Source organism: Ipomoea nil, unplaced genomic scaffold (assembly GCF_001879475.1).
Source record: "Ipomoea nil cultivar Tokyo-kokei standard unplaced genomic scaffold, Asagao_1.1 scaffold2975, whole genome shotgun sequence".
Lineage (NCBI taxonomy): Eukaryota > Viridiplantae > Streptophyta > Magnoliopsida > Solanales > Convolvulaceae > Ipomoea > Ipomoea nil.
In genome coordinates, this window is record NW_017619403.1 from 1,734,283 (window position 1) to 1,805,000 (window position 70,718).

Genomic DNA, 70,718 nt, shown 5'->3' on the forward strand with positions numbered 1-70,718 from the left:
GTAGACGATTTTTCGCGCTACATGTGGTACTACCCTATGAAGTCAAAAACTGATATTTATTGTATTTTTAATGAGTTTCGTGCCTCTGCTGAAAAGTTATTATCTTGTCAAATTAAAAGTATCCAGTCCGACCTTGGTGGTGAATACCGGAAATTACACTCGGTGTTCACTGCTGCAGGCATTACACACCGTCAGTCCTGCCCTCACACTCACGAACAAAACGGGGTTGTGGAACGTAGAAACCGCCATGTGGTGGAAACCGAACTATCCTTGTTAGCCCAAAGTGGTGTACCTCAAAAATATTAGCCTTACGCCTTTGAGGCTGCGGTGTACTTAATCAACCGTATGCCCTCGTCTGTCACACAAAACAATAGTCCCTATTCGTGTCTGTTTCACAGGTCCCCGAGTTACTCTCTATTAAAAGTGTTCGGTTGTGAGTGTTTTCCATGCTTAAGGCCATATAATGCTCGCAAAATGGATTACAGGTCAGTTCCATGTGTTTTCTTGGGATACCCAAGTTCTTTCAATGGCTACAGGTGTTTGGACGTCGCCACAGGCCGGGAGTACATTGCCAGACACGTAAGGTTTAATGAAACCGTGTTCCGTTTGCCCAAGGCCCAGAACAGTCGGCCGACACTACCTCCGACGAGAAGGTTACGCAATCTGCTCCTTGGGCGTGCGCTCCAGTTGGTGGACTGCTGGTGTTGCCTCACATAGCTCCATCAGCACCGGCGAGAGTCACTCCTGCCATACAGATTGGCAGCCTACCCGAGACTACATCCAGTGGTGCGCCTGTGTCTTCTGATCAGCCAACGGCGTCGACGACGTCTACGACCAGGGGTCGTCGAAGGCGACGTGATACTACCCGGACGCATGTCATGCGGCTACGCACTACAACACACGTCCAACGCCGACCACCAAGAGGGTTGGTTGCCTCAGTAGATGATGACGAGCCGACCTGCCATTCTCAAGCCGTGAAGATCCCACATTGGCGGACAGCGATGGACATTGAATTTAATGCACTTATAGATAATCAAACATGGACGTTAGTTCCACAATGTAATGACATGAATGTAATAGGTTGTAAATGGGTCTTCAGGATCAAGCGAAAGTCGGATGGGACCATCGAACGGTACAAAGCCCGTTTGGTCGTCAAGGGATTCAATCAGGTCCCGGGCAAGGACTATTCTGAGACGTATAGTCCCGTGGTCAAACCGACCACCATTCGCCTGCTACTAGCACATGCAGTCTCAAATAACTGGAATATGCGGCAACTCGATGTCCACAACGCCTTTCTGAACGGGCGCATCACTGAGGACATCTACATGCGGCAGCCGCCTGGCTACGCCAACCCCAGTTACCCCAATCACGTGTGCAAACTCCAACGCTCGTTGTATGGCCTCAAGCAGGCCCCACGGGCGTGGTTTAGGCGTCTACATGAGTTCTTGGTGACCACTGGCTTTCGTCCTTCAAGGACAGACATATCGTTGTTTATTTATGACTCTGGACAGGTCCGGGCCTATATACTGGTGTACGTGGACGACATTATCCTCCTATCAAATGACACCGGCATGGTTCACGACATGGTGTCGAAGCTGGCAACCACATTCAAGATAAGGGACCTTGGGAAACCACGGTTCTTCTTAGGCATTGAGGCCGTGTATGGCCCTACCTCGGTTGTGTTATCCCAGCAACGGTATATGTCTGAACTCTTACGCAGGGCAGGCATGGAATCTTGCAAACCTCTTGCTACTCCGATGACGTTAGCTACATCAAACACCGCTGCCGATTCTCTACATCTGGATGATCCTACGCCATACCGTCAGCTTGTTGGCTCTCTTATGTATCTCCTTTTGACTCGCCCGGATCTCGCATTTTCTGTGAACAGGTTGTGTCAGTTTATGCACACTCCAACAGAAGAACACTGGGCGGCACTCAAACGTGTTCTGCGGTATATCAAAGGCACGCTATCTTTAGGTCTGCGTCTTACGGCTTCAGAATCATCCCCGACATTGCATGCGTTTTCCGACTCCGACTGGGCTGGGTGCTCGATCGACAGAAAGTCTACAGCTGGTTATGCAGTCTTTCTTGGCCCAAATTTAATCTCTTGGACCTCGAAGAAGCAACGAACGGTAGCCCTGTCCTCGACTGAAGCTGAATATAAGGGTCTTGCTGACGTAGCTGCTGAAGTGGTCTGGGTTCAGTCTCTTCTTCGGGACCTTGGTCTTTCTCGCCCCGTTGTTCCGGTTCTATGGTGTGACAACCTCGGGGCTACATATCTATGCTCCAATCCAGTATTTCACGCCAGGACGAAGCATGTTGAAGTCGACTATCACTTTGTTCGTGACAAAGTCACTTCCGGGGATCTTCGGGTCAATTTTGTTTCTACTCATGACCAGTTAGCGGACATCTTCACCAAGGCGTTGTCAACTGCTCGTTTTGGAGATCTCAGACTCAAGCTTGGCGTTGTCCCGTGTCCACCGTCAGCTTGCGGGGGTGTGTCAAGCAGTTAGAATAGTCCAAGTTGTTAGAGTTAATCCAGTATTTTGTTTCCTGTTATTTAGGTTAGTTTCCTAATCTTTGGGTTCTCTCTGTATATATATTGGGTGCTTGCTATCATTAATAATACACAGAAACTATTCTCCCAAAACAGTGTTGCTTCATCCCCACCCCTAAAGTTAATTACCAAAATGGTCCCTTGACAATAGCAAAATTATCAATTTGGTCCCAAGTTAACGGTTGACTAATGGTCAAACAAACAGAGGACCAAATTGGTTATGATTTTTAAAGTTGAGGGACTTAATTGGTCAAAAAAATAGTTAAGGACCAAATTGATAATTTCATTATAGTCAAGGGACCATTTCGATAATTAACTCTATTAAAATATTATAAAGTAAAAAAAATAAATAAAGTACAAAAGTTGTCGCAGCAGCTCTGGCAGCTTTTGCACAGCATTTGCAAATTTGCAAAAAAAATCAAATTTGTAACAAAAAAAAAAAAAAAAAAAAAAAAAAAAAAAAAGAGTAAAAATGATGTGGCAAATGCCACATCATTTTGCAAATTGAAACATTGGAAGGGATAATTTCATCCTTAAAGGAACTATAAGGAAACTACATCTTTACAAAAAGACCAATTGACAAGCATCTTCACCAAGTTACTAACCACAATAAGGGTAAATGATCTAAGGGGCAAGCTCGGGAAGGCATATTAGGACGCTATATTCTAGGCACACTAAAATTCATTCTCCATCTTCTTATATTATTAGGAATATTACCATTTACCATTCATGTCCCGACCGGAACTATTTGTATCCTTATAAATACATTTCTTCATTATGAACTGATCAATAATAAAATCATTTATAGAACTATTGTTCTCATCATTATAACTTAATTATAATGAAGAGTTAATCGTATTTGGTACTATCATGATTTTCATATATGATTATACCGAATATTATTGATATTGATGTTTAATCGTACATAATATAATCATGTTGGTATGCATGGTTGCAAAATATACGTACAATGTCAATTGATATGGTAGGCTTTTCCTTTTTCTTTTTTTCTTTTTTTTTTGGTATAAGTTTTTATACCAAGTTGTGTATTATTTGAAATAAGTTTATAATAACTTCTAGTTATGTGTGGGAACTCATTAAAGATGGTGTTGTAGTCCTAAATTTTGTAAGGTAACTATTTAATTTGACAGATTTTTTCACAAATTTTTTTCAATGGATGTGACTTACAAGGCAATTTATATCCTACACCACGGCGCGCGTTGCACTGTGCGTCCAGATGCAAAACGACGTCGTTTTAATTTTTTTTTTCTTTTTGAAATTTCCCGCCCCAGTGAATGACAGTAATTTTTTCTTTTAAAAAAACCCGTTGTTCAAAAATGTACATAATGTTATACTAGAATACACATAATTGTATACATGAATGTACATAATTATATAATTTAACAAAATATACATACTCTTTTTAAAAGATAATACACATAATCTAACATAATACATAATAAACATAAACTTTTAACATAATACACATCAACTCTTAACATAATACACATCAACTCTTAACATAATACACACAAATTTTCTGATTCGGATGTACATAATTGTATAAAAAGAATATACATAATTGTATAAAAAATGTACATAACTGTATGAACAAATACACATAATTGTGTGAACGAATACACATAATTGTGTGAACAAATACACATAATCACAGCAACTTCCTACCGCGCCTCCCAAAACGATCCAAAACGACGTCGTTTTGAGAGGCGCGCGGCGCACAGCCGTGGTGTAGGGTATAACGATTGGACTTACAAGGCATCAATAGGAATGGGCTTAACTGCTTAAGCCCATTAATTAATCACAAATGAAAGAAAGCTCAATTCTAGTTTAATATTACATTAGATCTAGAGTTCAATGTAGATGAATATTTCGTTTGTTGATGGCAAACAAACACTCAATAATTTTCATTCTAGGGTATGTGTCTGGTCCTGCATGAAAGTAAAGTGGATTGATTTCTTAATAGATTTTTAGATAAAGTGATAAATGCAAAAGTATGACTTAAAAGAAATACTCAAATACCTATAGAAACAAGAATTGGCGCCACGTCACTTCAATCAAGTTTGGGCTTAGCTTGTGACGTGTGTATGAAACATCGATACAGACAAATGGTTGTAATAGTGTCAATCAACCTAAGGGTTGTTCGGAAAATTTTAAAATTTATATTCAGTGTACCTTCATTATTTCAAAGTGATTGAATGGCTCAAATTTGAAACGTATAATACTAAGTGAAAATTCAATTGCAAGACACTTTCACTTATGCATGAGTTTTGAAAATTTATCTTATGACAATGTTAATACGTTTGCTGTATAAATGGAGGAGGATTATTAAAAGTTGTTTTAGACATGGCTACCATAACTTTTCTATTATTTCCTTCTATTATATATGGCCTTGTTAGAAGGATTTTTTATTACCTATTGACCAGTAATGTTAGTTATCTTGCTATTTGTTTAGAAGAGTTAATCTTTTATGTTGATAAAGTCTTCCGAAATTGATTGAGTGTTATATTTAATGTAAAGTTGGTAAACTTAGGAATGGAGTATCAGATGATATTCTAGTAATATCTTCTTCTGGTGAAGGTTTACTGCTAAGATTTTTTCTCATGAAGGTTCGATGGGTGTATTTCGTAATTAAGTGTTAGTTAATAGCTGATTGAATTAGCTAATAACTACTGGATTAGTTGATTTAACAAGCTGATAGTATTAAATGATTGTAGAAATATGTTTGGTAAATTATATGTTTATTCTTAGTTGATTACATGTAAAATGACCAATAAGAACATTAGTAATAATAATAATAATAATAATAATAATAATAATAATAATAATAATAATAATAATAATAATAACAATAACAATAACAATAACAATAACAATAACAATAACCGTATATGTGTATCCTCACCCCCATCATCTAGGACCTCAATTCCACTATCTTCTTCTTGCAAAGTAATATTTGCATACCGGCCCGTTAACCCTTTCACGGCAATGGTTGACGTGAAGAATCATGGTCAAAATATTTACAGGGCATTTGGTTGGGAGGAAGAAAATATGGGAGAAGGTATTTTAATTCTGCAAATAAAGAATAAAGTTGAAATAAAGTAGGAATTCAAATTACATATTTTTTTGTATGGAGAAATAGAATTACTGGAAATTGAAAGTGGAGAAGTTATATAAAAACTAAAGGGCAAATTTGTCAATACACACTTTTCTCCTTATCTATGCAGAGGGATCCTTCCTACCAAACAATGGAATTTCGGTTGTTGTGGAATTGCAAAGGAATAAAATTGCAATTCCTGTGTACCAAACACCCCAACAAGCGAAGCACAAAACGGGTTCTAATTAAAAGAGGACAACACACTAGAAAAAACGAAGAACACAGATGACAAAGAAAAAGGAAAACGTGAGGAACGCTCGATACTCATGGGAGGGAGAGAGCTTTACAGGAGGAAAGAGAGGTCACATTTTTAGTAGTTTAGTGTTTGTATACGTTAAGGTTTAAGTTTATAAACATATAGAACAAATATTATGAACATAGTATAAGATGCATGTTATTAAACATAATGCACAAATTGACGTTGTTAACGACTAAATATAAAATTGAACCATTTTGGATCATGGTCCTCATGCAAGGTAGACCATAGTCCTCAATATAATTTGTGGTAATTATATGGCACCTTTAATATTATTAATTGTTATGTATTTTTTTCATAATTGTTATGTATAATTATGGAGTACAAATGATAAACTATTTGCTAGGAAAGATTGAAAGAATAGTTTCAATTAATAATAAAAAGGCTAATAAAGCAAGGCGACTAGGTATTCCCTTAATAAACTGCTGCACTACTACTAACTACTTTATGCTTTTTGACAAGTAAAATTAGAGACACAAGAAAGTGACAAGAATCTAATTCAAAAAAAGCAGCTTACTTTATTGGCCTTAGTATTTAATTTTAGGAAGTTATTGCATCATAAAGTTGTGTGCATGAACACAGACGTCTGGCATCTTTGTCTTTTTTATATTTTTAATAAATGAAAATTATAATTTTAACCATACAATCATTTCTCATTTGGTTGTTTTAGTCTCAATAACAACCATTTTAAATTACAATAATGGTTAAATAAGACCCGCATTGACAGCTCAACTAATTATAGAGATGAAAGTTTTAAAAAATGACCAGGGATCGAGTCTCACCAGCTACAGTGTGAACAACCTCTCAAAGTGTGATTCATGTTCACTTGATTTACATCCTCCTAAAAGCTCTGTCAGGTTGGGGTTCAACCTTTCGGAAGAACAATGGTCAAATAAGTCATTGAACTATAAAAATAAAACAAACAAAAAACCCCTAAACTTTATACTATAAAAAGTCAATTGAACATTTGAACCCCTAAACTTTTTAAAATTACAATTATACTCATCAACATGTTATTTTCTTACATTATATTCAAGCCCAAAAACCAAATATTAATCTGTAATAGCAGGTTAACCCGTTTTTTGAAAAATTACGACAATGCTCTGGCCACAAAACCGGCGACTGGCGATCCCCTTTGAAGGATATATATATGAGTGGACAAATCCAAACCATTGATCTGCAAGATCTGATGGATGGAAAATCAAGTAAAAAATTAGCGGGGTTAATTTCATAAATATTACTCCGTGTACAAATTTTTAAAATGTGTGGGGTCATTTTCATAAATATTACAAAGTTTTGTTTATTTTTAAATGTTAGATCTACTAGATCAATGGTTTGGATTTGTTCACAGGTTCTCACCTGGGGTATGGTTCTCTCCTGATGATGGACATATGGGTTCCCGTGCAGTTGGCCTTCTCAGGTGCAGTTATGTGGTTGCTTAGGTGCGTAGTTTGTGTGCTTAAGGTGCCCCAGTGTTGAAATTTAAAGTGTGTTAACCTAAAGCTTTAGGTGCATAGTTTTTCCTTCTTAAGGTGCGTTGTTTTCCTTCCTAAGGTGCGTGCTTTGTATACTTAAGGTGCGTCAGTTGTTGCAACTTAAGGTGCGTCATTTTAAAACCTTAGGTGTGTGATTTGTGTTCTTAAAGTGTTTTGTTTGTGTGCTTAAGGTGTGTGGTTTGTGTACTTAAGGTGCTTCAGTCTAAAGCTTTAGGTGCGTGTAGTTTGTGTTCTTAAGGTGCGTAGTTTTCCTTCTTAACGTGCGTCAGTTGTTGAAACTTAAGGTGCGCTATTTTAAAACTTTAGATGCGTGGTTTGTGTTCTTAAGGTGCGTATTTTTTAGTCAACCGCACGGGAAGCTTCCTTAGGCACCTTGCTGGGCACTGATGGTGCGGATTACGCACTGGGAGCGCGAATTGTTTTCTTTTTTCTTCCTCCGCGAGACCCACAAATAATCCTCATTCCTGCAAATTATTTTTTCTCTCTCTCTCCTCTCATCTCTCTTCCAAATCACCTTTCTCCTCCACATGTACCTTCGGGGACATCCAATAAAATTGGAATTTTTTTCCTCCACATCATAAAAAAATAATAATAATAATAATTCTACTACATGTACTCCCAATTCGTGCACTGAAAGCGCAAATTGTTTTCTTTTTTTCTTCCTCCGCTTGACCCACAAAAAATTATCATTTTACAAATTATTTTTCCTCTATCTCCTCTCTCCTTTCTCTTCCAAATCACATTTCTCCTCCAAATCACATTTCTCCTCCACATGTACCTCCGGGGACATCCAATAAAATTGGATTCTTTTTCCTACACATCATTAAAAAAATAATAAAAAAAAAATTCTACTACATGTACTCCAAATTTTACTCCCTTGTCCATCACTTTTACTCCATGACGTGACAAATAAAAATATGATATTTTTATCATGTGGGTCTCAAAAAAAATGTCTAGATCAAAGACTTGTGAGATAGAGTAAAAATTAAAAGTAAAAAATTGAAGTACAAGCAATATTTTCCATTAAAAAAAAAAAAAAAAAAAAAAAAAAAAAACAACAACAACAACCAGAAACCCCTGACAAAACTATTAAAAATTGTCTTTTGGCCTTACAAAAAACCATTTATAAAAAAAATAATAAAAAATAAAAAAATAATAAAAAAAATAACCCACACTCTTGGGATGCTCTTCAATTAGGCTGCATATATGTCAATGTCGTGGATTAAAATTCCTTTATGAATATAAAACTAGTATAGTCTCCGTGCAATGCACGGGATAGATATTGTTTAAGATATTTTTTAATTGTGTGAATAATTGAATACATTATTAATTTAAAATTTTGAAATTACAAAATAGTAACAATAATGAAATTAGTTTAACATACAATATACAAAAATAAGTGTCACAAAATTATAAATTATTGAAACTATCGTGGTATACCACGTTGGTTATTGATGTAACATTTGTTCTTAAGTCGTTGGCAATCAATATTTTAAGACCATTTGAGTTGTTCCTATGGTCTAAAACAGTATCATAAAAAAATAAAAATAAAAACCCCACACTCTTGGGATGCTCTTCAATTAGGCTGCACATATGTCAATGTCTTGGATTAAAATTCCTTTATGAATATAAAATTAGACTAAAAAACCATCCTCTTGTCCAAAACTCCAAATATTATATTCGTATATACAAAGATACCGTGTTTTAGGCTCCTTGAACTCTTATGTGTTGTTCACCTTTTCTGTGAGAATAATACTTTAACTCTTCAACAATCCGCATTGCTACTTAATCTTGTTCAAGAATTTCAGAAATCCTTGCATCATTTGAGTAATCCAAAAGTATCACAACTAAAAGAGGATAAAAAAGATTCGAATTTGGCAAGAAAATTTAAGGAAAAAAAAAACATGCAATACAGACTAATTATTGCATATTAAAAATAAAACATTAAAGAAGCTAACTAGAGTTAAAATACTAAATACTATAGAATTTTTTTTTTTAATAGGTGAATGAGAAATTGAGTCTCAACGTAGATTTATTTGATTAAAAAAATAAAGATATCATTTCTCGATTGTAACTTTACGAGTACCGTTCTAGACTATTAATTTTGATACTACTGAATTAATTTTAATTTTAATTTTAATTTTTATAATTAATTTCCATATTAAATGTCAAGTTGTTAAATGCTATTTAATCTATTCTCCTAAATAAGACTTGGTTGAGCAAGTGGATTCTAACAAGTCCTATAACGTCTTTTCAAATAAATAAAAAAACAAGTCCTATAACGTAACCTACTTATTTTTCTTCCCAAGAAAACCTATGCTCGTCTTCCTCTTCAAATTTATGTGTTCACACCCATGTTTTAGTCCGCTAGGCTCATTTCCTTGTTATTACTTTATTTTTTGAATTTCAATATCATCATAATATTTTTTTTTGCCAACCTCTTTCTCCATATTATTCTCTATGAAAACAACATTTTTTTAGGAAGAAAAAGAAAGTTCTTTTTTTAAAAAAAAAATGTAGAGGTTAAATGTAAATTCTATTTTAAATGGTCTAATTACATTATTTTTTTCAAGTTCTTGAGCATGTAGATATAGAACTTTTTTTTGAATTCAATGGCTCAATTACATTTTTCAATTTAGTCCGTGGACTGTCACCCTTATCACTTTTAATTTTAACAATTATCAATTATGAAATTAGAATGTAATGTAATATGTGCGACTTTGGTCCCTGGCCTCTACCATCATTTATTGTCCAAATACTATTTAATTTCTTTTTAACCGTCAACCAAAAAAAGAAGTGGTTGATGATAAATAGTGCAAATTATCGTCTACACAGTTATATGGATTACGATTCAAAACAACACCGTAAATATTATGAGTAAAAATAATGTACATTATGTGTTAAACTGCAATCGTTGTTGGACTGTGGTCCACACAGTTGTATGGACCATGGTCCATGCAATAACTATTGGATAAATAGTAGTAGAGGAACCAAAATCAATAATTCTGGTTACATTTAAGAATAATTTTACAAATGTCAATTGTCATAAACTAAAACAACTTAATGAGAATAATTGAGTTGGTAATTAAGTTTTCAATTTTACATTTTAATAATTTCTAATTTATTATTGAATGTTTATAAATATTGTGTAATCCAAATGATGGGAAAAAAAAATTATTTCTCAAAATAAAATTACGGAGATACGACAAATAATTTCGATAAATATTACCTAAAAAAAGACAGCATATTCTATACAATGAATCTAGCTGTAGACATTTTACAAAGAAAATATATATTAAGAATACAAAGTTCGCTCTACTTATATTCTGTTGCATAGACCAACTGTCCATACAAAGCTCCATACCACACCACCGAAAGCTCACAGCTAAAACAATTATTAAAAAGAAAAAAAAAAAACAAAGAAAATAAAAGAAAATAAAATAAAGATAAAAAGAAAGAAAGAAAACCAATTATGAATGGGAAAAAAAAGGAAAAAAACAAAAACTTCAGTTAGTATAATATTATATAAAATAATAAATTTGTTGGATAACTATCAGTTTAATTTTTTTAATGATATGAAATACATTTTTTTTAATTTAATATTAGAGCTAAAGAGGTGATTGTGTGGCTATGTTGCATGAAAATAATCTATAGTTATTGTTTTTCCTTTTAGAAACATTTCTTCCTACAAATTTACGGAAATTTTAAAAAATGTTTTAAAGTTATTTTCATAATTTTAAAAATGTTAAGAGTACTTTTTTTTTTTTTAAGAAGAAGCTTATAAGCGATTAATATTATACATATTTAAACAAAAAATATTCGCGTGATAAAAAAAAAATATCGAAACAACTACTTCGGGATTCGCACTTATAAAGGATCACAATAAAGTAGACAAATTTAGGTTACTCACTCATACAAAGAGTTAAACTTAGAACATTATAATTATCAAACCAACAATTTAATCAACTTGACTGAATTATCCTTCTACTATTCCCTTACAGCCTAATTGTGTGATATAGAAACATGGCCCTTTTTGGTAATATAGTTAGCTTATCAGCTAATTTTGGTATGTTTAACTATTATTAGCTATTTGACTTCGTTAAACAATCAATATGAGTGTTTGGTTAATCAAATTTTATAACAACTTATTGTTCTAAAACACTAAAATTCAAAAAGCTACTTAAATTAGAGTTGCTTTTTCGATCAGCTTTTTGAAAAAATAAATTATACCTTTAAATGTCATTTTGTATGCAATCAGCTATCAACTAATATCTAATTTATCAAACATCCTTTTACAACCAATTAATACTATTAGTTACTCAAATCAACTAACCGCTATTTACTAAACATCCCTTATAATATATTTTGATTGATTTTGTTCAAAATTGGGCGCTCAAAAGCATTGGGGAATTGAGTGTAGAAGTGTATACTATTCTAGAAATTTGACTACTGTCATGCCCTTGGCTGCACAACCAAACAACCTTAAAGTCTACTGCCGACAATTCCACCTCATACTTTCGGTTCTTTTTAAACTTTAGGGGGCGTTTGGTTCAGGTTATATAACATAACCAAGGGAATGTGACATTCCAAAACTCACATTTCGGTATTTGGTTCATATTATCTTAGGGAATCTAACATTCCCAAGAAATGTCACATTCCCTCCAAATAGGATTTTGAAGGGAATGTGATTCCCTTCAAAATCTTAGGTAATGTAAGATAACCTTGGTTATGTTAGTTTATATATATATATATATATATATATATAAAATTATTTTTGTAATTATATATTTTTTTTATTTTTATTATGTTATGTTAGCATATAAAATAATTTTGTTTCTCAAGTTGAAGATTTTAGTTAATATTTTAAAATCATGTAATTATATATGATACCATTATCTTATTTATTTATTTTAATTTTTAAATTTATTAAAATGTATGAAAATATGTTAAGGATATTATAGTGTGTATAAAAGATAACCCAAAACCAAACATGATTATATTACATACCCCAATTTTACCAAACACAGGAATCCAACATTCCCAGTAATCTAACATTCCCAGCAATCTAACATTCCCTAAGGTAATCTGATATTCCGTGAACCAAACGACCCCTTAGTCTTTAATCATTCAATTTCATCACCAGTATATGAAATTGTCTTTTACATAAACAAAATCCACCAATTTGAATGGTCTTGTCCACATGCTTTACAACTGATCACATCTCAAATCATTCTTTTAATTGGAATATTATTTTTTTAAAGACTTTTCCATGTCATGACAAATTGTTATTTGTTAGAATTTGGAATAACACGAGAAGATTAAGAAAAATAATTAACTGAAAATAAGTTAAATAGACCATTGTAAAATAGTAATTAGATCATTATTCAACTATTAAAAGTTTTCATTAAACATATTAATTTGTAAAATTGGTGTAACCGAGTCGATTAACTCATTATCAAAAAGTGACTCATAAAAATATGTTGAGGTAACATTTTTATTGAAATAAATAATTTTTTTTAAAAAAAAAATAGTGTGTCAGACGGAGAAGCTGGCCATGGCTTCCTTGTCCATAATGGACGAAAAAGCCATGGTTAGCTTTTTCATCCACTTAGACAAAGAAGTCTAATGTGATCAGAGAAGCCAATATTTAAAATAAAAAAAAAAAAAAAAAAATTATACACATTTGAGTCAACTATAATTTCATGTCACTTTTGACAGGCTTTTAATTACCTAGAGTTGAAAAACTGCATCAATTTGATAGACGATCAATTTAAAGAATTAAAGTGTTTAGTAAGTACTGCAACTACAACTACTCAGGGTACTGTGGTCCTAACTTCTAATGAATGCATTTCAATTAGTATAGTTGTATTTTATATATTAGGTATTGAATGGTCCATACAGTTATGTAAGTAAAACTATTTCTTCATGTATTGGCTGGCTGCCAGTAAAATAATTTTTTGATTTAGCTTTGTGTCATTGTATGTTGGCTTTTTATACTGCCAGTACAATATATATTGGCTTTATTTGGGTAACTTATTGAAAGCGGTAAAAAGTATGTTTATTGACACGCTTATTGGCAAGAATAACTTATTAAAAATAGTAAAAGGAAATTACTTTTTGGTAATATACTTTTTGTAATTCAGTTAGAATGTTTTTAATACAATTTAACATGTCTTTATTTTGTAGAATGCATTCATTGTACAAATAAGAATTCACCATGGTGTCAATTTTGTCCAAGAACATGTGATGGACTATGTAAATGGTTAATGGTGAGGTAGAAACTGTGACAATAAACCCTGATTTTTTGTCATACCTTCTGTTGTGGCCACGTGAATTGTTGAAAATATTTTAGAATTAGTTATATTAATTAATTAATTAATTAGGATGATTATCTTTAAATTATTTTAGATTTAGTTTGTTAGAATTATATCATTATTTCAGTTTATCTTAGTTTGTTGGTTAGGATTAGTTTATTATAGTATTAATAATTATCTCATTTATGATTTATGTGGTTGTAATATGTTTGTTAATGGCTATTTAAGGTCATTGCATGCCAAATAAAATACATTGTTGAAAATTTTTTAATTTGAAAACTGAGTGTTTTCTAAAACTCGGAATGAGTTCGGCCGTTAGTTGGTCATAGCAAACCTGACTTATCAAGTGTAAAACCCCACTTGTGGCGTCATCCCAAATCCTACGTATCACCGTATAACCCGGTGTGGCCGAGGACTTATCAAAAACCACAAAAAACAAACCCTTATACCTAGCTTAAATTAAACCTTTTAATCAGATTTCACCTAGCCTAATAAACTGTTCTGAAATATTATTTTAGTCAGAGTGTACCTAGCTTAAATTAAACCTTTTAATCAGATTTCACCTAGCCTAATAAACTGTTCTGAAATATTATTTTAGTGAGAGTGTGAAGAGAAGATCGGGCCAATCAGGTTCGAATCATTTGGTATCAGAGCAAACGGTTGTCTCTTCACGAAGACTCATGAAGCTTCAATGGTGCCTGGAACGTGGATTCGAAGACGAATCCTCTAAAGAGAGAGGAAATGTTGTGGCCGCGTGAATTGTTGAAAATATTTTAGAATTAGTTATATTAATTAATTAATTATGATGATTATCTTTAAATTATTTTAGATTTAGTTTGTTAGAATTATATCATTATTTAAGTTTATCTTAGTTTGTTGGTTAGGATTAGTTTATTATATTTTTAATAATTATCTCATTTATGATTTATGTGGTTGTAATATGTTTGTTAATGGCTATTTAAGGTCATTGCATGCCAAATAAAATACATAGTTGAGAATTTTTGAATTAGAAAAGTGAGTGTTTTCTAAAACTCGGAATGAGTTCGGCCATGAGTTGGTCATGGCAAACCAGACTTATAAGTGTAAAACCCCACTTGTGGCGTCATCCCAAATCCTACGTATCACCGTATAACCCGGTGTGGCTGAGGACTTATCAAAAACCACAAAAACAAACCCTTATACCTAGCCTAAATTGAACCTTTTAATCAGATTTCACCTCGCCTAATAAACTGTTCTGAAATATTATTTTAATCCGAGTGTGAAGAGAAGATCAAGCCAACCAGGTTCGCATCACCTTCACTTATTGAAATTTATTAATATACTATTAAACTACAACAAATTCATAATAGATTCATATGATTTTGCCGTTTGTTGCAAACTTGCAAAGTCATCATAGATCTATATGGTTTTGCCCTTTGTTGCAAACTTATAGACACAACTATTCCTATAACAATTATAAAACCAATTATTATGTTTTTTTTTTGTGTTTTTTTTTTCTTTCTTTCTATTTCAGCTTGAAAACCTTTCTCAAGATTACTTCACAACAATTGTCAAACTTTCTCCATAATTTCTGACTCATCTTTTTCAACCATATTCCAACATTCTTATTCGAATATGATTCAACATCATCCTCTTTCCATAATAATTTTTTCCAAATAAAAAGGTTCACATTCATATTCTACAACATTAAACAAAAAAGTCATAACACGTTAAACACAAACTGTTGCTGAAAACCAAATAAAAAAATTAAAACATTAACTCAGATCATAACTAACTTATAAGAGGTTTTTACTCATCTTAAATACTTATTAAGTTATTAATAACATTTTAAAATCTTAAATACAATACATGTACCTTCCATATTTGACACCCAAAATATTATTGTTCATTCTCTCGTGATACACATTGATGATTTCAATACACAACGACAATACAATGATGGTTCTGGTTCATACTCTAAATTTAATCTTTGACTTCGAGGGAGATGAGAATGGTGAACCACTCCAACGTGATGATGCCATCTCCAACAAGAACGTGACCGTGGCAATAACAAAAACACGAACCAGGGAGAATAAGCAGAAGGCAAAGCAATGTACTGGGTGAGATGAAACACTGATTGGCGATGGAGTAGAAAAAACTTGTTATGGAGTAAGAAGAAGAGGAGGAAGCAATGGTTGAAAAACATAGATAAAGATTAGGAATTAGGGTTGGAATTGTGAGTTCTAAATCCTATTTTAATTTCTTTTTTCTTATGCTAATGTGGCAAGCTAAATACCCAAAACAAAGCTTATACAGCGAGTTACGAGGACATTTACCAGAATTTACTGGAGAAAAAATCGGCCAACGGGATTGGATGCCTTAAAATCGTAAGTTGATGCATTTAAATGCATTTTTTTTAAAATTGATGGACTTAATTGACTTTTCGTAAAAAAAATCATGTACCTATTTAACCTTTTTCTCTAAAATTAATTGTGAACCATGAGCTAAATATGTAGCATTTGGGTCAGATAAGCCCAACCACTAATTTGCCGTAAATTTCAATAATCACAAACATTAACATATTTTGCCGTGTTTGGAAGTGTTGTTAAGGATAAGAAGACTTGTAAATCCAAAGTCAACAAAGTAATGTTAGAGATTTGATTACACATTTGACATTTCCGTATGGTCCGTATATTCCACACGCCATCATCTAATAAGTAATAACCCAGCAAACAGTCATTATTTACGCTAAAAAGCCCAACATTACTTTACGCTAGAAGAAGGGATAACCTACAGACGCGCACACCGAAATTCCGTGCGCCAACCTTTAGAAAACGCGTTGACTCACTATGAGTTAGGGCTTGACGGCCATCATCGTCCTGAACTCCTCAAAGCTGACGTTGCCGTCGCCGTCGGTGTCGAAGGACTTGATCATCCCGGCGCAGTCGTCGACGGAGCATTGCTCTCCGAGGCGCGTGAGGATCAAGTGGAGCTCGGCGGCGGAGATCAAGCCGTTCCTGTCCTGATCGTAGAGCTCGAAGGCCTCGCGGAGCTCCTTGTCGGCGCTGTCTCCGTCGCGGCCCTTGCAGAATCCGGCGAACTCCTGGAGATTGATGAAGCCGTCCTTGTTCGTGTCGATGTCCTCCATAATCTCGCACACCTCCTTGGGGGAGACGCCGGATCCGAGCTTCTCCAGGACGCCGGATAGCTCCTCCGGAGAGATCTTGCCGTCGTGGTTGGAATCGAACCGATCGAAGACCTTCTGGACCTCGTTCATGTCCTGCGAGCACTCCAGAGGCGCGGGTTTAGGGTGTCCATTTGACGCCATTGTTGCGAATTTCGTGAAATTTTTAGGGATGAAATGATTCAATGAAGAAGAGAAGCGATGGTGCTGGTGGTTGCTAAAGTAGATATTTAGGTGTATTTATAATAGCCCGTAGGCATTGGGTAAAGCAATTGGACAATTTAGAATTATAGAAGTTGGGATTTGGACGTTGGCGGTTGTTTGGGTAGACGGACGGGCGTGTCAAATTTGACAAATTTCTTTGCAAAGACTACTAGAAGGAAATGAAATGCATAACTAATTTGAAATACTCATAATTTGTTATAGGAAAAATTGTCTGCTTCGTCGGTAAGTTATAGGATAATTGTAGAATTTATCTCTAAGTATGAATGACACGTGTACATGGATTAGTTGATCCTAAGGTTGTCCTTATCCCTGCAAACATCTCCCACTCTCAAAAATGGATCTCACTTCCACATCATCCCATTTGCAAATCATCTACTATTCACACTACATCCCTGCAAATCCAATCAACCTTCAAAAGTGGGCCCAACATATTAAAATAACATTATTAATAATATTAAAATATTAAAAAGAAAAAAAAACAATAAAACAAAATTAAATAATACAAAAGCCGTCGCAGCGGTTGCCGCGCCAGCTTTTGTCAGCGGTTTGCAAATTTGTTACAGAAGCAAATTTGCAAACCGCCTTAATTATAAAAAAAAAAATGAAAAATGCTGATGTGGCTTAGGGTCGGGGAAGCCCGACAGACAGCGCGTTTGTGCATGCGTTGAAAGGGAATCGGGATAAAATTTCTGAACCGGGACGTGGCGATTGACAGCAACGTTAGGGATTTCGGAGGCGTTAGTGGGGCCCTCGGGAAGAGTTATCTTTTCTGTTTAACAGTCTATCCACCCTGGAAACGGCTCAGCCAGAGGTAGGGTCCAGCGATTGGAAGAGTACCGCACATCGCGTGGTGTTCGGTGCGGGTCATACTCACTTTTCGTCCCTGAATTATCATTAACGTTGCACTTTTCATCTTTTCGTGCTCACTTTTCGTCCATGAGTTATACTAAAATTGTAAATTTCGTCCCTAATGTTTTATTAGTAAATGAACTAAAAATTATATAAAACCTATATTTACGTTAAAAATGTCAATAGTTTGAGCAGTTTAGTTAATTAAATTCTAAATTTGAGGTTAAATACTTTATGTTATAGGTGCAAATCTCATTGGTAACAATTTTTCTTATTTTATCTCTTGCATTTTCTTCACATGATAAATTAAATATTTTTTAGTTTACTTTTTATGAATAATTTAATTAACAAATTAAATGCTCTTTTAGTCTACTTTTTATGAATCATTTACTTAATGTAGTATACAAGTTTATATTATACTTTATTGTATTCGAATTAATTTAGAAAAATCGATATAAGTAAAAGAAATTAAAATTAAAAAGTATTTATGAATATAGTGTTATTAAAATTATTTTATCTAATTGATTATGTTTCATATTTTGTCATAAATATTTTCACATTTTCACTCCACTTAGGTATAATTTTTAGCTCCGACGCTAACTATCATGTAATCTATCAAAAACATTCTATTGTAATTTATAATGTATTTTGTATTTTAACCTTATTATGGTTGTTTTATATTTTGTCATTGACATTTCTAACGTCATTTAATCTTCACCCCCGCTCAGATGATTTTCTGGATCTGTCCCTGTGGCAGACTATTTGATAAATTCTGCAAATTAATAATCTTCTAAACTTCCATTTCAGTCTGACTAGAACGTAGATCTAGATACTGAATATATTTTTCATTCTATGAAATGTCTGGGCATTTTGTTAAATATGAACTATTATCTCTCCCTAATGTCGGGAAATGATCTTCATTAAAAATGCAGTCAACGTACGACCCAACTACCTCGTAATAAATCGATCCCCTGTCATGGACTCTAAGATTTAATGATAGAGGGAGATTCATAACAACCATAAATATAATACCCAGCTTTCGTTGCTAGCCCATGGATGTACGATATGTTGGTGGTATTGGGGTGCAGACTGCACACCCAAAAACATGCATATGAGAAATGTTTGATTCTTTGCCACGGTACTAGTTGTAAGGGGGGGATACTCATGATACATAGTGAGTCAGAGTTAGATTAAAACTGCAAGATGCAATACCGCATGTTCCCAACCAAAAATTGGTAAGCTGGACTTTTGTAATCGGAGTTAGATTCCCACCTTTTGCAATTAAACTTGTGTAAATGTTCCAAAATGAAGTTGTTTTCACCAAAACAATATTATTTTCACTAAAGAAATGTTGTTTTTTCTCCAAAACTATGTCATTGTTTCTCATACGTTGTAACCTTTTCTTTTTATATTTAATTTTTTTTCAAAACTTTGTTGTTTTTTACAAAAGCAATATTATTTTTCTCCAAAATCATGTTAATTTTCTCTTAGATAATATAATAATGGACGCGTTGTTATATATATTACACAAATGTTACTCGGTATAACATTTTTTTTTAATTAAAGTATAGATTTCATTCGTCTATTTTTATTTTTATAGGGATGACCTAGATTTATTCTCATTTCTAATAAGGATGAAGTGAGAATTGTTGCTCATGTACAAATTATAGACTCATCTCAGTCATCCATCATAATGGTCTAGTGGTTGTAGTTTAAATGGAATAATTGTCATTTTAACTTTGTTGGTGCATATTGGGCATTTAATGTTTGCAGGCCTTTGGTGAAATACAAATTAATTATATTTCGGTAATTCACAAAAGAAAACAATGCAAGAAAATAATGCATCATTTGATTGATTTGAAGAAGTGGTTTGATATTTTCACATCAATTAAATTTTCACAAAATGTTTTAAGGAATATGTTTAATGGAATAATTTTACAGGAAAAATAAATTAACATATTTCGTGTTATCCCGGGAACATAATAACTAAATTACTTGGAAAATTAATTAACATGTTTGGTTCATTTTCACAAACATGCATTGTATCGTTATGTAATGAATCATATTGCAAATTAGATTACCAAAAACTTTAATTACGTACCTAGATGCAAATTTCTTTGATAAACAATGTGTAATGTTGTGAAAAATAATATTTTATATTTATAGACGTCAAAAATGATAAATACATAATTGAATAAATTTAGTCGATTCTTAGCCACCTGGGAAAAAAAATCCTACATCTCCTAAGTGAGATTTAATTTCATTAATGTCATGGGACGTAATTCTCATCGACCCGAAATTTTCATAGATATCTTAAGCTCTGATACCAACTGTAACACTCCACCCACGACTTGAAAAAATTGCACTAAATATGAAAATAAATTTTCTTCCCAGCATAAAGGGCTCCTATAAACCTACGATAGTCCTTGCCAGCCCGAGGAAGCTTCTAACTTCCGCAATTGTCGTTGGGGTTGTTAAAAATTGCACTAAGTATGAAAATAATTTTTTCACCTTTTAAATTTCTAAAAAAAATTAAAATTTTCTGGCTACCAAACTCCCATCAAAGTTGCAAAAAGCCGCATACGATAGAATCCATTATCGAAGAACCACTATCAGATGAATAATATTCAAAATCTAAAGACGAAAGTCCAAACATGAAAAAAATAATTAACAAAAGTTACGTTGATAGCAATGTATAGAAACACATATATGTTGCCTCCAATAATCCTTCATTCTAAACTCTCCAAGTAGTAATGGATGCATGTGTTGTCTTTTTAAGATTTGTTCTTGATAATGAAGAAAATAATTAAATTAATGAAAGACGTAATGATCTAAATGCTAAAAGTGTGTTATAAAATAATGAAAAGTGTACCATATAAATAATAAAAGTATACTATGACAAAAAATGTACCAATGATAAAGTTAAAAGTACATGATTACGAATTTAAAAATACACATCTCCAACAATAAAAGTGTCTCATTGTGCACTATTAACTATTCTATAGTGTTTATTAACATTCTTACATTATACTTTAAATATTTTGTAACGTTTTTTGCATTGTGCACTTTTATCCATTTTATAATATACTTTTAAATTTTTTATAGTGCACTTTTATTCATATATAATGCAAAAATGTTATGTTTTTACCTGAGTTTATTATACAATTTTGCCTTTAAAATAACAGCGCTATTTTGTTTTTTTTTTTTTTTTGTCAAATGCTAAGACCTCAACATATTTACAATTTTTTGTCTCTGTATTTTCAATTGACTTAAACACCATTGATTTTTTACACAAAGATGTATTCTTATAGGAGTCTCTCGGGGAGGGGGGAGGGGGGAGGGGGGGGGATCCTGTAAAAAATATGAAATAATATCAACCGTCTATCTAAGTTGATCAAAGACGAAAAAATAAGAAGAAAAAAATGATATGATATTTTTGTAATTATTGCAATCCACTCAATAAAATTTCATGGTGCATTCATGGATATGTTACGGTGCATTCATTATATGTTACGGTGCATTCAATTTGAGTATACTATCACTCTAAATAAAATTTTGTCCAATACGTCGTAATATATAAACATAGATATCACTTTTTTTTTCTATGAATAAAATTATATATATATATATATATTGATGGTTTGTATAATTGGATATGAGAGTTGTTAGGAAAACTAAGAAAGTAACCTCCCGCGGGAGCTCCGTGTAGAAGATAGCCGTGGGACTGTAGGAGACGTGTGGGGTCGGAATGCGTAACTATTACCGTGTGGGCCCGGAATCCAGATGATTATCAAATTCCAGAAATAAACATATACCCACCAATCATTATGATACAAATAGTTATGTGGACCACCATTAAAAAAATACATAAAGTATATATTATTTTTATTCATAATATATTATTCTAACATATAAAATATATTATTTTAACTCATTAAATACATTATCTAGTCCAAAAAATTTCATTATTCTAACACATAAAGTACATTACACATTATTTTAACTCATAAAATATATTATTCTAACACTTAAAAGTACATTATTCTAACTCATAAAATACATTATCTTACTCGAGAAATTTCATTATTCTAACACAAAAATTATATTACTTTAACACATAAAGTATATTATTCTAACTCATAAAATATATTATATTACTCCATAATGTTCATTATCCTAACATGCTCGCAGAGCAAAGATTTTTTTTTTTTAAACATTAAAACGACGTCATCTTTTACCGTGGTCCACACAGCTGTGTAAATCACGGTCCACACAATAATTTGCCATAAACCAATTGGTATACCATGGACCACGGTTCATATTGAATTGTGAACTCTGATGCAAAAATTATGTACCTTCAGTTAACAAATTTTGTATCTATAGTTAACCGTTTCTATACATGTAAACAAATAACTTGATAATTGCTTATACGTGATATGATAGTTATAGGTACATAAACTATCAATTGCATGTACCGAATGTGTCAACTATAGATACAGAATCTGACTTGATAATTGCTGACACATAATATGATAGCTACATGTACAGAAACTATCCACTGCAAGTACAAAATGTGTTAATAATAAATACAGAATTATAAATAAAATTTTGATTAAAAAAAAAAAAAAAAAAAAAAAAACGGGTATACTAGCAAGGCCCAAAATGTTGTAAGATAAATCGTGTCAATGGTGGGCTCTATCCAAAGTTGATATATAATGTGTTTTTGAGTAATGTTTTGTAACCAGCATACATGCATAAAAATACTTTTATACACGTGAGATTGTCTTATATATCATTATCCGTAAAATGGATCAGGTTAATATAGAAATATAATATTTATATTAAAAAATACAATACTAATCATGAATAAAACGTTTGTTATTTAATAAGATAATATGTAATACTTTTGAGGGAAAAAAAATGTACGGAGTAATACTTTTACATAAGTATTACATTTTTCATTAAAAATATTACAGTTTTAATTTTCTTTTCCTTATAAGTTATAAGTAATGTTGGTGTAATACTTAATGAGCAGGAAAGGAAGTGTTACTGAAAAGTGTGGCTCAGGCTCTTCCCACTTATGTCATGAGTATTTATTATCTTCCCTCTACTTCTTGTGAGAGTCTAGAAAGAATTATGAATAAGTTCTGGTGGTCAAAAAGTAGCAACGGTAAGGGGATCATTGGTTATCTTGGACTCGGATGAATGTGCTGAAACAGTTTGGTGGCCTTCGTTTCAAACATAAAATGTCTTGGTTGGCGTAAAAGACATTTTACAAACAGTTAAGTGCGTAAAATGTCTCAATGGTTCACATCTCGCAGAGGCCATGACGGTCAAGGAGGCTCTTCCGTGGGCCATAGAGTGTGGTTGGCGTAAAGTGGTTATCTTCACGAATTATCAGATGGTATTCTCTTTATTGAAATCTGACTCTCCTAATTTTTCTTATGTTAGCTGCGTACTCAAGGAGTGTCTTTCCTTCAAACGGTATTTTGATATTGTGTCGTTTTGGTTTATTGTTCGATCAGCGAATAAGCTTGCTCACGCTTTGGCTAGAGCTGCTAATTAGGGGTTTGGTTTTCTACTTATTCACCATGTATTCAACATTTGATTCTTGATGCTTAATGTATGCTTTCCTTTCCTTTCAAAAAAAAAAATAATAATAATAATAAGCGAGGAATTTATTATGAATTGAATTTTTGTTGTCGCCAAAGTTGTGAATAGGGCAATGTATAGTAATGTAGCCGTTGAACTGCCTTTCTAAACTGGCCCAATTTCAGATTCTTTCTCTCAAACAAAAAGAAAGCCCAGTTTTATGCTTTTTCAGGTAAAAGCAGGAGAGTTTATTTCAAAAAAAAAAAAAAAAAAAAAAAAAAGGAGAGTTCAACTGCCCCACTATTTATCCCCCCCCCCCCCCCCCCCCCTTTTTTTTTTAATTATTCTTCATTTTTTGGTGGTAAAAGTGATGAGATTCAAATTTTAATTTGTTATCCAAAGAAAATAAGTTTTACCATGATAAATTGCTTTATTGTTACTTATTTATTGCTTTATTGTTACTTATTTTATTTCTTAATTTTTATCCTAATTCCCATATTTATCATATATTTGATATGGCATAAATCAAATAAAAGTAGGTAGTCCCATGTCAGTAGGAATCCAAGGAACTTGCAGCTGGCATTGCCAACAAACCTCTGATTCATTAACAAAACACTAGTACCCTGTTTCATGTCGTTTTCTTTCTCCTCGAACATCAAAGGAACATGTCAGTGAAGAATCCAAGATCTATCTTATTTTTATCACATAGATTCTGATTCAATAATCTCAATATTCGGACTAAATCTGAATTAGCTTCAGAGTGATGAGAAATTATTGATTTCTATTTACACTCATCTTCATTACTAAGTATTTCTCCAAATTGCTCATTATGGTTAGGGTTTAGATTTCAAATATGGTTGCCCAAAACACCCCGAAATAAAAGGTCTAAAACACGGGACAACTCCAACCAAGTTGATCAGTCTATTGATTTGATAATCACAAGGTTACAAGTTCGACTTCCGACCTATTGGCCTCCTTGGTTTGAGTCGGTCAGCTATGAACAACCTAAGCAGGTTTACCTCCTTGTGGTTACCCAGTGCATATTTTTAGATAATGGCTGCGGGTTTCCCTCGTTACTAAGAAAATGGCTAAAACACAGATGAAAAACAAAACAACAGAACTATTGAACATAATAAATAGTCAACAAGGAACAAATACTAAGTGACATCCAGCATTGATAAAGTTAATAATAGAGCATACATTTCTGGGAATAGACATTGGATCTAGTCTAGTCTAGGTTTAGCAATAAAATAGATGAGAAAAGACCAAATAAGAGAGAGTATATATATTATGCTAGCACTGAAGCACCACTATTGATGATAATAACAGTAGTAGTGATGGAATACTAATGGTGAGGACAGAAAGTGACCAAATAGCTGCCCCTTGTGCAAGTTGCAATGCTAGTGGGATCATCATAAGCATAAGAGTACGCCTTTGGGCAAGCGGTCTTGAAGATCCTCGAGTAGGCCGTGGGCTTGCACGAGTTCGGGCTGCCAAAGCTCCCGGTGCAGCAATACCTCGGGGAGTTGAAGGCCGAGCAGGCGCTCTTGCAGGCCACCACGCTCCGGTTGTCATGAGACCTCACCTGCAGCCCCACCGGGCAAATGGTGTTCAGATCACTCACACACCCTGCATAGCTGCACTTCCCTGCAACACCATCATATATGATATAATATCCCATCAATTCACATTCCTCTCTCTTGGAAATGTTTGAGTATATAATATACAAAATATAAACACGTAGTCTAACTATTAACCTAAGTTTTTAGTTGAAACAAAAAACACATTCAAGATTTCGAGTTAAGGTGAGAGTTGAACACATTGAAAGGTGAACTCATTGAAAGGAAAGGTTTGTGCACCCCTGCACTTGGCCCTTTAGGCCTCCTCCAACAATCCTCTAGGCCTCCGCCCAACAATCTTCTGTCTTAACTATAAAGTTTTTACTCTTGTTAGGACAAGACATAACTTTGTTTCTTTATACCATTGCCACATTTTCGAGAGTTTGGTGCTGAACTTGGCCCTTCAGGGCCCGGCCCAACAATCCCCGAGCCACTTGGTGTTGTACTTGGCCATTTAGGCCTCCGCCCAACAGATTTGATTAAAGTTTTTGACAGCTGAACTGGATCTAATGACACTTTATTTTAATGAAGTATGGAAAGTGGCAGGTGATAAATCTTTAAAAAAATGATGTGACCTCATTGATTCCTTATGCAATTCAAAACAAAACAAACATTTCATAATCAAACTTGTCACTGCAAATCCCCTGCTTTTGGATTGGAATCCTATATGGAATAAACTACAAAAACTCAAGAATCCCTTAGGTCACCATGTCATGTGGTTTCTCATATGGTGTCACCAAATGAACTAAATCTCTGTTATCTCCATTGTTTTCTTGTGTACTTAAAACAGTTGGTGAAGGTAAATAAACCAAAATTAAAGCATTTTCCATTTAGTCATTCAGATTCCTGAGCAAAAGCACAATCATCTGGGGACAAAATCATCACATCAAAGTATGAATCTTTAGGTGTTTTAAGGTCATTTGGTTGGATTAATGTTGGGACTAAGCATAGATTAGTGTTTTTTATGACAAAATCTTGAAAAAATTAAAGGGTGATTATGTTGACAATGACTAAAATGCCCTACCAGAGATAGAGAATACAACACGCACATGTAAATTTGAAGGGGGGTAAAGTGGGAAACAAAACAGAAAACGGAGATTTGGTAGGGTGCTCACCGGTGCCGCGGAAGGGAGTAATGGAGATGGCGAGATTGTAGCCGTCGACGAGGCTGACGTCATAGAAATCCTGGTCATTTCCGAGAGTGATCTCGGCGAGAGTAGCCGGAGGGGTGCCGCCAATGCCGTTGCAGAAGAGGGCGCCGCCGCAGTCCCCGGTGGCGCATTTTCCCCGGCCGGCGGCGTCGAAGGAGCATCCGTGGCGGCCCCACACGCGGCCGGACCACCCCGCCGGGAGGCGCAGAGTATACGCCTTGTTCGGCGGCAGCTTGAATCCTCCCCGGGCCAACACCGGCTTCCCGGCTCCCGGTTGAATCCCCGGCCAAACCGGGTGCCTACACTTGTTGTACAACGTCATTGTCGTCGCCGATACCTCCACTGTTTCCAGAAAAAACAAAAAATACAGAAAAGCAAAGCAAAATGTTAATGATTTAAAGAAGCGGAGCTTGGTACCTCGCCGGATTATATGCATTTGTTTTAACAGAAATAGAGAGTACGAAGATGATGTACCATACCTGAAACGAAGAAGAAGAAGAAAATGGCGGAGAGAAAGAGGAGAGATCTCAACATTGCTTCCATGATTGATGTGTTGAGAGCTTGGGCTAGTTAGTACTAGTAGGAAAGTGTATTCTGTTACACTTTTGGAGACGCTAATGGGAATGGGGTTTTTATAGAAAGAAATAAGAGATCAGTACTGGACTATTGGTAGGGTTTTCTTATTTTTCTAATCTCACTTTCGATTAACGATGTTTGGATGAAGTTATTGATAATTTTAATTTTCTATAATAGTAAGTTTGGAATTGGTATTTAAATTTATATATTGAGAAATCAAATTTAAAGCATTATCAAACACAAAAGCATAATTTGTCTCGAAATTTAAGTAAAATTCAATCTTAATTGAAAGATTCTCAACACATACTACTTTATTCGAGTATCGGTAATGTGAGATATTTGAGTACTTATAACAATAAAACATAGAAAAGTAAATAAAAGCAATGGTAAATGGGCCCCGGGACTTAGTGTAGTGGCTAATGGTTCATCTCCTAACTTAATGTCACGACCGAAGACGGATTGGATCTCTTGTGCACGCATGAAAATTAGTGTCTGACCAATGGGCTGATTGCACGGTTCGAGATTTGCCTCTCCATTGATTATAAGCACGGGGTCCTGTAGACTTAAAATTAGTCTAACAATGATGTGATCACCTATTAACCCATTGAGTCACCGTGATTTACATCCTCCCACATGCTCTGTCGGGTCGAAGTGTGGGGGGGCCCTTAGGGTTGGAGATTCAGCCTTTTGGGGTAAAATTAGTCTAATAATGATGTGATCACCTAAATCTAAAAATAACAAATAATAAATTAAAAAAAATGCAACGGTATATGCATTTAAACTTTATAAAAAGATTATATTAATGTAATTGTGTATAACTAATTGTGTCCGTCAAATTTCAAAATTGATCTCTTCTTTTAAATACTGCCTACTAGACCATTAAGCTAAGACCGTGTAAATACAAAGTAATATTTTTTATAGCAAAAAAAACCCGTAATCACTATATAAAATGTACACTGACTCAATCAAAAAATATTAACAAATATTAAATTCACACCATTTAAATATAAGAATCATATTTCACCTATTCGATTATTATTTCACACCATTTAAATATAAGAATTCGATAATTATTTCGAGACAAATGTGAAATTTTTAGTAGTATAACCAGTTTCCAAAGACGAAAGTGGTTATTAAGTGGGTCCACTGTGAATGTGCAAGGCTGTCAAAACAAAAATCCACCTGCTCTCTCATTCTTTGTTTTTTTTTTTCCCTTTTCTTTTCACTTTTATTGTCCTTTTACTTTTGTGAAAAAGGAGAAACTACTGCTTGTACATCACGTATCTTTTCTTGTACATTTACAAATTTTGTTTTGATTTTACCGTTTCTTTAAAAAAAAAAATATATTTGAACATTTGTTTAAATAGTACAATACTTGAGTAGTAATAAATATAAGATGTAAAGATTTGGTATTTTAGGATAATTTTATGTAGAAATAGGGTCAAAAAGTAAACACAACACATGGTATGATATTAACAACTACAACAAACTCATATGGAATAGTGTCAGAACTTGACCACAAACAAAAGGTAAGGGCAGGGGAGTGAGTTGGGGTTGGAGTAGGGCTAGGGTTAAACCCCCCTCCCAAAAAAAAAGTATTGACCTGAGAGCATCCACAATAGTTGGGGGAGAATAGGGGATAATGTAAGAGTAATTAGGATAGAGAAAATGGAAAGAGAAAGAAAAAAGGAAAAAATAAATAAATAAAAATAATAGTATTTTATTTACTGTCAGGCGCGCTTTACGCGCCCAGCTGTGCACACGCCAGCTAGGCGCAGAGGTGACAGCCACGCATGGCTGTCACACATGGTTAAAATTTGTGGTGGGTCTCACATTTCTGAAATCTTCCCACATTTGCAGAAGGATCCCATTTTTCTCTTTCTTGCTTCTCTCTCTTCCACATGGCACTAATTTCTGACATTGTTCTCACATTATGCATTGGTGTGGTTGCTCTAAGAAGGAAAATATCATTACTTGAATACTGTTCATCATCGGAATGAAGTTAATCATACGGGCTTAGCTCTGTTAGTTATATTATTATTATTATTCTTATTATGTTACAATTGTAATAGTCAATGTTGTTATAGAATAGTGTAGTTATTTTAGACTTTTACTCAGTGTTAGTTAGAGGTCTATTTCTGATATACTTGTAGCTCCTATTCTATTGCTGAATTCAATTTGTCGATTCACATCTTTCATATGGTATCAAGTTAGGTGTAGAATCTCTCTCCACCACTAAATTTACCCCCTCTCACCACCACCTTCCGTCAGCATGGCTTCAAGCTCATCGGAACGCACTGTCTCGGCCGCCGGTTCTCCGTCTCCGGCCAGCGCCAATCCTCTCAACGGGGCGCACCATTTTGTGTCCATGAAGCTGAATTTCCGTAACTTTCTCTTCTGGCGTACGCAACTGCTCCCATTCCTCCGGAGTCAGGACCTGCTCGGCTACGTCGATGGAACCATTCCGTGTCCGCCGGCCACCATCGAAGTGCCATCATCCGCCGAATCCTCTTCCGCGGCTGCTACGGTTGTCGTCACTCCCAATCCAGCGTTCAAAATATGGGAGAAACAAGACCAATCAATCTTGTCTCTCCTTGTTTCCGCGATGTCAGATGAGGTTCTCCATCTCGCGGTTGGGCGCAACACATCGGCAGAAGTCTGGGCGTCGATAACTCAGGCCCTCGGCTCGTCTAGTCAGGCGAGATGCCTGAGCCTCCTCGGGCAATTCCAGATGCTACGCCAGGGGAATCCAACGATCGTGGATTATCTGGGCCGCACGCAAATGCTTGACGAGGCTCTCGTTCAGGCTGGCAGACCGCTCTCTTTAATGGAGCAAAATTTATATGTGTTCCGCGGGCTCAGACCGGAACTCAAAGCGATCGCGGCCTCTCTCACTGCTTCCGGGAATCCGGTAACGCTCGCTCACTTATCTGACCATTTGCAGGCACACGAGTTTATACTCGTAGATGATTACCCCTCGGCGGTTGAGCCCGGTGTTCCGGCGACCGCGATGTATGCTGGCCGAGCACCAAACAATGGCGGCAGGCAGACACAGAACCACCGTGGGCGCGGTGGTCGAGGAGGACAGGGACGTGGCGGCCGTAACGGGAATCCGAGGTGCCAAATTTGCCGTTCGCATGGCCATACGGTTGTGTACTACTTTAAACGATACAGTACACAGCCGCCTCAGGCGCACATGGCCGTGTCCGGGGAAGCTCCAGCGTCGTCGACTTCAGGTTCGGACGGCTGGTTCCCGGACACTGGCGCCACCGCACACGCGACACCGGATGCGGGTATGATGCAGCATTCCGAGGCTCAGTAGGTTCAGTAGTCAGTATTTGATAGAAGAGATTAAGATTTGAATTTCGGAAGCAATTTTGTGGGGATTATGTCCAAAGTGAAAAGATCCCTTTGTATGTACTTGGTTATATTTGCTAAATCATTCAGTCACCGTGATTTACATACTTTCAAATGCTTTGTCAAATCGAAATGTGAGACTCTTGAGATTGAGGATTCAACCTTTTAGGAGAAGAGTAAGTTGGTGATTCAACATTTTGAGAGAAGAGTGCATGAAGACTGAAAAAGTGGTTCACAGCATTCAAAAAGAGAATGAGTGGGGCGAGGATTGTCCGCACCCGAAGAAAAAGATTGCTATTTCACATGCTCTCTCTCTCTCTTTCTATTTTAATACTTTACTCTCTTCTTCTTCGCGCTCTTTCATCTATGCTTGCTCTTTTGGGGTAAATGCCAACATATTTCTTCTCCTTTTTTTGTTTACTTATATTTTGTCTCTTACACCATTGTAATTCAATCAACACACTATATGTATATGCATCATCAATGCATGTGCCTTTTTTCAATAAAAGGTCAATGTAAATAGTTCCAATTTTATGGCGTGTAGGGCATAATTTAAAAGTTAGAAAAAACTATAATTATACTCAGAATATATATGTTTTGATTTGAAAAAAAAAATAATTTAAAATATTATTTCTTGAATAATAGTTGATGTGCTTATAGGACAATATAACTAGCCTAATAACATATCAAAAGCTCAATTTGTGTAAGCCATTTCAATCAAACAATTAGTCGAGCTTATCGATCAATCAGGTTAAGAGTCCACACCTACTAGACTACTAAAGTAGCAAGATGTTAAGTCTGACGCGCAATATGGGAATGCCAAGCAAGTTGACTGATCGTGGGGCTGAGCATAATTGGTTCGTTACCTGGCTTAAAGGTCATGATTGGAGGCGAGTGTAGAGATTTGAATCCCACTGAAAACATGTATGAAAAACGACGGGATCTCTTGTGCATACATGAAGGCTAGGATATGACCGGTGAATTAATTGTGTGACTATAAAAAACAAAAAAAAAAAAAAAAAAAAAAAAAAAAAAAAAAAACAAGCAAAAGTAAGGAAACGAACCAAGGAACAAAGGGCACTTGAATATGTGAATCTCCTAGGACCTCATTACCATAATAAATGTGTCCAAAATAATTGCATTAAAACCTCCAAAGATTACATTAATGATTTATGAATTATACTGAACGATTTGACTAAAACACATAATACATCATATCTCTAAAACTGCATTCCACTTTTTATAATCATGTAAAGTTACACATACAAAAGATATCTGTATTGCAAACAGGGACGGAGCCAAAGAGGGGTTGCCCCCCACCCCACCCCCATCCCACCCCATATATAATTTTTGTATGTATATATGTATATATAGTACTTGTGTTAGTATTAGTAAAATAAAACTATTGAATATTAACAAGAGTTGATTTATATGAGTTGGTTGAGCACATGTTGAGTTATATAATAAAGGATAAGAGTTTGAATCTTGGCATTAAAATAATGTGATAGTTGGCTTCAATCGTTTTTTTGACTCATTCCCTATGGTTACAACACAGTCATGTTTTTAATAGCTTTTTAATATTCAATACACACATATATATAACATTCTTTTATATTAATAATGAGTTGTGTTTATTTTTTTTAAAAAATTCTGTTTTGTTTTAATGTTTCGTCTTTACTGAAAAAAATTTCTGAATCCGTCACTACTTCTTCGCCACCCTCAACCAAATTTCTGACTCCGTTCCTGATTGCAAATACATGCACCAAACATGAATTTAATAAACTAACAATGATTAATTTAAACTATTTTTATTGAATTATATCAAGGGGTCTAGTAAAGTTATCGTCCCACTTGGATAATAGGTAAATAGTATACACTGTTATTCATAACCTAACTTCTATTGTGCTTTGTAAGTATCTTGTGCTTAGATGACACTTCTGTAATTTTTTTTTTGGGGAAGGTCACAGTATAAAGAGAATGTAAATCTGTGAATGTGTGATTTCACATTTTATCAGGTGTATTGAGTCTTGAATTATTTACAACCTCTCAAATGTCTTTTTAGATCGAGATGTGAGTAGGTTTTGGAGTTACGGATTTGACTTTGATGTAGGCGCCTAGTCGGAAAGCATGATTGATGAGATCTGATTTAAGACAATGGTCAATGGCGGTCATAAGCACTCGTGAACGGTGAGGATGAGTTTGTTTGTTGTGCGGCAATTCATCAGTGAATTTGTAGTGGGTGGGCCCCACAACACTCTGCAGATTCTGTTGCTAATTCTTGTCGTTTACTGCTAAGCATCACGCCCTCACCATGTCCCAATAAATCTCTCTTAAATTTCTTAAAATAACATACGGAGTTTTTTTTTATTGAAAAAACAAAATCTTTATGCCGTCTTATGTTATATATATAAGAAAAAAATAAGAAAAAAAATTTATAAACGTACTTCTTTTATTTTTTGAAAACTATTAACTTCATAACGTAAGTTTATAGTTTATAAAATTATAAACGTACGATATGAAGCTAAACTCTCTATTTATAGATTCATAAATCATAAGTCGCATCTTCACATTCATTATGACTAGGGGCGGACCTAGCATGGGGGCAGCTGCCCCCACTCACCCCACCCTCACTCCATATATAACTGTTATATATATATATATATATATATATATATATATATATATATATATATGTATATATAGTCTTTAGTATAAGATAAACAAAACAGCAGAAGTTAACAGAAAATGGACTTTTTGGTTATCAGCGGTTAGCGGTAGCGGATTGTATTAGCGGTTAACGAATAGCGGATTGTGTTAGCGAGTTTGACTAGCGGATTGTATCAGCGGATTGTAAAAAGATGTTTGGTAAAATTAGCAGTTTAGATTAGCGGTTAATATGTAAAATGACCTTAAAGGACATTCATATTATTATTATTATTATTATTTAGTAATAAAATAAAATTTACAATAACAATTACAAAAACAACAACATTCAACAATATTAATAATAATACAAAACAAATATATATATATATATATATATATATATATATATATATATATATATATATATAAAGACAAAGGCTATAATATAAATATGTAAACAGATAAATAAAAATATTTGTTAGTTTTTAATTATATAATATTTTATCTAATTATATTTTAAATAATAATGTATTATTAATATTTATAATTTTTTATATAATATAATATAATAAAAAAATAAAAGTAAAAAAAAAAATAGTGGAGCATGAGACTCCCTAAAAAATAAAAGGGAGTCTCATGCTCAATTTGCCCTGGGCTATAAAGGAAACAAAATTGGATTTGCAAACCGCCAAAGCCAAACACTGCAATTTGCAGCGTTTGAGAATTTGGCGGTTTGCCATCAAACCGCTATCTAAATCCGCTGTTAACCAAACAATATTTTTAGCGTTTTGACAAAGTCAAATTGCTAAAGTAGTCAAATTCGGCAAAATTTGGTCAAAACGTCATTAACTAAACAAGCCCAATGTGTTAGCCTAGATGGTAAGCCATGTGTGTCTTCTTGAGGAAGGGGGTGAGTTTGAATCCTATCTAATCTATTTAGTTTCAACACAGTTTTTACACACACACACACACACACACACACACACATATATATATATATATATATATATATATATATATATACTTTTATATTAATAATGAGATGTGTAATTTATAATGTGTTTCCTATTATAATTATTTTATCAAATAAATTATGTTTTTGTTATAAGTATTTTTATAAAGTTTTGATGTGTTTTATTTTTCGTTCATATCTAACAATATTTATGGCTAACTTCTTAAGTGTTTTTGTTTTTTTTTTTTTTTTTTAAGTTATTCCTTTTGTTTTAATATTTTGTAGAAGGTCTTGATGCTTAACATTTTGTTATAAACTTATAGACATTTTTTAGTATTTGAACTTTGCCTCCACTCAATCATTTTTCTGGGTCCACCACTGATTATGACAACCGTTTTAAAATATAATTAAGCGCTTTAGGCATTAATTAGGATAATACATAGGCTTTAACTGAGAAGGGAGAACACATTTCTTATAAAAAGTATAGCACATTTATACCATGAGAAATTAAAGGGTGTAATTTTACTATTTTTCAATTTTCAAGTTTGTAATAATTATAAAATGAACCTCAATTCTAAAATTTGTAATAATTATAAAATTGATTCCGTATTTTTTTTTCTTACTAAGAGTGCACGGTTTCATGTTTTGGAAATGTTTACTGTTGGAACCGTTGGTAGAAAACACAAATAATAATCAAAAGTAAGATTATTATTTTTCTGGAAAGAATAGGGAATGAAAGATGGAGAAAAAAAATGGCTAGTGTTTGGTGTTGGGTTTTTGCAAGAGTCGAGTGAGCACTCTTTCCTTAAAACCTTATTTGCCACCTCCCAAGCTTAAAACCTTATTTGGCACCTCCCAAGCTAGGAGTGTTGTGGCCTAGACTTCCCAGGATAAAACTTGCTACTGATTCAATGTTTGAGCACTCGAGCAAGACACGGCTAAAGAAGGAGTAGAAGCAGAGAGGTTTTGAGGCTAAAAATTATGAAATTTAATAGCTTTTAATTAGGCACTTAAGGGCACCCCTCCACCCTCCTGTAACAGCACCAGGCCTTCAATTCAAAATTGGAATTAACTGCGGGCTGCCAATTTCCGACGCACACGAGCTCGGGCTTGAATCAAGCCTTTTTCAATCTCGTCTAGTTGGAATTTGATTTGCAATTCCTAACTTATGCAATTCCAAAGGCATAATTAAATTCACATAACTAAAAAATATAATGTTATGCTAGTGAACGATTATATGTGAAATTCAATATGCTTATATCCAAATAAATTGTGCACCATAATAACAATTTAAAATGAGCTATAAAACTATTATTCAAATAACAACATAAATCCAAAACTTAAAGGATTATAAAATTTGAATAATAATTTATAATAACCATATACTTTTCAATTAAATAACCATATACTTTTCAATTATTGAAAAGTTTTACCTTGTAGGCCCAATACAAAGGTGATTCAATGCATATAGTAAACTTTATGAGAACTAGCTTAAAATTGTAAATTCTAACCATATCAAAACCATATGATATGTTGACATTTACAAATTAAATTCTCATAAAACTAAATTGCATAATTTAAACAATAATATTATGCACTTAATTTAATTATATGCATAAAACAAACTTAAAAAATATGAATACAAAATTAAATATTCATACTTAATCAAAGTGGGCATCACAATCCAAAAACAATAATGATAATATAACAATGTCACGACATATTAATTCTTCAGTTCAAAAACAATAATCGTTATTACTATAATAACAATTACGTGACAATAATAACTGAACAATCAATTTCCTCAATCGTAACCTCTGACATTTAATAGTAATGACTATAAAATGATATTAGCACTATTAACACATATATGTTTTGGATCAAGAATGAAATGGTTTCAAAATTATGATTACAAATCATACTATCAAAATCCAAAACAAATGATGATAGTAACGGCACAAAGCATTGATCCATCGGTTCAAAAACCAATAGTCGTTATTACTATAATAATTCTAATAATTATTACATAACAGTAATAACGGAATAATTAATTCTCTTAATTGTAACCGATCAACATTTAATTATAATAATGATCATCATTATTATTAAATGTTACATAATATCATAATTATTACTATATAAAAGTTTTGGACAAGCAAATTCAAATGAGTTTCAAAATATGATTCTTAACATCATAATCAAAAAATATTATGGCAAGATTGAAATAGAAAATAATATCCAATAGCCATAAACATATGCATTTTCCAAATTGTGATACAAAATCACAAACCATAGTTAAGGATATTATCAAATTATGACAAAATTACAAAATTAAAAAATTGCAATTAATAGCCATAATATTAAAATAATTAGGTGATTTAACATGGAAAATCAATTGCTGAAACTGCTATTTTAAAACATTTTCGGAAACCTTTTAAAAAACTTGATACACCCAAGATAGGTCCCAAATAGCTTGTTCAAAAAAGGTTTTAAAGTCCCCAGTGAAATTAGGACTAAAATATGCTCAAAATTAAATGAGAAACCAAACAAGCTATCTTAATAGGCTATAATATCCAAACTAGCCTAAAGATCCGAAAATGAATAAAATCGAATATAAAGACTATGAATTAATAATATGTTATATCCAACTAAATATGCTTTTGCTAAATGTACAGTTATAACAAAATAATTTATGAATATACAAAGCATGCTTGGATTTTGCATATTAACATAATATTAACTCATAAATCCTAAAAAAATTACAAACACTTCAGGTAATTTAATATAACTCTGAATATTAAATTAAAATTCAAATAGCAAATTTAAATCTTAATATTTGCTTATAATTGAATAATAATTTAACTTAATTATGAATTTCAATGCCAAAAAGAATAAGAGGAAACTAAAGGGCATCATCCATAACAAGCAATTACCATATATTTTACCATTTGCCAAAAATTAATATACAATATTAATTAAGGTAATATAAATATGGTAATGTTAAATCAAATAATTACCATTTACCAAAATTAATTTATATAAAATTAAATTAGGCAAATACTAATATGGTAAAATAATAAAAGTAATTGCAATTAATATGAAGGTGAAAATGGGCGTACCATTATAATCACTAATCCTTCGTCTTCTTCCAACGTAACCAGAAGATCAACGCCACCGCCATCCTCATCGCGATGCCACCAGTTCCCGTCTATCTTCAACTGGAGCCACAGTACCTTTGCGGCGACTAGAAACAGAAGCAGCATCGCCGCGCCAGGCCAAACGTCGCCGGGAAGAGAGAGAGGGAAGCGATGGTCGCCGGGAAGAGAGCTCGCTCCGCCGTCCCACCTTACCGCAACGCCAAACGTCGACGTCGTTTCCGCAGCAGCAGCAGCAGAGAGATAGCGAAGAAACATGGATAATCCATTATCCAGAGGAGAGGAAGCTTGACGTCGCCGGAAGCCCAGCCTCGTCGACGTCGTTTCCGCCGGAAGCCCTTTCATTGCAGCGCCCAAGCTCCTCGTTGTAACGTCATCCACCACCATCGTCCACCATCCGCGACTCCAAGTCGCATCCTCGACCGCAAATTAAATCGCTTCCCGGCCACCGGGAAAACTGAGGCCAGTGAAACCGGTCGCTGGCGAGGTGCACATTATAGACGATGGCCATTGTTCTACTGTCTCAGTTCTCCGGCCACAACCACCCCACGATGCTGCTTACCCTCGACAGAGGCTCACCGGAAACGAAAACAACAACAATTCCAGGCAAGAGCAGTAACAAAACAAGGTATATTATCATAGTAATATTTTGTTCCAGCATATGCACAGTAATATATTTGCAAGGCAAAATCACTCTTAAAAGATCACAAATTATGTATATGTAGGTGATTTGCAAAAGTAATGTATGAACATAATAAAGTGGTGGAGTGGTTAAGGCGTTAATTTGGAAATCTAAATGCTTGGGTTCAAATCCTTTTATCACCAGAATTTTTGGATTTTGAATGCTGCTAACTGCAAAATTCTTTCAAAATATACACTGAAAAATTGCTACAATTCCACTGGCAACAAAAACCTATAGCATATATATTTTATACAAAATATATTCATGCAATTTGACTAACTAGGCAGAGATTATACTGGCTCTGATACCAAATGTTAGAAATACACAAATAATACATGTAATCTAACCTTATAGCTGAAGCTTATAATCGAGCATACATGTAATCTAACCTTATAGCGGAAGCTTATAATCGAGCATCTCCAGCCATAGTTGTGATCTCTTATTGCATTGCTTGAATAACAATGAAGAACTAGGTTTTGTCTACCACTTGGTTTCCTGTACAACTAGATGGTGTAGTGTCAAGTCACAAGAGGAGTGGGAGGACCATACACATATATATAACCTACGTGCCATCATTATAGGTTAAGTAACGGAAACCGTTACTTCCGTTTCAAACCACAACATTATGGCCATAAATGGCCTATTAACTTGCACCACTTAATGGTGACATAATGGAAATGTTACAATATTGACTCTTTGTGCCCCAATAAGTTGAGAAAGTAGCTATAATAAACAGATACTACACTGTAATAGAGTCAGTAGTACTAAAAAAAAGCGTAATGAGATGCGATATATTATGGCTAATCTATATTCAAAATAACATAATTATTATGGTATCGCATCTATTAGGACTAGTGTTATGAGTCTGTGTATTTGAGTCACATTATCACTCTCTATCCTAGTCTTCCTATGATTCTCTCTTGTATATATTCCCCCAATCTATACAGTTGTAATTAATGTTCATCTAATAGAGTTTATACATTTCTCATATGGTATCAGTAGTCTCAGGTTCCTTTCCTATTTTCTCTCAATAGAACCATAGGGCAGGTAATATTGACGGATCTGCTAACTCCTCTGAGCGGACTGTTTATGATGATGTCGTTACTTCCTCTGGTTCTATGGGTGTTAATTCACTTTCTACTGCGCATTACTTTATCAGCATCAAGCTCACTCATAAGAATTTTTTATTTTGGAGAACGCAAGTGGTACCCTCACTTAGTCTTGCATAAATCCCATCCATCCTACTCTTTCCTTCATGTCTTCGGGTGTCTATGTTATCCTTATTTACGACCATATAACCATCATAAAATGTCCTTCAGGTTTTCTCCGTGTGTATTTCTAGGATATCCCGAGTCATTCCAGGGTTATAGGTGCATGGACTTACAAACTAATAAGGTTTATGTGTGCAGATATGTGCAGTTTGATGAGGCTATCTTTCTCTTTGCTACTAAAAATGTTTTACAGACGCTACATGCTTCTCAAACCACTCCATGGGCAAAATTGATTCTACAACAGAATGTGCAAAATGTCATAACAGTGACAACCAAACGAATCGGCGGGTGGGGATGACCTGCCGGAACCCCCCGCGGGAGACCCTCACTAGTCCAGGGACCCCGCAGGTGTTTCTCACGGGAACACACAGCCCGTGGGTGCTTCACACGGGCACACACAGCTCGCTGAGCAGTAGGATGTTGCGCCGTCTTCCGTCTCCACTTGACCTAAGAAGCGTCCGCGAGGAAAGTCAGTGAAATATACCACTCGTATTCACACGATGGAGACTTACACTCGGTCTCAGGCACCACCCACAACTTTGAGTGCTCAGGCTTGTCCCCCAGATCCCACTTGTTACACTCAGGTAGTAAAACATCCAGAGTGCCGTGAGGCTATGGACCAGGAATTCAATGTTCTTCTATAGAATCAAACGTGGTGTCTTATACCCTCTCGAGCATATGTGAATGTTATTTGATATAAGTGGGTCTTTCGCACTAAACGAAACACAAATGGTTCTATTAAGAGACACAAGACACGGGTCCTTGGAAATGATTTCTTTGATACATCCCGCCAGTGGTAAAACCCACTACTGTCAGGTTGTTTCTTTCCTTGGGTTTATCTTCTGGTTGGGTTATTAGGAAACTTGATGTTCATAAGGTTTTCTTAAATGGAAATCTGTCTGAAACTGTTTATATGAAGTAGCCACCTGGTAATATTGATGCTTAATATAATAATATCCCAATCATGTTTGCTTGCTTAAACGTTATTTGTATGACTTAAAACAGGCTTTTCTGGTCATGAACCATCTTAATTTAATGATTTAGATTAGTCTTTATATTTTCACATTAAGAATATTTTTATGGAAAAAAACGACTATATATATATACACATATACATGTGTGCGCGCGCGTTGGGAGAGTGGGTGGGGAGTGTGCGTGAGCGATAGCGCAAAACTAGAAGCCTAGAAATAAAATAATGGAAAGACATAGATCTCTGCCATGCATACCATCTGTCGTACGAAAAGTTAAAGCTGAGCTCCAACAACAGACACCCATTTTCGTAATTTCATGCCCTTTTTTTGGGGAATCTTTCAAATGTTCAATGAATCTCGTGTATTGAGTTTGGACAAGGGTCTATAGAATAATTTGCCGGTTTTGATTTTTAGATTACAATACTACATTTTAATTCATTTTCTTATACTTATGTTAGTGATTTGATGCACTACTTTTATTCATCTATATAATTTTTAATTATAAAATACTGAATATTTATGCATGTTAAGAAAAAATATTTACAAATATACTCGTACATAATTTCTATTCATAAAATTTGTTTTGTTTTTTTTTTTTTTTGTTGTTTTTGTTTTAATTACCATTTTCTCTATCCTTGTTTTTCTTTTTCTCGTTTTGTGTTTCCGTACTATGGCACGATCCATGCATAGTATTTTTATTTTAGTAGCCTACGGTATACCAATCGGTATACTCTACACCACGTCGCACGTAGCACTGTGCGCCGTGCGCCTCACAAAACGACGTCGTTTTGGGAGGCGCGGTAGGAAGTTATTGTGATTATGTATATTTGTTCATATAATTATGTATATTTGTTCATACAATTATGTACATTTTTTATACAGTTATGTACATTCTTTTTATACAATTATGTATATCCGAATCAGGAAATTTTTGTGTATTATGTTAAGAGTTGATGTGTATTATGTTAAAAGTTTATGTTTATTATGTATTATGTTAAATTATGTGTATTATTTTAAAAAAAAACAGTATGTATATTTTGTTATACAATTATGTACATTCATGTATAACATTATGTACATTTTTGAACATAGGATTTTTTTAAAGAAAAATTAACTGCCAAACACAGGGGCGAGAAATTTCAAAAAAAAATAAAAAAATTAAACGACGTCATTTTGTATTTGGACGCACAATGCAACACGCGCCGTGGTGTAGGATATAAATTGCCACGATATACTTCATTTTGGTGAAGACGTTCAAACCTAATCCAATCCATTTAAGGTGACATGAATTGATCCGATTTAACTATTTAATGTAGATCAAGCCCAATGGGAATATTGGGGCAAATGATATCAATAGTTATGCTATGGATATCAATACTTATGGAATATTGGTGCACGTTGTCAAAATATGCAATTTATATATTGAATGTTTACAATTTACATACTGAATATTTTTTTTAGTACTGTTGACTATTTTACAATGTAATATCTATATATAATTATTTTCTCAACTTAGTAAAGCACAAAGAGTCGATACCACCCTCATTAGAGTTCAAACTCATGACCTTCAATTTGTCCTCAAAAGAGACGACGACTTAACCCCCAAACAAATAGAGGACCATATCAGACATAAATTGAATACTTGAGGACTTAATCAGCCAATAAAGAAAGTCAAGGATCAATTTGGTACTTTTGCTATAATCGAGGGACCAAAACGGTAATTAACTCTTTAAAATTTAAGGGCACAAGTATCAAATAGACCCATCTATTACTGCGAAGTGCTCAATTCCCACCACGAACTAAACTAAGTGTCAAATAGGCCCATCTACCAGCTAAATTTGTTCAATTGACATTTTTTACAAGTTGCTAGCAGGTTACCTATCTAATTATTAAAAATAAATAAATAAATAGAATACAAAAAAAAAAAAAAAAAAAGAATATCAGCCACCCGCTGTCCTCGTCGGGCAGCCGGTGGCTAATATTCTATTTTGTTTTTTTAATTTTTTATTCTATTTATTTATTTATTTATTTTTAATAATTAGATAGGCAACCTGTAAAAAAAAGTTAATTGAACAAATTTAGCTGGTAAATGGGTCTATTTGACACTTAATTTAGTTTGTGGTGCAAATTGAGCACTTCGCAGTAGTAGATCGATCTATTTGACACTTGTGCCAAATTTAAGTGATTGGATTGGTAAACATTGAAAGAGATGAACCAAATTTATATTTTGAGAACAATTTGAGGTATAAAAATGCAATTTTTCCTAATTAAGAATGATGAATGCTCGATTAATCTGAAAAAGAATGGAAACGGAGAGCGCCGCCTGAGAAGCAGAGGGAGGTTAAGTCGGTCGCTTCGTGAAGTTGCTGGCGAGACAGTGAGGTACCGGCGAAGTCGCTGGGCGGCTAGGGTTTCTGTGCTAAGTTCCTCCTACGCGAAGGAAACGAGGCATTAGTCAACTACCTTTAGGAAAAGATGCAGAGACGGAGAATCGCGGCTAGGGGAGTTTAGAGCTTTATGCCAAGGTTCAACGTGGTGGGTGGGAGTTCCTTTTTTTTCCGGCGAGTTCTTTGTCCCTTGAAGCTTGGACTGGAGTTCTTTCAACGGCGTGTCTGGTTCTATACGAAGGATTAGCTGAAGAACATTTACCTTCTTTGTTTCATTGGAGTTGCAACGCGATTGTTTTCTCTTTTCGTCCAAATATAGGTCTAATGGCTATCAGAAGGTTGCAGCATTGAGCATTATGCACAGACAATTATTGTGAGAAAGGGGAGGAGAAAACGGAAACAGATTTGTTGCATTGGTTTGGAATATCCGAATATTAACTGCCATTCCTCCTTGAATTGAGCTTGTGAGTGCCTTGTTTATTCAAAATGTTCATACTCTCATTGTTTGGTTTTAAGTGTTGAGTAATATTTGTTTTATTTATTCTTCTTCATTTGATGCTCGTCCTTATGCAAATTGAAATTTAATGGTTTCTTGATTTCTTGATTTACATTGTATAATACCGATAAGGTGTTGAAATCTCCTCCGATTGAGAATATGAGATACAACTTCTCATATAAATAACTATGCTTAGTTTTGAAGGCTTATGTATGGAACTAACAGCAGGATCAAATTTCTACAGTTTGATACTTTTATTTGATCATGTTAGCTTCAATTCTCATGGTTGCATATCTGCTCAAATAGAATTGAATGGTTGTATCTATTATCTAAGGTCATGACGGATGATTATATTATTTAATTACCAGTTGTTATGAAACTTTAGTAGGCTGAAATTTATTTCAATCATGTAACTTTGACTTTATTCTTTTTCATAGGTCATTTATTAAATTGAAAGGAGTGTGTGGCTTTTACTAGCATTACACTAGTAAGCATATATTACATATAGTTTATCTGTATTGACCATCCACAATTGGCTGTGTTGGAGATGCCTGCACTTCCTCCGGTTTTGTCTTTCTTCCGTACACTATATCTCTGTTTCCCATCTCTTCTTTCTGGTAAGCTTTTCATACTTATCTATAATGGTTTTTGTATTTACGTGTACATCTTGAATATTTATTGAAAATCTTTTAGTTGTTTGTGAATTTGATTTTGAGGATTTTGTGCTAGGGTTTTGATTGGATGGAGTAGATTAGGTCTGGTGTATTGATATTTATTTATTTATTTTTGTGTAAAGGTGGTGGAGCAGAAGAGATCTCGGATTTGAATATTGGATTTATTAAGCGAGCAACACCTTTCTGAAAATGCATGCTGCCTTTGGTGCAATTGGGTACAAGGAAGGTGTTCTGATTAAATTTATCAATGGGACATAGTTTCTTAGAGTTCTACACTTTCAGTGACTGATCTTTGTATTTGCTTGTTAGGGTCTTTTTTGTGCTTTTTATTTTATTTTAATGTAGGAGGGTTGTATATGAGGTGTCCGGCTTGGGTCAATTAAATGGGTTTAATAGATGGTAAGTTAGAGCTGTGAAGAAAATGACTGAACTGACATCAATTGCCCAAAGTTATCACGGTAGGAAAAAAGCTAGGGCATAATTGTCTGAACTGATATAGTATAGGGGCTAAATTGATATTTCAGCCATATTCCATGTTGATTCCTGCAATCAGGTTCATTCATCAGAGACAAATCTTCATAAGTATTCATTCTATTCAATTCAAATCACTTTCTGTGCTTGCCCAATTGAGCTCATATCTTTCAGATTCTTCTTCTAGTTCTGATGGAGAAAATTCAAATGGTAATGTCAGTAGTTCTACTTTAGTCCAAGATTTTTCTAAAGTTAACTCGTATGGGGCTGCAGAAATGCTTTACAAATTAAGGAATGAACCAAATTCTGCATTATCATACTTTCGGCAGATGAAGGAGTGTGGGTTCCAGTACGATGTTGATACTTATGTGGCAATTATTAGGATACTTTGTCACTGGGGCATGGATATGAGATTGGATTCTATACTGTTGGAGGTGATAAAGTCAGAAAAGGAGAGTTTGGGTTTTGATGTGTCAGACTTGCTTGAGGCATTGATGGAAGGACTCCATGCTGAGTGCCCTGATTCTATAATTCGGACACTAGATGCATTGGTCAAGGCTTATGTGAGCTTGGGCATGTTTGATAAGTCCATTGACATGCTATTCACAACAAGAAGGCGGGGATTTGGTCCAAGCTTATTGTCTTGCAATTTTTTGATGAATCGACTTGTTGATTGCGGGAAGCTGGATATGGCTGTGGCTGTATATAAGCAGTTGAAGAGGCTTGGGTTTAATCCAAATGTCTACACTTACGGGATTGTGATCAAGGCCCTTTGCCGAAATGGGAATTTGGAAGAAGCCGGGAGTATTTTTGGGGAAATGGAGGAAATGGGTGTGACTCCTAATGAATTCACTTATTCTGCTTATCTCGAAGGCCTTTGCTTGCATGGTCTATCTTCTTTGGGTTATGAAGTGTTACGAGCATGGAAAGGCGCAAACATACCCCTTGATGTCTATCCTTACACTGTTGTCATTCGTGGATTTGTTAATGAAAGAAAGTTTTTAGAAGCAGAAGCTGTTTTACTTGATATGGAAGAGCAAGGTTTGGTCCCTGATGATTATACTTATGGGGCACTGATTCAAGGTTATTGTCAGATAGGGAATATTATAAAAGCTCTGAATGTCCATAATGAGATGACAGCTAAGGGTATTAAAACTAATTGTGTGATTCTTAGCTCAATTCTTCAGTCTTTGTGTCAGAATGGGATGGCATCTGAGGTTGTTGAACAATTCAATAGTTTTAAGGAGCTTGGAATTTTCCTAGATGAGGTTGTTTATAATATTGCAATTGATGCTCTATGCAAACTGGGGAAGTTGGAAGAGGCTATGAAGTTGTTAGATGAGATGAAGGGTAAGAGGATGACTCCAGACATTGTGCACTATACCACTTTAATTAATGGATACTGCCTACATGGGAAAGTATTTGATGCATTGGTCTTATTTAAAGAAATCAAGAAAAATGGATTGAAACCAGATGTGGTTGCATATAATGTGCTTCTTGGTGGATTTTCTAGAAATGGTTTGGCACGAGAGACACTTCACCTACTGGATTATATGAAGGGACAAGGTTTAATACCGACCACTGTGACATATAATGTGATTATTGAGGGTTTATGTATGGGACATAATGTGGAGGAAGCTGAAAAATTTCTCGATAACCTAAACTCTAAATCTGAAGAAAATTATGCTGCCATGATCAATGGATATTGTCAATCAGGCAATACAAGTAAAGCTTACAAACTCTTCCTAAAGCTGTCCAAGCAAGGCATTTCTATAAAGAGGAGTTCTTGCTTGAAACTGCTGGCTAGCCTTTGTTCAGAAGGTGAATATGACAGAGCTCTGAAGCTATTTGAGATAGTACTGTGTTCTGATGATGGCCCTTGTACATCAATGTATAGCCGTATAATAGCTGCTTTATGTCGTGATGGAGATATGAAAAAAGCTAGGTGGATATTTGACAATATGTTATGGAGAGGAATAACTCCTGATGTAATTATTTATACCATGATGTTAAATGGTTATTGTAGAGTGCATTGCTTGCGGGAGGCACACAGTCTTTTTGCTGATATGAAAAGTAGGGGAATTTCTCCTGATGTTATCACCTACACAGTTATGCTTGATGGACATTCTAAAGGTTTAAAAAGAACTCAATCCTCATCCTGTGCAGGGGGGAACAAGGGAGGAAGCAAGATTGCTTCTGATCTCTGGTGTGAAATGAAGGAGATGAAATTGACAGCTGATGTCATATGCTACACTGCGTTGATTGACAGTCATTGCAAGTCTGATAGCCTTGATGACGCTATTCAGTTATTCAATGAGATGATTGATAGAGGTGTAGAACCCGATAATGTTACATACACTGCTCTTTTATGTGGCTTCTATAAGCATGGACATATAGAAAGGGCTGACAGTCTTGTGCATGAGATGATGGGTAAGGGAATAGAACCAGATAGCCGTATGATGTTTACATTACACACTGGCATGTTGAAGGCCAGAAGAGTGCGAATCAAGCATTAAACCTCAGGAACTCCTATGTAAGTCAGCTAGTATCATTTCATTTCACATTGTTGTCAACAATAGATTAACATATCTTCTTTAATTTCTTTCTTTTTGTCTCTATTTATTTATTTATTTTTGCAGTAAATTGGCAAATGCTTCTGTGATTCAGAGACATTATTTTGACTTTTTACAGACTTGGCTAGTTGGAAAAGCTTTCAAGGATATAAGCTTTCAAGTTTGTCAGTCCATTACCTAATATCTTGTTACACTCTATGCTGACTTTTATATTCAATGGGTCTGATGGGCTGCTGGGTTCATTGGCAATTGTAGATGATGTAATTAATGATTGTCAGTAGGGCTGCTATCACACTGGTGGTAATAAATCTTTCACTTTAACTTTATTCTTTGATTACCCCTTCCCAACGTTTCACACTTTCACAAAGTCCATCTCTATTCTCTACTACCATTCATATTGCAGATATGTCAACTTCGAAGAGGAACACATGGTAGCTTGACTACAAATTCCTCAATGAGGTAACGCGTGTACACATAAATTTCAATTGTTTTCTTTTGGTGATTATGTATTTATTATGTCTAGTTTGAGATACTTCTTGTTTGATTTGATTATTTATGGGCTTGTTCCATACTACAATGCTAGCCTGTTGGTGTTTGGTTTTAATGGCAAATGCTGATATTCGGGCAAAGACCTTAAAGTGTTAAATGAATTCCTAATGTAAAAAAGTTTAGTGTCTTTGTCTGTAGGCTCTCCTCCCATTTAGATTTATTGAATGAAGCTAATGTTTTCACCTTTTACTGAAAGTAGTTTCAATTTATTTTATAAACCATAATAGCCCATCTCAAAAAAAAAAAAAAACAAAAGGAAAAGAGAAAAATTATAATATGAAATTTCTATTTCAATCATCCTTAATTAATTAGATTAGAATCAATTGACTGATACTTCCTAAACGAATATTTATTTGATGTTTTGGATGCTTTATTCCATTGGTGTTTTAGATCATATTACACTTGTTGTGTTCTGGAATTTTGCAACTACATTTAAATGAGTGATTTTTTAAGTTCAGAATGGTGGTGCAACTCATTCTTTTGTGCAAAGATCTCATAGTGCTTGTTTGGCTTAGCTTGAGCTTTTTGAAAAAGAGGTTTTTGCCTTCTCTATCCTCAAAAACCCCTTCTCTCTCTTTTGCTTTTGTGGGTTCATGATATACTTTTTCAGGGTGCATTTAGTTCAAGTTATGTAACATTACCTATGTAATGTGAGTAGTAATGTTATATAACCTTGTTTGGTTCAACTTATGTGATTGCCTCAGTAATCTAATATTTACTGCCGCATAGTATTTTGAGGTAATGTGATTACCTCCATCCTCTTAGAGTCTTAGGTATTCTTACATTAATTTTGCCCTTATCAACTATTCTTAATTTCTTATATATACTAATAAAAAAAAGAGTTGATGTCACGTGGGGTCCTCCGAGTATAGTGGTTTTGCCACATTTAGTTCTAAACTTTCAAATTGACCATCTGTGGTCCTTCGACTTTCAAATTTAACAATTTGTGGTCCAAGTTAACCACCCATGGTCCTTCAACTTTTGAAATTTATCTAGCCGTGGTCCTCTTGAAAGAACCATGGCTGGTTAAAATTTAATAGTTTAAGGACCATGGCTTAACTTTGACCACGGATGGTAACAATTTGAAAGTCGAAGAATCACGAGTGGTTAATTTGAAAGTTTAGGACTAAACGTGGCAAAACCACTATACTCGTAGGACCTCAGATGGTATTAACTAAAAAAAAAACAATAATATATTTATACATATATAAAGTAGTACTCCGTATATGGTCATGTATGTATATATATTTTATTTCTTTATTTACTTATTTGTATTGAGGGCATTTAAGTAAATTATGCAACATAATGTAACCTCAATTAAGCATGTTAGGGGGCGATTGGTTTAGGTTATATAACATAACCAAGGGAATGTGACATTCCAAACCTTACATTCCGGTGTTTGGTTCGTATTATCTTAGGGAATCTAACATTCCCAAGGAATGTCACATTCCCTCCACATAGGATTTTGAAGGGAATGTGATTCCCTTCAAAATCTTAGGTAATGTAAGATAACCTTGGTTATGTTAGTTTATTATATATATATATATATATATATATATATATATATATATATATATATATATAAAATTATTTTTGTAATTATATATTTTTTTATTTTTATAATGTTATGTTAGCATATAAAATAATTTTGTTTCTCAAGTTCAAGATTTTAGTTAATATTTTAAAATCATGTAATTATATATGATACCGTTATCTTATTTATTTATTTTAATTTTTAAATTTATTAAAATATATGAAAGTATGTTAAGGAAATTATAGTGTGTATAAAAGATAACCCTAAACCATACATGATTATATTACAGACTCCAATTTTAACCAAACATAGGAATCTAACATTCCCAGTAATCTAACATTCCCAGCAATCTAACATTCCCTAAGGTAACATTCCGTGAACCAAACGACCCCTTAATGTTACATTCCCAAAATTCCAACTAAACACACAAAGTAATCTTACATTTCCATAATCTCACACTACCTCTCTGAAGGTAATCTCGTATTCCGTGAACTAAATGCCCCCTTAGTGTAATATAAGCTCCAAAATAAGCTTATGCCAAACAAGCACATATGTCTTGTTTGTCACAATTAGCTAATAAGCTCTTTGTAGTTTTCCCCAACTATTAGAAACTAGTTTTTAACAGCTTATTGAATTAGAAGTGTTTGTGAAATTAGTTGATGAACTATTTGACAAGTATAACACATGAAATGACTAAAGGATATGTTTTCAGTTTTTATGATCAAATATTCCCTTGGCTGTGCTCCCATATTATTAAAAAAGTGTTTTTTGAATTTGTTGTAATATATTTAAAATTTTAATTAATTAGGAAAAGTGCCAAATAGGCTACTTAACTTATTGAGTTTCTTGCAATTGAGCCACTGAACTAAAAACATGTGCAATTTTATTTTTTTTGAAGTTCATTATTAGGTTGCAGGTAATAATTGCTTAGTTGGATGCTTAAGTGGAAATTTTAGTTGTTTCCAACCTGACATGGACAAAGAAAAAAAGCAAGATTTTTTTTTAAAAAAAAAAAGAAAAAGAAAAAGAATGAAGAGGCAGCAAACATGGCTGCGTTCTCTGTTGTTGTGCAACAAAAAGGAATGGGGTCTCCCTTATCACACGTAGGAACATCACACTGCAACGAAAAGGAAGAGGAGGCAGCAGCCTCCGCCTTTCCTTCCTCTCCAGATCAGGAGAGGAGGCAGCCGTGGCTGCTGCCTCCTACATTTTTTTTTCCTGTTTTGTTATTTTTTTGATAATATTTCAACTAAGCCACTTTGATCTGTGGCATGCCAAATCATCAATTACTGGAAGAATTTAAGTTTACTGTAAAAAAAAAAAGGAAATTGCACATTTTTTTGCTTGATTGATGTTGTAATTGCACATATTTTTAGTTCAATAGTTTAATTGCACAAACTTGATAAGGGCTTTTTGACACTTCTAATTGATTATATATAATTGCACTGTAACTGTGTTACATGAAAATCAAAGGTACATATGTCGCCATACATAACCAAAAAAAAAAAAGTTACAGCATCTTCAACAATGCATTGATAAAAAAAGTATTATCTATAGTTTTTTGAAATGCAAAGCTTACAATTTTTTACGAACATTTTGAAAGTTTGGGATAAAATTATTGTCTTTTACCCAAAAGGGCAGGGTAAATGAAAATAAATTATTCAATGCTAGTTTATGTAAGCTGAAAGCCACTTGTGATAGCTTCTCTTAAGCTAAATTAATTTTTTAAAATGCTTGCTTACCAAACTGCTCCAAAAAGCAAAAGCTAGATTGTAAGTTACCGCCAAACACATTTGTTACTCCTGACTCCTGGCAAATTTTTCAAAGGAGAATCTCAAAGTTTCACCTTGATTTGCTCTTAACAGTGTATAAGACATACCTCAAGGTTAAGAGGAGTGGATTGAAGTCATACCTCAAGGTTAAGAGATCCCCTTGGCTAGAAAGATGTGTTATGTATAGTATCTCATTGATTTGAAATTCGTTCCCAATAAAATGTTTATTTTATTTGAATGAAAGTATTCCCCTTTCCCCCAAGTTCAATTATTCTGAATCAGTGTTTTGGACCTGAAATGAGAAAGTTCTTGAATAAGACACCTAGAAATAGAATGTATGGAATGGAGATGTTTTTCAGCCAAGTAGGTCCCGAGTGTGAATGTAGGTGCAACTTATAAGGCCAAGTGTCTGTCTTGAGTCCTGACTTTGCCAAGGTTCGCTTGTGTTGATTTTAAAATTCCTACTCGCACTCTATTTTTCATGGTAGAAGTCATATTTAGTTGGTTTTGTTGAATTTGGTTATTTATTCTGTTGAGCATAATTTTGTCTGCTTTCATGTTATTCTTAAATTTTGAGCTCCAGTATGCCAGTATTTCCCCTCCACCCCCTTCTATCTCATGCTTTTTGAGTCGGTTCAGCAGTGTTGCGGAGTTCCTGAAGAAGCCCACATCTCTTTAGAAGAGGAGTCTGATGGCTGTGGTGGAAAGATGAGGTGGGTACTGCAGTACTACAAGAAGGGCTTTTGTGATGATATTGGCGGGAATATCTGCTTCATGGATTGGCTATTATGTTTCCCAGAGGCTTTCTTAGTTGCACTGAGTTTTCACAATACAGCCAGTGCTCTGACATCCACCATTCTCCCCCGCTTTCCACCTCTTCCTCCATCCTTTCTCAATCAAAAGGAAGGAGGAAATGGTGAAATGTTCTCATCGTGTTCAGAATAAAAGCCGAAGTTATTGGACAAAACAATCTGATGATCTCCTTGTTATTGTTGTTCTCGATGCCCTTAGGCACTACCATCGTATTCATATTCTGATTTCAGGGCTTGACAACTGGTGGACTTGCAACTTTTGTTGATCTGAGATCTCAACTGTTGAGAAGAATTTGATATATCAGGTGACAATGAGGATGCTGGTTGAAAGAAACCATGAATTAATTTCATTACCATAATATTTTGAGCAAAGGGTAACCATTAGTGTTTATTCAATTGCTTTTTATTTGTAGATGGTTCACATTGGAAAGCGAGTGTTGATGATGGGAGATCACACTTGGTCGCTGTTGTTTCCTAAACATTTTACCAGATATTATCCATTCCCATCTTTCATATGGTATGCTTTTTATTTGCTCATCATGAGAAAGTGCACATTGAAAACAATGCTGCCTAGCTGAATCTTTAACATGTCTATCTGCCAGGTACGCCATCCATGGCTGCATCAAGCACCTATTGTCATTCTCGTGCAAAGATGATTGGAATGTTCGTTTAGCACCTTATCTTGGAGTGACGTAATGGAAATTACGCCCTCTGCTCGGAAAGGCCAGTATTTATCACTCTTGTCTCTTAAGAGAGGTCGAGAGTTCGAACCCCTTCTCGTATGGAAAAATCAATTTGGCCAGCACTTTGCCCCTTAATTGGGAGGATGGTACGGGCTTAAAGGTGTCTTCTACAGTTAAGGCCTGCTCAGGACACCTCGTGTCTGACCCAAAAATTTCTTGGAGCATGCTGGACATTTCTTGTGTTGACTCTGCTAAAATGATAGAGAGAAGTGGAGCAATACAATGTTAGATTTTGGAGGTATTTGAACTTTTATACATTTTCAAGTTTCACTGAATAGTGTTTCTATGATACTTCTGCATTGGATTGAAACACCCTGGGACTGGTAGTCTGGTACCTTAAATATATTTATTCAAAATTATCAAATAAAATCAAAAATTGTTTTCTTTGCTTAATTATTATTTACATTTTCCTTTATTTCACCTGCTTAATACAGAACTGGATACAATTGTGGTGTTCAAAATCGTGCCCTTAAAACAATTAATAGGTTGCCATGTTGATATGTCCTTCAAACTTTCAAAGTGAAAAACCAAACCTCACAATGTTTGTTTGTTTGTTTGTTTGTTTTTTTTGTTTTTTGTTTTTTGTTCATTCTTCACTAATGCTTTCTAAACCTGGTTGCCAGTTGTCAAAAGAAGAAAGTCTATTAGGTACAATCTCTATTTTTGTAGCAGAGTTCCTTTTTGGCTCAGATGACGACGATGCAGAGTTGCTTGATGCTCCACTTAACGAGGATTGTGCATCGCTATCCTTCTTGGTGTGTCCAAGGGGGGAGCTATTCCTGTGAAAAGACAAACAAGAAGTAACATTTTCATAGTCCTCTTCCTCCTCGTCGTGTTGAGGTTTCTGGATTTCTCGTGCCATGGACGGGAAACGCTTCAGCGCCAGGGACTGGAGTTTTCTGACGGTGCCTTTGGGGACGACGTAGAACTTGTGTCCGGGCATGAGGGTGGTGTCGGGTGCAAGGATAGCTGCCCAAGGCTGCTGGAAAACATTGGGGCGTGCAACACAACACTTGGGGTTCCTGTTCATGATCTCAGCTACAAGAACAGGAGCGTCGTGCAGCTCAACATGCCCTCCCGGATGAACAATCTTCACAACCGCGCTTTTGTTGCAGATCCACTTTGTAAGAGCCACCATGGCTTTTCTCCAAACCTGAAACAATTCAGCAGAGTTTCACATACCATAAATAAATACCAATTCTTACAAATGAAAACCTTTGGAAATACCAGGACTGACAATGATGTTATTCTTCCTTAAGATTGGTTTCACACCATCTGTCTTGGTGTCAACAATGTTTCCTGTTTGTCTCCATAAGACAAACCAAAAGAGTTCCATCACTAGGATCCAAGATTCCATTACTGGAATCCAAGAAACTCCCTACTAAAGATTATTGGGTACTAGATAACAGAGCTAACCACAAAGACAACAACCTCATTAGACAAACGCCGGTTAGATCGGATATTCTTGATCAATCTCTATCCTATGCAAGCAATACTATTATTTATGAGCCCTGAAATGACAAACAAGAAAAAAGTTTATCAAGAATCTGTCCTGCGGGTCACACCGACTTAAGAGGCTACAGAAACTCATAAGTCAGAATAGTAGTCATCAACGAGGTCTGGTGTGGATTACAAATTCACAATAGCCCAAAATCTGGAGAAGTGAATAACTCAGCTGAAAGTTGGGCTGGAGCAAATATGATAGATCTAAAGATGGGGAGTTCAAAGTAATTGTATATACAAATACCGGAAGCTGTGATATAAAGCAAAATTCCCGGTACAATAAATTCTCAATAACCACATTTGAGGGATGAGGGATCTGTAACAAAGAATACAGGAAACAGAAGGGGGTCGTTTACTTCATTTCTCTGTTTTTCCATTTCCAGTTTTCTATTTCTCCAGTTTTCCTTCTCCATTCCTCCAATTTTCCATTTCTCTGTTCCTCTAATTTTTCATATTTCTAATTTTTGATTTTATTAAAAACAATAATCCCATATAACATTTGTACATTTCTACAACAAAGATAATAATGATAACAACAACAACAACAACAACAACAATAATAATAATAATAATGATAATAATAATAATTTAATAATAATAATAATAGTAATAATGATAATAATTTAATAATAACAACAACAAATTTGTGTACATAAGGAGGAGGAAAAGGGAAAAAGGAAAAAAAAAAAGATAATAATAATAATAATAATAATAATAATAATAGTAATAATAATAAGAAGAATAAATTTATAATAATAATAATAGTAATTAGCAAGTAGCAATTAATAATAATAATAATAATAATAATAATTAGTAATAATAATAATAATAAGGGCACGCACAGGGAACGAAAAAAAGAAGCTAGCTGCCTAGCTTTGAGGTTAAAACAACGAACGTGCAAATAATGCTAAGCGCAGGATTCGATACCAAGACCTCATCTTTAGCACTATTCACGCGTGTCCATCCCTCCATTTGGAGAACATCTATTTTCCTTTCTCCAAAATTGTATAGGAAGTGGAAGAATGGAGATAGAGATTAAAATTGGAGACATAAATTTAGTAAACAAGTTTTTCAATTTTCCTTTTTCCACTTCTCCAATTTTCAATTTTTCCAGAAAATCCTCCATTTTTCCATTGATTTTCAATCCTTTTGGGAATACAAAGTATACATTATATTATTCTTTCACTTTCATGTAGATTGTCTTTTTTTTTTTTACGTGTAAGTCGACACCGCCACCTTGCTCCACTCAAGAAGTTGTCTGAATCTGGGCGAAGCATTTTTTTTTTTGCTTTCATGGTTATTATCAACGAATAATTTGTAGTGAGAAATTAGGGTAAGAAGACAATATCAAAAGAGTTAGTTGGTTTTGAGAAAATTAAGATTCTATGCAATAACTTAATTTTGGTAATCTTTTATAATACTCCGTATTTATTATTATTATTATTATTATTATTATTATTATTATTATTATTATTTTTATCAAACTATAAAATTCTTAACAAAAGAAAAAATATAATATAAAATTTCACTTAGGAAGTGGCATTTAACTTTTGATATCAGCTTATTTCAATTTTTTTTTTTTTTTTTTTTTACACTTCTCATATCTAAATAAATATTTTCTAGAAAACATAATTATAATCTATACAATTAAATGTATTAATAATGGATAAACAATTAAACACAAGTGAACTTAAAAAAAATAGTACCCTTGTATTGTGAATTCTGGTCCAAAATGATATTTGTATCTTTTTTAACAATAATGTTTTTTTTGTTTTTTTTTTTTTGTTTTTTTTTTTTTTTTGTTTTTGGATCAATGACGGAAGGACGACGCTCTGAAAATCCTACTAATGGTTCCCTTCTCTCTTTCTATGCAGCCAAGATCAGCTCATTGGCCCATGCGATCTTCGTCAAGTAAATGTCTCACTTGAGTCGGCGGCTCCCTTAGATCTCCCCAGCAAACTGTATTATTCTTTGTCATTTTAGCCAAACCATCTGTCATCATATTTTTTCACAATAATGTTTAAACTCAGAGAGACTTGAAGTTGTAAGTTCTTCAAGATACCTTTTTTTGTTTTGTTTTTTTTTTTTTTTTTCAAGCAAACTTGATCATAATATTACATCGATATTAATGGGTACGTCAAGTTGAAGATAAAAAGTAATAGGACCAACTATTGAAAGACTAAATTTATTATAGTTGATAAATAAAGTATATAATTTTTGAAGAGAACAAAATAGAACTATTTATCGATAGAACAATTATTTTATTGAACTGATCTAGTTAACGAGTTGAAATGGATTCTATATGAGGATATTCTTGGTCTCCTCGTCCAAAGATAGTAGTTGCTAGCTAGTGTTCTTTTTTTGGGTACCCTTCGACTAGGAAAAAAAAATCACTTGACGAGTTTAATTAAATAGATTTTATCTGTTCTATACTTTCTTAAACATTCTTAGTTTGAAGAATAATCTAAACCCCACCACCCTGGTTTGAACCTATGACCATCTATTTAGGTTGGTAATTATGATGTCATTACACTAGTTGGCTCCATTATACTCTTATAATAAATAAAGTGTAAATTTTCCATTTTATTTAAATTATTGAATTATGGTGACATTGAATATAATGTTTGATGAAAATGGAATGGAACGAGAAGATAGTGGTAGCCTGGTCATCCATCATCTTCCATTTCACCTCCGATCCGATCCCCATTGTACGATGAATCTTTTCAACTTACTCGTATCTTGACCTGCTTCATAACCATGTCTTATCTCCATGTTTTATGCAAACCAAAATTCACGTTTTATTTTGGCTTAATTATTGCAACCACAAGATTTTTTTATTTTTTTATTTTTTAGAAAATTACACTTTTCGTCCCTAAATTATATGATAATTAGGAGATTCGTCACTACTTGCTGATCGTGCTTACTCCTTGTCCCTAAGCTTGACGTTGCAAATTTTGACATTTTTCTAACAAAACATTAATTTAAGGACGAAATTTACAATGTCGGTTATAACTTAGGAAAGAGAATTGAGCACGACACGTTAGAAAAATGATGAAATTTACAACGTCAGTTATAGTTTAAGGACTAGAAGTGAGCACGACCAACAAATATAGACAAATCTTACAATTACTCTATAATTTAGGGACGAAAAATGATTTTTTTTTTTTTTTTGGTAATTACTTAGTTTTCTTTGCTTCGTCACCCATGAAGATATAAAATAAGCCATTATAACTTCAAGACTCCACTACCCATACCAAGTTATCCACTTCTCGCATAAAGATTCTAACTCAAACCTAAACCCTAATTTTTTTGACAGGACTCAAACTCCCAACCTACCACTAGAAGCCAGACTTAAGTGAGATTTTTTATTTACTTAACAGCAAAATAAAAAAGACATTATAATCTACTTAATTTTTGATTTTTTACACATTCTCAAATATATTCTTCTCACTCAATTATTCGATTAATATTTTCTTTGTTCACAAAGTCTTTTCCAATTCTCTACCACTCATGCCACCATACGCCAAAAGGGGACAAAGAGGAGACATTATATATGAGAATAATCAACACATTATCTCATTCAAAAAAAAAAAAAAAACACATTATCTACGTGCTTTTGAAGTTGTAGAGATCAATTATTATACATGCGAATAATAACATTTACACTTATACTAATATCCACATGTTTGTGATGCATATATGTAAATTTTTATGGGCTTTTGACATGAGCCATCGAACGATTAACAATAAAAATTAAAAAAAAAAAACTTTTAAGAGTAATGTATATTATTACGTTATGTAAATATAGGAGACCAGAATTAAAAAAAAAAAAAAACACCATAATTACAATTATATTATTTTGGAATTGAAATACATTAGTCATGCATGAAGAATACCAATTATTTTGCATTCTTGCAACCAACCCACACCGCATCGCATCATCTACATATAAAAACTTCCCCATGCACTTTGCATCGCACTTCACCTGCAAACTTGACCCACAAAACCACCAATTTTAGATTTTTTTTCTTGTCTTGTTACTTCCTTCAAATAATATATATATATATATATATATAGGGTTGCGCTCAGGTGCGAACTACCCGTCCAGGAGAGAAATGAGAACGCATGCCATCCGTCCACGTGTCCAGATCTAATAGATGATTTTTTTAAAAAATGCGGTCATTTTTGTAAATAATTGAACATCGAAGTGCAAGTAAAATGTATTACAAGTGCAAGTAGTAGTTTCATATAGTGCACCTCATTGCAAGTAAAATGTATTACAGATGCAAGTAAAATTTACACAGAGCATCATTACTAAGTGCACCTAATGTTATAACTAGGTGCACCTAACGTTATAAGTAGTTGCACCTAGGTGCATGAATGTTAACAAGGTAAAATTACTTGCACTTGTAATAAGTGAAAGTGCACTTGTAAGTGATTTTATTTGCACTTTTTACTTGCAAAGGTGTACCAACTACTTCCACTTATGACACATTTACATGCACCAAAGTTCGAGTTATTTACGAAAATGCTACCGCGCGCGTCATTTTTTTAAAATTAAATATGATTCATTAATATGGACACGTGGACAGCTGTTATGCGTTCTCATATATATATATATATATATATATATATATATATATATATATATATATTATTTATTTATTTATTTATTTACAAATATTTTTCTTTAAATATGCATAAATGTTATTGTCTACTAGAATATAAATTTTTGAAATATTCTATAGATTTTTTAAAAAAAATCTTAAAAGAAACATTATATTTTCAAAATATAAAAACACCCATCTCAAGTAATAGTGGGCATATTGGGTTTTAATTAAAAGTGTAAGCAAGTCGATTCCATGAATGAAATTTGTTGGATATGATGTGATTCAATTCATGAATATGAATATAGAATTGGTGGAAAGCTAGGTGGTCACCCAATTGCACCATTACTCACTGACATAACTCCATATTGCATGCCATGCTTGCCACAACCCATCACCCCCTACCCCCTCACTACTATTTTTAAGCATGCCTACTCCAATATATTCTCTTCTTTCAACATCATTCAAATCTATATGCTTTTTATATCCACACAACATATATATACTTCCATCAGATGCTTCCCTACCTTCTTTAATTAATCATCACTTTCTTGATAATATATCTTTACATTTCAATTTATCATTTTTTTTCAATAGATGTATTTCATTTATCTTGTATAACAAAAATTATGATGATGATATTGTGATACAGAAAAAGACTCCCATATAAATGAACGATTGACATTATTATTATTATTATTATTATTATTATTATTATTATTATTATTATTAAATGAGAATATATCTCTTGGACCCGGCCATCAACATATTCAAACACAAAAAGAAATAAAAATTCAAATACCACTCATCTACAGTATCTCTTCAAGTGAATATATTGTAATTAGTTTTCATGCAATCAATAGAGAGAGGTTAGACATCAATTTTAGGTGAGAACAATTCAAGGTGTTAGGCGAGAACGTGTGGTCATTTGTTGGTGTGTGTGTGTGTATATATATATATATATATATATATATATATATATATATATATATATATATATATATAGACTTGCGTTCAAATGAGGACAAGTATATTATAGAAGACTGTGAGGACATATGTAGTGTGTGCCATTAGCTTGTATGTCGTGTGCATGGCCAAATGTAGTCGTGCGCCACAGTTTGTATGTTGCGTGCATACATTTGTTAATTAGTAAAGCCTGGGTTCGAAACATGGTGTTTACATGTATTCTTGTGTGCCATTATGTATTAAATTGTGTGCCTGATAGTTATTTGTTGTGTGCCCATTATTTGTCCTCACAGTCCTCTATATATTGTTGTCCTCATTTGAACTCAACCCTATATATATATATATATATATATATATATATATATATATATATATATATATATATATATATATACATACATAGGGATGCACTCAGGTGCGAATAAGTGCTCAGGAGAGAAATGCGAACGAATCAGCGCGCGACATGTGTCCAGATCTAATAATTTTAAAAAAAAAGCGGTGGCATTTTCGTAAATAATTGAACATCGAAGTGCAAGTAAAATCACTTACAAGTGCACCTACTTTCACCTATAAGTGCATGTAATTTTGCCTTGTTAGCATTCACTTTCCGCAAACATTCATGCACCTGGGTGTGCTTATAACTATATGTGCAACTATTTATAACTATAGGTGCAACTACTTATAACTATAGGTGCACCTACTTTCACCTATAAGTGCATGTAATTTTGTCTTGTTAACATTCATTGATCTGAGTTCAGCGGGTAGTAATACCCCTGAAAACCACTCGCAAACATTCATACACCTAGGTGCAACTACTTATAACTATTTGTGCAACTACTTAGAACTATAGGTGCAACTACTTAGAACTATAGGTGCAACTACTTATAACTATAGGTGCAACTAAGTATTGATGCTCAGTGTAAATTTTTACTTGCACCGATAATACATTTTACATGCACTTGTAATACATTTTACTTGCACTTCGATGTTCAATTATTTACAGAAATGCCACCGCATTTTTTAAAAAAATCAGTGTTTCTCATCCATTAAATCTGGACACGTGGACGAACAGAATCCATTCCTATTTCGCGCCTGGGCGAAGCATTCGCACCTGAGTGCGATTCTACATACATACATACATATATATATATATATATATATATATATATATATATATATATATATAGAAAAACGATCATATGTGGTCATGTCATTAGGTGTGGTTGTGTGGTCGTATCTGTGTCGTTGAATCAGTTTAATCTAAAGGCTGTGGTAATTCTGAGGATTTTCGCGCGTTTTAGTAAGTGGGGTTGTTATGGTAATTACAGTGACCATTTATAGCGGGCGGGTTCCAGAATACACCAACAGTGTTGACAACATACACCAATAGTGTAATAAAACACACCACAGTGAAACACACCAATGGTGTATTCCCGTGTTATGGTAATTACAGTGGCCATTTATAGCGGTCGAGTTCCAGAATACACCAACAGTGTTGACAACATGCACCAATAGTGTAATAAAACGCACAACAATGTGATTTTCCTTATTCCGGTGTTTTATGACAAGTTTACCCTTACAGTTCGCTAGGTAGAAGAATGTGCGCGAAAATACTGAAAAAATCTTGATTAATATGATTCATTAGATCTATCTAATCTAATGGTCTATAATTGACCATATGTGACCGCACCTAACAACATGGCCACATGCAGGGACGGAGCCAGAAAATATGTTGAGGGGGGGCAAAGAAGTAAGGATGGATTCAACGGCGGATTCAGAAATTTTTTTTAGTGAGGGAAAAAAATTAAAATAAAAGAGAAAGTTTAAAAAAATGAAATACTTAAAAAGTATAACAATAAATATTGTTGGATATAGCGAAAAATAAAACATATTAAAACTTTATAAAAATATTTATAACAAAATATAAAACATAATTAATTTGATAAAACAATTCGAATATAAAACACATTATAAATTACACATTCCATTATTAATATAAAGAAAGTTATAATGAAAGTTATATATATCATGCCAAAATTTAATTGTGTTAATAAAAAAAGTGAAGAAGACTGTGACATTATCAATGCAAAGAGTCGAAACCCAAGCAATTCCGAAACACATACACATTAGCTACCATCTTGTCTATCACAACTTTTATTTACATAATCTGTTTTATAATACTTATATGAATAATGTACTATATATACATATTATATACAATATAGGGTAGGGGAGGGGTGGGGTGGGGTGAGGGGGGGCAGCTGACCCCCCTGCTCCCCCTCTGGCTCCGTCTATGGCCACATGTGATCACTCCTCTATATATATATATATATATATATATATATATATATATATATATATATATATATATATATATATATATATATATATATATATATATATATATATACACACACATGTATGTATGTATACTAAGTGATTATGTCATTAGTTTAGCTCATTTAAAAGAAATTTCATGGTTCCACTCCTATGCCAAGCAGAAGTCACTATCAAGTGAATCAAATTGAATTTTCTCATACCTTGGAAGCCCAGAAAATTCCAAAAGATCATCATAATGTTACCCATTGAAATAGCCATGTTAACATCACAATAATATGTTTTCTTCTAATTAATTTCAACTAAATGAGAGATCAATAGAAAATTCATTGCCTTGTAACATATATTGAGAAATTAAAGGAATTTTGGAGATTGAAAGATGTATTTTATCTTAATTAAAAAAAATAAATTTATAATGGTGAAAATAAAAATTTATTAAGAATAGGAAAAAGTGTTAAACAATTCATTAAACATTTGTAATTTGTGCAATTTGACCATCTCAAATAAAAAAGTGTGAAATTGAAATATCTAACTCTATAAATATGTGCCGTTAACATTTGTAGCTAGTTACTTCTAGATAAAATCAGTCAAAAATCTTACCTAGTATTTTACATGACAATTTTTATACCGCCTATATATTTCTTATGCGTACCAATTGAAGTATTTTGAAAATAAGGAACTAAAAAAAAAAAAAAAAAAAAAAAAAAAAAAAAAAAAAGCAAGACTACTTTGATTCTAACTGAACTTGATGTTTCGTCAGAACAATCATTTAACCAAATCAATACTACCAATTAAACAAGAGTTTTAATATGTATACACACTACACAAACATTTGTAAAGACTTACATCTTAATTTTAGTTGAAGCATAAATCACATTTTACTTTTTTTTTTTTTTTTTTTTTTTTTTTTTTAAGGTGACCTACTAGTTACCCCGACCCCTTCATTGAAAAAGGCGACCAACCGACCGGTAGCCTCCTTTGGGGAAGAAGGCGAAAACAACTGGTCACCTCTTTTTCATTGAAGAAGGCGATTGGTGACCATTTGCTTATGACCGCCAGTTGGTTTTACTCATCAGAACCCTAATTACATTTTAGGTGCACTTTTTGTTTTTAAAGTGCAATGACCTAATTACATTTTCATAATGACATATTGGCCATTTTTTCCTATTATGTGTATATAAATATAAGCAGTACGCATTGTAGTAATTGTGTAACATTTGTATGATTTTAACTATACCAAACCGTAATCTTATAATTTACGCTATATAAGATTAATTATAATTCTCTGCAAAATTATGAACTTCTCAAAGTTGAATAATGAAAGTGTAGCTATCTATATACAAAAGCGTTAATTGTGTTTAAATGTTTAATATATATAAAGTTAATTGGTTTCCTAGCACCTTTGTTCAAAAAGAAGAGGATAATGTTGGCTACTAAGACGACATTGTTTAGTTAAAGCGATGCTAATTATCCCACAAAGGTCAGTATTAGCGTCTTAGACAGTGACTTGCAAATTGCAATGAGGATTAATTAAGCTAAATCAAATTCAATATAATCTTTGAAGCTGCCCATACTATAAATCTTACTTGTCAAACCAAACTTGTGATCATCTTTTGAAAATTCCTTAGTTTTGTTCTTCCTTGTCGGTATTCATGTCATGCATATAAATGCGTGCTATTTTATTTTTTTAATATTATTATTATTATTAAACAATTGGTATACACGTGCTGACATACTTTGTGAAGTGATAATACTAAAATATGGTATACACGTGCTATGATATATATAATAAGATATCTTCACCAACCCCAAGCCCTCCATACTCCAGCCTGACAGAACATTTGGAAGGATGTATGTAAATCAAGGTGACTCAATGGCTCAGCAGACATGACCAAATATCGGTGCATACAAGAAATCTGTTCACTTTGAATATAAATTCACAATGTCGCTGCCGATGTTTGAACCAATATTAAATTTCAAAAATATAATAAGATATCTTACTTGAAAGTCATGTGTTTAATTATTATCAGCATTTTTTAAATTAAATTCGTCCAATTTAATTTTTTTAATGTGACTTATTTCTTTTATACGATTTATGAACTATTATACATAAATGAAATTTACCTGTTACAACATTTTACGATAGTAGTTATGCATTTTCTTCATTCCAAAAATATAAATACTTTTATTAGAAGTTATTCCCTCTACCGCCTTGGTGAGGACTGAGGAGGTAGGCAGGTAGTCATGGTTGAGATTCCATGCTTTATTTTATTATTAACAAAATTATACTCCGTAATATATTATGGCCCTGTTTGGTAAAAAATTGGTTTATAGGCCAATTTTGACTTATTTGATCACTATTAATTGTTTGATTTAGTTAAAATATCAATATAAATATTTGGTTAATTAGCTTTTTACAACTCTAAAAGGCTAAAATTCAAAAAGCTACTCCAAGCAACTTTTTCAATTAGCTTTTTGAGAAAAGAAATTATACCAAACAGCTATCAGTTAACAGCTAATTTACCAAACACTTTTCTACAATCAGCTAATATTATCAACTATTCATACCTTCTAATTAACACAATCAGCTAACAGCAAACAACTATCAGCTAACAGCTATTTTACCAAACATGGCCTATATTTGTCAAAATATATGTTATTAAAGAAAAATAAATCACTTTATATATGAAATGACATGCCAAAACAGTATTTGCCGAAAACTTGTAACAACTTGTACATTTAAAAATTTCTTCCAATTTTACAATTTTTTTTTTTTACCTTTTAAATCATTAACATTATTAAATTTAATAACTTATATATTAGTTTTTCCCAAAAAGTTGAATCCCTAATCCAACCCCAAGAGTCCGACAGAGCATTTGGGATGATGTAAATCACAGTGACTTAATGGCTCAGCAGACAAAGTCAAATGCCCATGCGCACAAGGGATCTGCCACTTTAAGCATAATTATCCCCACACTAATGCCGAAGTTCAAACCTTGGTCTATTCTCTCAAATACTGCATACTGAATCATTGAATTAAACCCATGCGGGCAACTTATATATTATGTACTTAATTTCATACATGTTATAACAAAGTTAGTTAATTTATTAATATTGTATTAAAGAAAAGGACCCGTTTTATAATATAGTTAATTAATTTGTGTAAGCTAAGCATATGGAATTCATAGAAAAACAGTGAGAATGAAATACTTGAAAAGCATAGGATATCCCATAAATAAACTACCAAATTTTTTTTTTGGTTTTGTTTTTGGGTTGATCAAACAAATGGGGAGAAACATATATGATTTTACAACTATACTAAGACTAGATCGATCGAGAGAGGAATTGAATCATCATATCCTTGAGACTTGAGAGTAGCCCTCCTAGCTAGCTAGCTTCAATTCGTTTTTGCATATTACTTTCTTATCAATTTTCCATGTTTCATAGTCCCATCAAAATGTAGTACACCAACGTTATCGGTAACGCAATCAGCATCCCGAATATCACCCTGCAAACCGCGTTACATCCATATATATCAAATCATAAATTACGTGTCATATAAAAGAAATTAAAGCACGCATTAATAATACATACTGTATTATGTGTTTTGTAAAGTTGTATTTCTTATATCGCGATTACTCAATAAAAAGAAAAAAGGAGAAAAGAAAAAGTGAGAGAGAGAGAGAGGGGGGTACGCACGCAGTGCTGAGAATGTCAGGGTGCACGCCGTATTCCTTAGCGAAGACAAAGGGGACAATTCCTTGGGGTAGAGCTGCCTGTTACATGGTTATATATTCGTACACACACAAACAAACGTAGGTTAGAAGTTGAGGTTGTCGGGAATAGTGGCAGGCAGATACATATATATAGATACAGAGATAGGGAAATACATCTTCATATTCTCTATTTTCAACTTTTACTCTCACATTCAACCCTGTCTGGTAAATGATCTTGATAGCTGTTAGCGGTTAACTGATCGAGTTAATTAGAAGATATAACTAGTTGGTAACATTAGTTGATTGTAGAAAGGTGTTTGGTAAATTGGCGGTTAACTAATAGCTGTTTGGTATAATTTCTTTTCTCAAAAAAGTTAATTGAAAAAATTGCGTTTAGTAATTTTTTGAATTTTAGCATTTTAGAGTACAAAAAGCTAATTAATTTAACCAAACAGCCAAAACTGACCTATAGACTAACTATTTTACTAAATAGGGCCAAAATCTTTAGATAAATTTATACATTAGAGAGTAAAATTGAACGAGTAATTAAGTTGAAGTGGAGAATTTAAAAAGGTAGTATATATAGGGAGGGGATATATAGGTAGCAATTCAAGTAAGGTACCTGTACAATGGCGACGTGTAAGAGGACACCTCGGAGGCCGACAGCAATGGAGGCAGCAGCCATGACAGCTGGTCCTGTAAGGAATCTCACGGCCATAGCAAAAGATGCAACAGAATTCCCACATGCAATGATCCTTGGTTGCAATGCCATGAACAGACCTGTCAATCACAAATACCCTAAAATGAGAACCAACATGAATACACACAATTTATTACACGGATACACAGAAACTATTCGAGGTGAATTGTATATGCGCATTTGTGTAGAAGATTTTGTACATTCATTTATAACTTTGCAAGTTCTCATAAAAGAAGAGGTTCTTATTACAAAATCATTATGACCTGTTTAGTAAAATAGTTAGTCCATCAACCAATTTTGACCATTATTAGTTGTTCAACTTGATTAAACAACCAATATAAATATTTGATTAATTAACTTTTTGTAACAGCTTATTGCTCCAAAAGGCTAAAATTCAAAAAGTCGCTCAAAGCAGCTTTTTCGATTAGCTTTTTGAAAAAGTCATTTGCATATAATCAACTATCAGCTAGTAGCTAACAACTAATTTACCAAACATCTTTTTACAACCAGTCAATACTATCAACTAATTAAACTCACTAACACAATCAGCTAACAGTTATCAGCCAACAACTATTTACCAAATACCCATATATATATATATATATATATATATATATATATATATATATATATATATATATATATATATATATAAGGTTATGGTACTAATTGGTACATACCATACTCTTGTATTGAGTTTGTAAGAATTATATAAGATATTTTGAGGCAAAATTTTATAATATTCGGTATAATTCTAAAAATATACTACATAATTATTTTAGTACAAAAGGTATCAATGTCTATCACTATTATAGAGTTTCACATATACACACACACATATATATATATATATATATATATATATGTTGTCAGAGGTAAAGAGATATTGGAAAATCACAGCACAAGAGGGAGACATGTTATGATGAGCAGCACACTTTATCTTTTTGCATGCTTTCTTGATTAATGCAAGACTACTTACTTGTGTCATATTAATTTATTATTTATTTGTGTAAAGCTGAGATTAGTCATTATTCTATGCTGTGAGAGGAACAGAATGTGTGCCCCACTCCACATATCTATAGACACAATTTTTTTACTAAACAATAAAGTACAGAATCATTATATAACTAATGAAAATTTCTACTGCCCTTGCAGGCATGCTGTCTTGGGTTTTTACTTTCTTTTTTTACCTTTAAGAAAGTAGAATTTAAGTAAAAGGAAAGGGTAAGGACCGAGGTTGGTGAAGGGTCAAGTTGGTGGTTAGGTGGAGACCTAAAAAGTTAAGTCTAGCATTCTGGTTTTAAAAAATGTGATGGTATAAAGAAATAAAGTTGTGTTTTGGTTATTCGTTATAGTTTTTGGCATAGCGATAAATGTTAGAAACAGAAGTAGAATTAGGTTTTAAAATATGGTAAAAAAGGAGGAATTACCAAGACTGAACATGGCCATGCCAAGTCCTGCATCTGACAGAATAGATATGGACTTTGCAATTATAGCAGGCATCTGCACATTCCATCTGCAAGTTATATGAAAACACAATTCAAACACAAGATTTCCCAGTCAACATAACATATTTTGAAGAAATTAAAACTAATAATATAATGCAAAAGATGAAAGAACATATATATATTTATATACCTGAATGAGACTAGGGACCAGGTGAGGCCAAGCAAACTGGAATAAGTGTTTGGGTTTCTGATAAGTTTTCTCCAAACCATGATAAGTATGAGCCTTGTCATCACACTTGTTGGAGGCATGCCTTTCACTTTGTTGTTCTCTCCACCCCCTTCACCCCCTTGTTGCAGGTTGTTCATTTCAGTATCTCTGTTCCCAAAGCTAAATTCTGCCCTCTCCATGTAATTACCTTCTTCATTCTTCTTCTGCCCTTCAACTGCATTTAAATCATAATATATAAACATAAATGCGCAATCCAACTATCAACAACTCAGACTTTCAGTTAAAATAAAACACATGCTTCAATTTGATATCATAATCAGCTCGCACACAAGATGGTATATATGCTTCAATTTGATATCAGAACAAATAACCTCATATCAAAGGTCATGGGTTCACCAGCTCACACACGAGATGGTACACAACTACACATGCTTCAATTTGATATCAGAACCAATCTCATGTCCAAGGTTATGGGTTCACTAGCTCGTACACAAGATGGTACACATGTTTCGATTTGATATTAGAACTAGCTATGTGTCAAAGGTCATGGGTTTACCAGTTCGCACACGTGAGGCTGCGTGTTGAGTACAGTCAAAACAAAGCAAAAAATCAAAATTTTTTGCATTGTGAGAGCAAGAAGCAATGCAAGAGTGTACCTTTGGTAGGAGAAATAGGGAGTCTGACTTCCTTGGAAGGCTGGTCTAGGGCACCATAATCATGGCCTCCTCCAAAAACATCTGAAACAGGAGAGGCACTTGAGCTCCAAACAAACATGTGGAGATCTTTGCCACCCTCTTCTCCCCCCTTGAGCTGCCCATTGCCATTGGGCTTCTTGTTTGCTTTGTTGGAAGGAGAAAACATGCCTGGGTTTGGAGCTGGGTAGTGGTTTCCTTGGCCACCACCATGGTACTGGAATCTTGATTTCCCATTCTCCTCCTCATAATTTGAAGGTCTGGGAGTTGGGCCAAACACATCATTAGCCCCAAAGTTGGAGCTCCTAGCAGCAGCTCCTCCCACCATTGAGTAGAAGTCAGTGTGGTTGAAGCTGGAGCCCCTAGGGGTTGGGTTTCTTGAGGACTGCAGGGAGTAAATCTCAGCATTTGTGAGGTTTGACGGCCTCGGGGTGTTCGACGAAATGCCTCCATGAGACCTCCTTGAGTAAATGTCAGACCTTGAGGCATTAGACCTTCTGACAGTCACATGGAGCTTCCCATCCTCTTTCACCTCAGCCTCAGTCTCCAAAGCCTGCCTCCCATCCAGTGACATCACATCTGAATCCACATGGATTGAGACAATGGAGGCAGCAGTGTCTGGGAACTGCTCAGAGATCAGCATTCTTGCTCCTCTGAACTCAAACATGAACAGCATCAAGGTGTACCAGATGATGCACTGCAGCACAACAATCTGAACCATTAGGCTCCCAGAGAAATCCCCATACATCCCCTTCAGCAAAGGGATGCCCATCACTAGAGTGTTGGGCAGAGTTGAGAGTGAGAACAGAGTTATAGACCACTCCAGGCTCCCCCTTTTGGAGAAATTAGCCCACACAGCAAGAACCCCAAGAACAATGAGCTTCTGCAGTGTGTCTGCTGCAATGAACCTCAGGTTCATGGTGTATGGATCATTCTCTGCTATGAAATGGAATGAGAGTAAAGGGACAGCAAAGAGAGCCACAAAACGGTTGATCCCAGAGCACTGGTCTGGGGTGAAAATCTTCCACCATTTCACTGACCCATAGGCTAGTATCATGGCCACATACAGTGGAACCATTGCAGTCATGACATGGTAGAAATCTAATAAAGTTATCATCTTTGTTGGTTTTCTTAAATGCCCAGATCAAGAAAACATGCAAGGAAGGAAGGGAGAGAGGCAAGGAATGGAAGTTTAAATTGAGGGGAGAGGAAGGAAGAAGAGGGTGCTGAGATGATGATTATAAATATATGAAAAGCCTTGAAGGTGGTGGAGGGGCATGTGTAGTGTTTTGGTTTCTGGGGCTTTGGGGAAGTATGCAGAAAGAGCAAATATTTTTTTGGCAGTGTGGAAATAGAATACAAACTTTGAGAATTGGAAGCAAGCATGCACTTGCACTCTCCAAAGCAATTTAAGGGTTTAGGGAGTGGGGGCTTGGGATAAGTTTTTATTTTATTTTATTTTTTAATGACAGTGGAAATTGGGAAATCCATATCCACTATCCAATAATGTATATCAGGTAAACACAACTTTGTGACTATTAGTTGTTAAAAGGATTACAATTTAAAAGTGTACACTAGATAAACCAGTATTGCAATCTTAGCTGTTAAAAAGACTATAAAGAGATAACCACTTTAGATTGCTCATAATGTTTTTGTGTGTGTGTGTGTATGTGTGTTCAAATGCGGTCATGGTCTCCTGTGTGGTGGTGCAGACATATCAGAACCTTAGAATGAGATTAGATCAGGCAGATAGAAATCAAATCAAAAGAAGAAAAAAATGGTGGTAATTTTGTAATTTTTTTGACCATGTATATTTCAATGGTTCATTAAATGTTGTTGAGTGGTGCGTTTATGAGTGCTCTGTGGTGAACCATCAAGTGACTAAAAATCAACCAAAATTGAAAAAAAAATGCGGTAATATTTTTGTAATTTTGTGCACAATGTATATTTCGGTGGTACAAGTGTTGATTTGTAGTGCATTTATGAGTGCTATGTGGTGCACCACCGAATAGGGAAAAATGGTGTGGGTTCAATAGACCCGCTAAGTAGTACCATTAGACCAACGAGTCTATTAAACCCGTTGACGGATCTATTGAAATCGTCAATGGATTTGACAATTGACACCCCTTAGACCAATGAGTCTATTGAACCCTTCGACGGGTTTGACACCCCCATTGAATGGTGCAATACTAAGTGTATTACAGATCAAGTGCACCACATATCACTCGAAAATGCACCACATAGCACTTATAAATGCACCACACATTAGCACGTATTGCATTGCTAGGAATGGTGCAATACTGAGTATATTACAGATTAAGTACACCACGTATCATTCAAAAATGCACCACATCACACTCATAAGTGCACCACACACTAGCACGTAATGCACCGCCGAAATATATATATTGCATGAAGTTACGAAATTGCCACAGCGTATTTTCTCTTCTTTATTGATTTCCATCAGTTTGATCTCAACTCATCATACGGCTCTGACATGTC

The 70,718-nt window shown here is 34.0% G+C and overlaps 5 protein-coding genes and 3 long non-coding RNA genes across 14 annotated transcripts in view; 3 read left to right on the plus strand and 5 right to left on the minus strand.

Moving 5' to 3' along the window:
• The first annotated feature begins 7,379 nt into the window (after window positions 1–7,379).
• On the plus strand, window positions 7,380–7,819 carry LOC109163176. Its single transcript, XR_002051210.1, has 3 exons — window positions 7,380–7,437; window positions 7,506–7,520; window positions 7,791–7,819. It is a non-coding gene; the product is annotated as an uncharacterized LOC109163176 (long non-coding RNA).
• Window positions 7,820–16,401: 8,582 nt separating this feature from the next.
• LOC109163174 (calcium-binding allergen Ole e 8-like) lies at window positions 16,402–17,200 on the minus strand. The gene has a single exon (XM_019311934.1). It carries the CDS (start codon window positions 17,103–17,105, stop codon window positions 16,632–16,634), a length of 474 nt encoding a protein of 157 aa, XP_019167479.1. The 5' UTR covers window positions 17,106–17,200; the 3' UTR covers window positions 16,402–16,631.
• A 244-nt stretch (window positions 17,201–17,444) lies between these two features.
• On the plus strand, window positions 17,445–17,874 carry LOC109163175. The gene is made up of 2 exons (XR_002051209.1): window positions 17,445–17,482; window positions 17,812–17,874. It is a non-coding gene; the product is annotated as an uncharacterized LOC109163175 (long non-coding RNA).
• A 6,855-nt stretch (window positions 17,875–24,729) lies between these two features.
• Window positions 24,730–27,038, minus strand: LOC109163173 (thaumatin-like protein). Its single transcript, XM_019311932.1, has 3 exons — window positions 26,877–27,038; window positions 26,362–26,739; window positions 24,730–25,274 (listed from the first exon to the last, which is right to left on the minus strand). Exons 1-3 carry the CDS (start codon window positions 26,938–26,940, stop codon window positions 24,973–24,975), a joined length of 744 nt encoding a protein of 247 aa, XP_019167477.1. The 5' UTR covers window positions 26,941–27,038; the 3' UTR covers window positions 24,730–24,972.
• A 15,251-nt stretch (window positions 27,039–42,289) lies between these two features.
• Window positions 42,290–52,105, plus strand: LOC109163165 (pentatricopeptide repeat-containing protein At2g26790, mitochondrial-like). 6 transcript variants are annotated; one of them, XM_019311912.1, is made up of 7 exons: window positions 42,290–42,858; window positions 43,328–43,507; window positions 43,687–43,790; window positions 43,910–46,568; window positions 46,727–46,908; window positions 47,012–47,067; window positions 51,106–51,400. In XM_019311912.1, the coding sequence occupies exon 4, from the start codon at window positions 44,098–44,100 to the stop codon at window positions 46,549–46,551; it is 2,454 nt and encodes an 817-aa protein (XP_019167457.1). In that variant the 5' UTR covers window positions 42,290–42,858; window positions 43,328–43,507; window positions 43,687–43,790; window positions 43,910–44,097; the 3' UTR covers window positions 46,552–46,568; window positions 46,727–46,908; window positions 47,012–47,067; window positions 51,106–51,400. The 6 variants fall into 6 exon arrangements, 5 of the variants coding, with proteins under 5 accessions (XP_019167457.1, XP_019167454.1, XP_019167455.1 ...); XM_019311909.1 differs by having other exon boundaries at window positions 43,687–46,568; window positions 51,055–51,400; XM_019311910.1 differs by having other exon boundaries at window positions 43,687–46,568; window positions 51,103–51,400.
• Window positions 52,106–52,603: 498 nt separating this feature from the next.
• LOC109163166 lies at window positions 52,604–53,536 on the minus strand. Of its 2 annotated transcripts, none has more exons than XM_019311913.1 (2): window positions 53,450–53,536; window positions 52,604–53,171 (listed from the first exon to the last, which is right to left on the minus strand). In XM_019311913.1, the coding sequence occupies exon 2, from the start codon at window positions 53,154–53,156 to the stop codon at window positions 52,605–52,607; it is 552 nt and encodes a 183-aa protein (XP_019167458.1). In that variant the 5' UTR covers window positions 53,157–53,171; window positions 53,450–53,536; the 3' UTR covers window position 52,604. The 2 variants fall into 2 exon arrangements, with proteins under 2 accessions (XP_019167458.1, XP_019167459.1); XM_019311914.1 differs by lacking the exon at window positions 53,450–53,536 and adding an exon at window positions 53,246–53,413.
• A 3,416-nt stretch (window positions 53,537–56,952) lies between these two features.
• Window positions 56,953–70,718, minus strand: part of LOC109163202 — a 22,074-nt gene continuing 8,308 nt past the window's right edge. The window contains exon 3 of the long non-coding RNA XR_002051217.1: window positions 56,953–56,964. This is a non-coding gene — a long non-coding RNA (uncharacterized LOC109163202). The remainder of the gene's footprint in view (window positions 56,965–70,718) is intronic.
• Window positions 64,617–69,597, minus strand: LOC109163200 (probable auxin efflux carrier component 1c). Its single transcript, XM_019311959.1, has 6 exons — window positions 68,181–69,597; window positions 67,486–67,738; window positions 67,278–67,363; window positions 65,770–65,927; window positions 65,131–65,207; window positions 64,617–64,939 (listed from the first exon to the last, which is right to left on the minus strand). The coding sequence occupies exons 1-6, from the start codon at window positions 69,331–69,333 to the stop codon at window positions 64,873–64,875; spliced, it is 1,794 nt and encodes a 597-aa protein (XP_019167504.1). The 5' UTR covers window positions 69,334–69,597; the 3' UTR covers window positions 64,617–64,872.

Bases quoted from the DNA above. Each gene is read 5' to 3' on its own strand.
- LOC109163174 (XM_019311934.1), bottom strand. From the start codon at position 17,105: ATGGCGTCAAATGGACACCCTAAACCCGCGCCTCTGGAGTGCTCGCAG.
- LOC109163173 (XM_019311932.1), bottom strand. From the start codon at position 26,940: ATGGAAGCAATGTTGAGATCTCTCCTCTTTCTCTCCGCCATTTTCTTC. The intron at 26,740-26,876 runs GTATGGTACATC...TTCTGGAAACAG, and splicing joins CTTCTTCTTCTTCGTTTCAG to TGGAGGTATCGGCGACGACA. The intron at 25,275-26,361 runs GTGAGCACCCTA...ATGGTGTTGCAG, and splicing joins TACTCCCTTCCGCGGCACCG to GGAAGTGCAGCTATGCAGGG.
- LOC109163165 (XM_019311909.1), top strand. From the start codon at position 44,098: ATGTTGATTCCTGCAATCAGGTTCATTCATCAGAGACAAATCTTCATA.
- LOC109163166 (XM_019311913.1), bottom strand. From the start codon at position 53,156: ATGGTGGCTCTTACAAAGTGGATCTGCAACAAAAGCGCGGTTGTGAAG.
- LOC109163200 (XM_019311959.1), bottom strand. From the start codon at position 69,333: ATGATAACTTTATTAGATTTCTACCATGTCATGACTGCAATGGTTCCA. The intron at 67,739-68,180 runs GTACACTCTTGC...ATTTAAATGCAG, and splicing joins CCCTATTTCTCCTACCAAAG to TTGAAGGGCAGAAGAAGAAT. The intron at 65,928-67,277 runs GTAATTCCTCCT...TGTGATTGACAG, and splicing joins CATGGCCATGTTCAGTCTTG to GTCTGTTCATGGCATTGCAA.